Genomic DNA, 72,089 nt, shown 5'->3' on the forward strand with positions numbered 1-72,089 from the left:
TTGTTAAATCATTTTTATTTGAAGTTTTCAACGACATTATTTTGGGAAATATCACACGAATATTTTTAGTAAACATAGACAATTTAATTAAAAATTCATAACATATATGTATCATCTTATTTTTTTCAAACTCCTTTTTCATCGACATTTTTAATTTGGTAGAATACCATACCATTAATCATCTAATCATCAAAAACATAGATTTATCGGTTTTGGAGGATGATACGGTTGACAGTGAGGTAAAAATTTAATTATACTCATATCGAATATTAAAGACAAATAAATTTAGGGTTTTCTTTAGATGTGTTTGAGGCTCGAAATTGTAGAGAATAAATATAATTATACAAATACTTAATGATGAATAAAGAACAATAACTAATTTTATATTAAAATATCTATAGCTACTAAAACATGGGTCCAAAAATATTAAAATAGAAATAAAGTTAAAATTATAAAATATCCTACATGCACTAAAAATTGTTCTGTATTCATCATTTCCCTAAAAATAATTTATTTAATTTCAAATTTTAAATCTTAAACTGTCAGAGGTGACTCATCAAGCATGAAACTTGTTCTGTCCAACGGTCACTTATTGATGAATGCAAATTAATCGTTATTTTAATAGATTCAGCAAATCTTGATATTCTTTTATAACTTAATTAATAAGGCAATGTTTGTATACGTTTTTTAAAGTTATTTTTATTTTATTTTGATGAAATATATTTTAAGATAATAATTGAAGAATTAAAGTAATGTTTGTTTATAATTTGATATCAGACGAAATATATTGTAGCGATCAAATCATGTTTAAAATTGTTGGTGAAATGTATTTTGAAAAAAGAATTTGAAAAGTAAAATGATGTTTTTTTTTTTAATGATTACAATTTTTACTGTGGCAGCCACATCATATCTGAAAAAGAAAGAAACTTTAACACACGAATTCGTTTCGTGAAAATATTTAAATTGAGATGAAAACATAACCAAAGGTTGTCTAGCGTTTCTTTTCAATAATATTAATAAAAATATTAGGATATATTCATATTTTCTGTTGAGCTGTCAGTAAATAAATGTGCAAATTAAATAAGGTGGTGCCCATGCTATTTGTCACCAGTCACCACTATCCAATTTTCTAAACAAAAGAATAGAAAAAGAAAATCATTGTTCATGAAAGTTTCACAAAAACCTGGCTCTATAGATACATGAAGTCTAATATCAATACAAATGAAACAAACTATAGTATAGTAAAAAAATGGCATTACTTGAATCAAATAATGATCAAGAATTGTCAAGAGATCAACTTCTTCATGCTCAAACTCACATATGGAACCACATATTCACCTTCATGAAATCCATCTCTCTAAAAAGTGCGATTCAACTCGGAATACCCGATATTATCCACAACCACGGCAAGCCTATCAAACTCTCTGAACTAGTCGACGCGCTCCCAATGAGCAAATCGAAATCCCACTACATATACCGTCTAATGCGGATTCTAGTCCACTCGGAATTCTTCATCAAGGACGAAGAAGAGCGTTATTGGCTTACACCGGCCTCTCGTCTCTTGCTAAAGGAGGGCCACTTCACCGTGGCGCCACTTGTCCTACTCATATTGGACCCGATTCTGACGAAGCCGTGGGACCATACGATGGAGTGGCTCGCAGACGATCGCCCCGTCTCACCGTTCGAAACGGCGAACGGAGGGACAAATTTTTGGGAGGTCGCGGGGCGAGAGCCGAGGGTGAGTAACTTGTTCAATGAAGTTATGTCGAGCGATACGAGGCTCGTGGCTCGTGTACTTATCGATGACTGCAAGCATGTGTTTGATGGAATCGAGTCGGTGGTGGACGTCGGGGGTAATACGGGAACTTTGGCTAAGGCGATTTTAGATGCATTTCCTAAGTTGAAATGCATTGTTCTTGACCTCCCGCATAACTTGGTTGGATTGGAAGGGAGCAATAATTTGACCTTTGTCGGTGGAGATATGTTTGAGGCTATCCCTTGTGGTGATGCGGTTTTTCTCAAGGTAATTAAATTTTTCACATGTTATTAATTACAAGAGTTTTAAAAGTAAAAGTTTAATTTGTTATATATTATACATCAGGATATAAATTATTATAGATTATGAATTTATAATATTTGATAACGTACGAATTACAAATTGCATGGTAGTAGTAATATTAATTTGAATAAATTTATATCGAAATCTATGAAAAATATAATGTATAAAACCTTTGTTTCTACATTTACTATTAATTTTAGATCATGCTATATTTTTATTGTACAGTATGCTTGTATTAAATTAGTGGTTCCTACAGTGAATCATAAATTGGATCTGAATTATTGGATCAAAATAGAAAAATGAAAAGAAGAATACGCCATGCAACTTGCCTTGGGTGATTCACATGATGCAATTTATTTTGTATAGTTAGACACTGTTGAATAGTCATCTCAACCAAAAAACTTATTTTATTAGTGAAATGTATTATTTAATATTAATAACTCTAATGCAAATAAACAAAAATTATGGGTATTTTTTAAATTGTTAATTAGTCTTAGGGGTAAATACCCTTTTTCACTCTATGAGAAACTTTAATTTTGAGAACTACAAACAACCCCACCCCCCTCCCCCCTCGAGGGGTTTAGTGCAAAAATCAAGTTCTTAGGAACCTTACTTTTATTCTCATATTCAACTTTCAACTCTTTATAGAAATAATGTTGACACAATATTGTACAAATCATAAATATATAGTGGATATTGCACGACTGGAACGACGAAGATTGTGTCAAAATACTGAAGAAATGTAAAGATGCAATTCCGGACAAGGACAAAGGGGGAGGGAAATTGATTATCATCGACATGGTTATGAATATTTATGAAGGAGACGACAATAAGGCGATGGAAGATCAACTCTTCTTCGATATGGCCATGATGGCTTATCTCAATGGGAAAGAAAGAAGTGAGAAAGAATGGGTAAAGCTCTTCTTTGATGCGGGCTTCACTAACTATAAGATCACTCCTGCATTTGGCGTTAGGTCTCTTATCGAAGTTTATCCTTGAATCCATGCTCGAGTATCAAATTTTTATACATCGGTTGGAAATTTCAATATCATCCGTAACATGAAGATCTCAAGGTTATGTTGTGCGCGTTTTTTTAGTGTGGAGTTTTATGCCTTCATTGGTTCTTGACCTCGTTGAACGATTTCTTTTCTTCTCCCGTTTGTCTTCTTTTTTCCTCACCGAAATCAATTTCAAAACACAAATGTTATTCTAATGAAATAATAAATTCAATATTATTCATATATATATATATATATATATATATATATATATATATATATATATATATATATATATATATAGAGAGAGAGAGAGAGAGAGAGAGAGAGAGAGAGAGAGAGATAAAATCAAGAAAAAAAGTTGGTTATTAAATTGAAAACGATTATATTTTGTTGCCAAATCACTTGGAGCATTTACAACAAAATATTTCATTGTCTTTCGTCACTTACTCACAAGAAAATAAAGTTGTTGCCATTGTAAATATATTTATTACAATTTTATATCATAGCAAAATGAAATACTCTTTTAGAATAAACAAAGTTGTTGTCTTACATTAAATTCGTTGCGAAATATATATGATACTATTCATGACAACAATATTTTTCGTTACCTTATGAGATCCAATCCATATTTCATCCTTTGACTATACTCCTTTCACTTTCACTCTAATACTTAAATTGCCCTTCCAGGCTTCCACTATATTATTCTCACTTCTCCCATCCCATTTCTCCTTTCTTTTTCTTTTTTAAATTAATTTTTGTTTTCTATTGTTTATTTTATTTATTAATATTAATACTATTTTTATTATTTTTACATTTAAAAAAAATATTTTTTACGTTTTTTTAACTTTTTTTTCACTGTCTCCTGTATTAATCGACTACCAACTAAGTCATAGTCGGTTAAGGAATTGACTAATAAAATCGTTGTTAAATAATGAAATTAACTATTAAAACTAATAAAAACAACGTAATGTCGTCAATGAAACCCACCACGATTCAAAAAATAACAAAAACAACTAAAAAAATCGAAACTCAACTATTTTTTACAAAACACCAAATATACAAAAAATGTAATTGATTTTATACAAATCGGATGACGAATTAACAATGGTATAAGAAAAAACGCACAACCGCTATGCCCCCAAGTCCAACTACATGGGCAAAATATTGAATCAATAAACAAATATCCAAAAATGAATAAAAAATGTGGTCGATAACCGTATCCGACTACTTAAACGTATTTGAATAAACCTTATCCGACTACTGAATTGTCGTCAATTAAACCTTAATCGACTACTGAAACATAGTCGACTAAACCTTAATCGACTATTGAACGCAGTCGATTAACTTGCGTGAATTTCCTCCACCACGCCATCCTCCGCGAGATCTACCCAAAACAACCCTAGATATGCTTCCATTATGTGTTAGAAATTTCAAGCTTGCCTCAAATACCGTTCAACAGAAAGGTCCTTCAGAGCGGTTATCCTCTTTTCGTCGTACTCCATCTCTTTGATCGCCAGCTGGCAGGCGGCGCCAAAGCCGACGACTAGCGGTGCGGGCACTGTGCCACTCCTTATCCTTCTCTTTTGCCGGCCGCCGTTCATTTGTGGCCCAACCCTAATTCTTGGCATGTGTCTCATGTACAGAGCTCTGATCCCTTTGGGGCCAAAGACCTAATTCTTGTAAGAGACCTTTAGCTCATCCCCACTACTTACGAATTTTTTTTTTTAAATATATATATATATATATATATATATATATATATATATATATATATATATATTTTTTTAATTTTAAAAAATGAAGTTAGCTGCGTATGTGCACATATGTTATAATTCAAAAAGGAAATCAATTAGTGTGATAATAAAAAAATTAAAAAAAAAAACAAATATGTTATACAGCCAACCTTAACTTACATGAAAATACGTGGTAGTATAATCAATCAGGTATTTATCCTGTCTTCTACATGTCATCATGTGCTAATATATAATTAGATGGTTTAGGAATTAATTATTAGCGTTTGCGTTTAATTGAATTTCCTCAAACATGTAAGAACTAATTAGTATCGCCTTGGAGTTATAATTGGCTGTTAATACCTCTCATCGATCCATGTTTCTTTTGTTTTTGCGGTTTGCACACCTACGGTTCTTTAGACACGGGTGCGGTCCAATCAGTCGACGATAAACTCGTTCATCTACAGACTGATGAACATTTTCATATATCTTTGATTTCCTATTAGATTAATTTGACCCATCCAATAAAGGTGGTCGTACTGTAGATGTTGCTTTAGAATTAAACATATGCACGTGACAAAACAAATCAATTCCCAAAATTTCACTGAATGTATCTAGTGATGTGCTCTTGATTCGTCACTCTTGATACTAATTGTTAGTTTTATTTTGTGCAAATATTATATATTTTTGCGGATTATGGTTTTTGATTTACTGTTACGCTAAGTGTTAGAACATTTAGTAAAATATAATTTAAATTAGATAAAAATTTCACGTGGTTTCGCATAAAATTGTACCCTACATTTACGATGATCTGCAAAAAATGAATTTTCACTATTTTACTTTTACAAAGCACAATTTTATGTCTTCAACAATAAACTTTTTATCTTGACGTCGTTCTTGTGCAATGCTCAAAACTAGTGAATTCCATTATGTCAGACAGCTCCTCCTTTCCGCATGGTTGAACTACCTTCAACGCTGAATTCATTCAATGAGCAGATCGACTTCTTCCCGATCGAGATCTTTTAAGCCCTTCTCCATAAGAACCAATCTTCTACAATTCATATATTGAGCCCATTTGGTATTCAAATGTTCAACTCCTATTACTTATTGGCCCCTATCAACACAACATATTAGAATGTCAACACAAACAATATAGTGCAAAATAATTAAAATGTTTCAAAAAAAGAAAAATATTGACCGGTGTAAACATCAAAATTGTCAATCAAAACTAGCCGGGGAAAAAGTTTGACCTTTCAACGTCGGCAAACGGTCAATAAGTCAATGGATGAAATTAGGGTTTCAACATTTTGAATCTGATGGGTTGAAAAGATTAAGGGTAATTTTGTCAAAAATTAATTATGTCAATAGATTATGTCAATTAATTATGTCACTAATAACCAGTATTTTTTAAAACATTTTCTATTTTATTTTTAAAAAACGAAGGACTCTTTATAAATAAGTTCATCAATGGATACTTATTCATAAAGAGATCCAGACAATAAATTATTTTACAAAAAAGTCCACACATGGTCCAAATTGTTGTAAAATACTAAAATAGTCCCTCATACTTTAATATGCTGCAATTTCATCCTTTCATTTAATTTAACCTCAATTTGACCCCAAATTTCACATATTATTCAATTTTGAACAAAAATACATTTTTATGGACAATTTCGTCTGTCACCGCCGTTGACCGCCGGTCTCCGGCGTTGACATTTTTTTTCTTCTTCTTCCTGATTTTTCCGCCACAGGTTTCCGGAATTGACTTTTTCGAATATTTTTTTCTTTCTTTCTGTGACATCTTTTTTTTTCCCGTTTAAACATCAATATTGTTGTGATTGAAAGTAATATTAACTATATTACTGTTAAACACAGTAAAACTAACTATACTACAGTTTAACACAGTAACATTGCTATATTAATCTCTAACAGAGTAATATTAACACAACAAAACTCATTATTAACGTGTAATAGAGTAATATTACTATGTTGACCATTCAACAAATGTAAACATAATAAAAAGCCAAAAAAATTAATATTACTCTGAGTGACACTAATATTACTATAATAACAGTAATATTACTGTCAACCACCGTAATATTACAATAATAGACATTAATATTATTACGTTACTCCGTGAGTAACTCAAACAAAACAAAAAAACTCAAACAAAATAATAATACTGATGTGGTTGACAGTAATATTACCGTCAACCACAGTAATATTATTGTGTTTACAATAATATTACAATAATAGAATTAATATTATTACGTTACTCCGTGAATAACTCAAACAAAACAAAAAAAACTCAAAAAAAATAATAATATTGATGTGGTTGACAGTAATATTATTGGGTTAACATTTATTTTACTGTCAGCGACAGTAATATAATTACGTTGACTTATCAACAAATCAAACAAAATTAAAAAAAAATTAACAAAAAAATAATAATAATATTACGTTAATTTACTGTCAACGACAATATAATTACATAAATGTATTGTCAACGGTAGTACAATTACGCTAATGTACTGTCAGTGACAGTATAATTACCATTAATGACAGCACATTTACGGTCAACGTTTAGCGGCGGACGTTAGAAAAAAACAAAAAAAAACAAAACAAAAAGACACTAAAAAAGTTAACGCCGGAATCCGGAAGCGGAAAAAAGACCAGAAGGAAAAACAAAAAGTCAACGCCGGATTCTGGCGGCAAAAAAGAGTTTCGAAAAAAAGTTAAAATTGAATTTTTGTGGTCAAAATTGATTAAATTGGGATTACAATTAAGAATTGGGTATAAAGGGTTGAGGGTAATTTTGTCTTATGCATCAATTTTTCCTTTATTTATCATAAATATTAAAGAGATGGACTTATTGGTGAAAGAGATATAGTCCATAAACTTAGAATAATAAAGATACTTGATTAGAGACTTAGAGCAATTCCAATGCTAAACATCAAAATTGGATTATCAAATACTCATTTGATAATTAAGATAATATTTTAATATCCATTTAGAGCAACTCCAACCCATTGTTATCAAATGGGGTTATCTAATACTCATTTGATAACCAAGATTATATTTTGATATCTCTATACAACTAGTGAACTCCAGCCACAAGTATTAAAAACAATTATCAAACAAATTTATGATTATTTATATATTATTTATTTTTTAATCTATTTTAAATAATCATACAAAACCGATTTTTCTGGTAAACTATCATCAAAATCAATATTAATCACGTTTTTACCTTTTGAAAATAGAAAAAAAATTATATATACATAGAAATTCTTTTTTTTCCTTGGAACTTTATTGAAGCTCTAGAGAAAAAAAAATTGTGTTGAGATTTTTTTGAGATTTTTTTTAGAGGAAATTTGTTGAATAGGGTAGAAAATTTAATTTTATTCCGTTGAGATTTTTACGTAAAGAAAAGAAAACTCAATTTTGTTGAGGTTTTTTTCTTTTTTCAGCGTGCTCCTATTTTTTAGGAGAATATTTGATAATTATTTATTTGGGATGTATTTTTACTTCCCGATGGATGAGTTATCAAAATAGAACTCTATTTTAAAAACCCCATTGGAGTAGATAGTTCTTAAATTTGGGGAGTCAAATGGAGGTTAATGTGTTTGATAACCCATTTAATAATCCCGTTGGAGTTGCTCTTATAGTTTATCTACTCCAACCATGGTTATCAAAATTAATAATCAATTGGAAGTTTTTTAGTTGGTTTATTTGTAATTGGCATGTGTCATTTTGTAATTGGATGTTTAGGTGGTTATTTTTTTGATAACTCAATTTCTAATTTTACATACAAAGAGGCAGAATATCGAATTACTTACCCATTTTGATACTCCCATTGGAATAGAAATTTTTAATTTTGGGATATCAAAAAGTGGTTTATGAGTTTGATAATTCATTTAATACTCCCATTGGAGTTGCTCTTATGCACAAAAATATCAAAATTGAAAGTTAGCTGAGTATCTGCACATATGTTGTGTATCAAAAAGGAAATCAATTAATTTAATAAAAAAAAAAAACCAAATATGTTATATAACCAACCTTAACTTACCTGAAATTACGTGGTAGTATAATCAAATACGTGTTTTACCTGTCTTCTGCATGTCAGCCTTGTGCTAATATATAATTAGTTGGTTTAATTTTTATTGCGTTTTACTGAATTTCCTCAAACATGTAAGAAGAAAAAATATTTGGTAACGCCACCCCATTTTACATTCTTAAAACTTAAGTAACAATATGACCAAATCACTACAAGAAAAATTGGTATTTTACTATACAATATTTTTTGGCTACATTAAAGAACCATTACAAAAGTACTTTTTACTACACCACAATCTCGGAGTCGTAATAAATGCTAGGATTCATCGTAGCAAACAAATATTTGCCACGGCTGTTTACCGTAGCAAAGGTTTTTGTCAACGAATTTGGCACCTTTTTGCTACTGTTAATATACAGTGGTAGTAAAAAACCATTTTTTGAGCTGCAATTGCCTATAAATAAGCTTGTGCATATTGTAGAAAATACTAGAGTAGTTCATTTGTTTTCAAGTGTTCTTCATTATTATATACGACGACATTCGTTGAAGAACACCATAAAAAATGGGATCTTTAAGTGCTAAAGAACTAGAATTCATTTTCGGCCTTCTGGGTAAAAAAAACTTACGATGTTTTTTTTAAACTTGGTATCGTAGTAAGTTTTCGATTTATTTCGTTAATCCTCAATATTCTAACCTTTATCTATTTGGAAATTTTGCACAGGTAATATAATATCTTTCCTTGTATTTTTGTCACCATTGTAAGTACCCCATACATACATATATATATACGTCACAAACTTAGAATATTTATTTATATTGCAAAAGAACCCTAATTCTTCGTTTTTTGATTTATAGGCCAACCTTTTATACGATTTGGAAGCAGAAATCATCGAAAGGTTTCCAATCAATACCATATTCGGTTGCGTTTTTTAGCGCTTCGTTGTTGTTGTACTACGCATTCCTCAAGACGAACGCTTACATGATTGTTAGCATCAACGGTATTGGATGTGTCATTGAAGCGATTTACCTCTTAATCTACCTAATGTATGCACCCAAAAAGTCCAAGGTAAATACTATATCATCTACACGACTATACGCATACATATAGATAAAAATGTATATGTACATATATTCACATCCTTTTTTTTTTTTGTGCAGATTTTCACGATGAGATTGATCGTCTTTTTTAACATCGGAGGCTTAGGGCTGATGACGGCAGTTTCTCAACTTGGGTTTAAAGGTCCGAAGAGGGTATCTTTTGTAGGATGGGTGTGTGCTATTGTCAACATAGCTGTTTTTGCTGCTCCTCTAAGCATCATGGTAAACATATATTCCTCATATTAACCTAATATTTCTCTATTTTATTTGGTTAATTCCTTTTGTTTTTTTTTTTCCTATAGCATGCATTTCTTTGTTTTACGCGTCGTAAAAATATATTGAACTTTTTTTTTTTTCTTAATATAACAAAAGTACTTTTACTATTTCATTTAATCTTGGATTCTTATGATATGTGTTTATTCAAATAAATACTTTACTATTTTAATTGTTCAATTTCTTTTTCCTATCTTTTTTCGTCGTCTGCAGAGACAGGTCATAAGAACAAAAAGCGTAGAGTTCATGCCGTTCACGCTATCCTTCTTCCTCACCCTTTGTGCAATAACATGGTTCTTCTACGGATTCTTCGTTAGGGATTACTATATTGCAGTGAGTATCAATTATCAAATATATTTCTACCAAAAACCATGAAATTTTGAGTTTTATCCTTATATTATAATTCTCAATATCATAAATAATTAATAACTTGTGTTTTTTCCTTTTTTTTCTTGAATGGTTTGATATCTAGATGCCAAATGTTCTGGGGTTTTTATTCGGAATTGCTCAAATGATCTTGTACATGATCTACAAAAATGCGAAGAAGGTTGGTGAAACGAATCTTGATCGTGAGCTCAAGCAAAACAGGGACGTCGAAAATAATACGAGCAATATTATTGAGGAAGCAATTTGAACCTTAAAATTCGTCGGAATGATGTTTTCGAGCAATTACGCCACAAGATCGAAGATTAAATAAATTAAATCCGTGCATTTGTTGAGGCAAACACGATGTTACTTAGTGTTGGTATTTGAGTTGTAATTTGAGTTTTGTTGTCCTGGTAATTAAATAAATCTCACTAGGTAGTGAGGACATAAGGGCATGAGGGAGTGATACTTCTTCACATGTAAAAGGTAAAATATGACCTTATCTCCAATCATTTGTAAAGCCAAAAATGTCTTTAATTTCACTTGGTTGTATATATATAATAGGGTAAAATACACACTTTACCTCTTGTATTATTCCATACGTAACACTTACCCCTTTTACTACGTAAAGTACACTTAGTCCTTAACTTAACGGTTAACCTATTATATTACTAACGGTGTTAAATTAGTATAAATTTATCATTAAATTCGATATGTTTTTTTAATACTTCCTACAAAATGACACCTTGTTTTTATTAAAAAAATTTTTGCATTGTGGATGAATATAGTAAATAAATATTTAGCATGTATGATTTTTTCAAATATTGGATTAAAGCATTTACTCATTATATATTTATGGGTTTTTATATATAAGTCTCTAACCAACCATCTTTATTATTCTAGGTTCAGAGGTTATATCTCTTTCGCCAATAATTCTATCCATTTAATATGTATTATAAATATAGGAAAACACAATGTATACGACAAAATTACCCCAACTCTTACTAATATGATTGTCAAAAATAGTAATATTAGTAATACAACAACAATAGTATTGTCTAAGACAGTAATATAATATTAGAGTTAGGACAGTAATATTACAGTTATTACAGTAATATTATTGTCTTTGCTGCAATATTACTGTCGTCTCATACAGTAATATTGTAGGCCAAGCCAGTAATATTAATGAAAAATATTTATAAAAAAAAAAGTTAAAAAAAAAAACATGGTCAACGTCGGAGACTCACAATCAACGGGAGCTGACCTGTGGGGAAAAAAAAATCGAAAAAAAAAGTCAACTCCTGAGACCAGCGTTTTCCGACAGCAGGGGTCAAAATTGAAATAATGGTCAAAATTGATTAGTTGGGTTATATTGGGGGTGTAAAGCATTAAAATAGAGTTGAATTAGGGTTTCAACGAGTTAGGGGTAATTTTGGTATATATGAAAGAGTTTTCTTTATTAGCAAATAAGTTTGAATGAGTGGATATATGTACAAAAGAAAAAAGTAGGATATCATTCTATTAAGATTATTTTATGGACCCCCTCATATGGAAAATATTTGGAACTAACCACCAACGATATTACATCCTAGACTTCCTAGTGCATACCCCCTCCATTTTGATATTAATTTGGGATACCCCGCGGCCACTTTAAAGTACAAAAAATGCCCTTTTAAAATTAGTTTTAAATCCTAGCCAACCTACAACCGTCTTTCTCTTCCTCTTAACTCTCATATCAAATCCCGCCCCCATAGGTCTCCAACCGGCGATGTTCTCGGAGTCATGACTCTCTCTCCAGTGGTCGGAATTCGATTGTTTGCCATTTTAATGAGACAATTTTCCCGCCGTTAAGGGGGATATAAGAAGCCGGTTCTTGTATAACGGCGTAAATTATATGAAATGATCTTTGTCTCATCTAGATTTGTGCATGGCAATATTTAAGCACAAAAGAAAAAAGAATTCATTTGCAACAATTTTAATGTGTAAAATGCTAGATGCATTTATCAACAAAATGGCAACTTGAGATTATTACATATGTTGCAAATGAGTGCAAGAGAAAATGTCCAACGACACATTGCACATTAGATTTTGCCATGAAAGACTTATAATTGAATGTCGTCGAAGGACAAATTTCACATTGTGATGGCATCCTGAATCCCTAAATGGGGTGAAAAATGATTATGGTATACAACTAATCAATTATACTTTATACATATAAGAGGGGGATATATATGTTGGTTCGAATGATTAACACACCAAGAAGTGGGTGAATATCGTGTAACCAAAGTCTACTAGCGCTAATAGCATCATACTCTCATCCTATTACTTATCTCATTCGATGAAAGGATTCGTCTTAAAGACAATGTTGGGGGACGCCTCAACACAAATATCCATTACTATGATATGAGAATACTTGCCAATTATGGTGGCATAAATGAAATACATATTTGGATGAGAAAATCATTGGTGATTATATGGTAGCTACCGAGGCCATTATAAATCGAACCGTTATGTGCCAATAAAGAGTTGATTGGCAAATAAATCATGGTTAGCTTGCTCTCTAGGTGAATAGAGAGGCATTTGAGACCATTAGTTCTCGATTTTGTTGTTGTACCGATATACATCTTAAAGAATTAATTTTTTTTTTTCGAATGAATATTCATGTACCAAATTGAATTTGGTAATATTGAGTTTGAAATAAAGTGGACAAGTAGTCCTCAATAATCCATGTGTTAGAGTAGCTGACCGAAGAGCCAACTAATTGTTGTGTTTTCTCACGCTACTCGTAAATAATGTATTTGATATTAATGATAAAAACCCCCGTTGGCATTCTATATCTTTGTCCCTTGCATAAGCATAGATGTAGTCTTTACAGATTTAATTACTATAAATAGATCTAGTAGAATCGTGAGATTATTTATTTAAGTATAGTAACTGTTAAACATAGTTCCTAGTCAACGGGTTACGCCACTAATGAGGATATCGGTTTTTCCCATTCGAGACTAGCACTTAGTGTATGAGTGCTGCGTCTCATCAGTCAATGGTGTTGTGACATCGACATACATAAGTGGGTGCTCATAAGTTGATGAGTTCACTGAACTCCCTCAATCTAGAGATCTCTAAGTGGTTCCCAATAATCGAGTAGAGGTTTCTATGATATAGTTGTACACCATTAATTCTTAAGACCCAGAAATCACCGTGACTACACTAGAGGACTAGTTGTATCGTGACATGTCCTGAGTTCCACCGAGGACCGCCCCAAGGGCCAGTGTTCGTGTAGTCCGAAATCTAGTAAGAGGTATGTGCATTGTAGTAGGGGATTCAATCGCTTGATCAGTCATGGATATCCTGTGTGTTCTTGCGATTTATAATCCATGAAGTCTGTGGCCCCCATAGTTGAAAGTGTCGTGATTAGAGAAATATATTTCTCTAAGTCAAACACGAACGGATTATATAATCAAGAACGTCCACACAGCTATTGAACTCATAAAGAGGTCTCGACGAACCAAAGCATCTGGTTCAATCGGGATATATGTATCGAATGGATCGTACTGTACGTTAACTATATCACACGGTTCTTGCAGGCACTTCATTTTTATCTAGGGAATCGTGACGTGTAGTTGCTAGACGCCAATCTTTATTTGTTGGGTAGTTAAATTGAAACTAGATTCAACTTAATTATAACTCTAGGGACGAGTTTAAACCACAATGGGTTGTGGGCCCACGGCAAGCTTACACCTGAACCATCGAGGGTCACACTGCTCGTGTACTTGAGATCCTTAATGCAACGAGCTAAGATTAACTAGTTAATCTTAGTGTAATTGGAAGTCAATGTGATTGAGTCCAACACTCGTAATTGTTAATTAAGAATGAGAATAAGAAGCGAAAAGAATTTGACAGAAAGTTGGTGAACTTTCTACATTGGGAACTTTTCCCGATTTGGTAGGTCCTAAATTAGGGTTTCCAATTTCGGAAATTGGTAAATTGCAAAGTGGTACTCGTATCAACGAGAGTTTGTGCTCGTCGTCAAAATATAATTGTTATATTATTGCGAGCATTCGTTTGTTAGAAACGAGCCGAGAAAGAGAGTGGACTTAAGCTGTTGGGTCTAGCCCAACTTAAGGCATGTTAGGGTTTTCACAAGGAGCATATAAATATGATTCATATGTCTTGTGAAAGACACACAAAACCAACGAAACGTAAGAATGAAACCCTAGCCTCTCTCCCTCCATCAGCTGTCCACCTCGCAGTCGAAATCCTACCTTCGCCACCCCCCGCCGCCAGTCGCCGCCGCATTGGCATCTTCCTTTTCCCCTCGTTCTTCTTCGTTGTACTTAGCCTATCACATATCAAGTGTTGCGTGGATAGTGGATTAAATATACGAGGTGAAACCTAAGAGGAGGAAGATTATTATGCCACCAACACCGCCACCAGGGTCGTCTCCACGCGCCCCTACGCGCCGACACAAGCCGGTGATGCGAGAAGGCGATTCTGAAAAAACTGCTCTCGGATTTTCTGCGCAGTCCATCGAGAAAATTCGCCACTAATCAACCATTGATCGGATGAACGTGAAATTTTGACACAAGTTTCAAGACTCATGGATCTACAATAGTTCAGAATGAATTTTCGATCCAGTCAATAACCTTGGAGATATTGAAGTCGAAGCAGGCCTGTAATTTCGGATCAGCAAACAATTTGGATCAGTAGGAGTGGGAAGAGCAGTTAGCCATCTTCTCGAGTCTTCGTTCGATTCACGCTTCAATGGTAAAATATCGTTTACCCTAATTAATATATATATATATATATATATATATATATATATATTATAATTAATTAATATTAATTGAGATTAATGTATGTTAATTGATAATTGAATCACATGAATCTATATGTTCGATTATGTGTTTATGTGAATCGTTCGTTGAGCATGTTTATTATTTGATTTAATTTTGCGAGCATGCTATGATGATATAATTATGTTATTTATATTAATTATATATGTGAGCATGTTTGTCGGTGATTGGAAGCGAAAAGGTACATAATTAATTGTAATTATTGTGCACGTGTTTGTTTATATAAATTAATTTATATAAATAAAATAAAATAAAAAATTTTGCTACGTACACGTTCCCGATTCCCAACACCCTGCACATTGTAAAACTCAAAAGCACGCGTTTTGTCCATGTAGGACATTTTATTGAAATAAATAATGAGCTCAAGTACATAAGTATTATGAAAAACTTTTATTGATGCAATAGAAAATTCTCTATAAGAAAAAAGTACATGGTACATGAAAAGATATGGATCTCTACAAGAGATCGTACCCACAAATGCTACAATCCCCATTTATATGAATATAATTCTCTAAAGAGAATCCGGTACCGGAAAGTGACATAGTGAGCTCTTGATTGATTATAAAGAAATATGGGGAGATGTTGTCGAATCACTATATGTATAATTATTTTTAATGTTAAGAGCTTGAAGCTCATCAATTTTAATAGATGTCGACATCTAATTGGTCATTAGTATATGCATTCACAAATGCAATTGACCATGATTATTTGAAATTATTGATGAAATGAATTGTACATTGACTTGCAGTCATCACACATAAAGTTGTGAAAGCCTTTAGTGCAAAAGTTGGTAAAATTATTGCGGTACATTTGAATACCTTTTGAAAAATATATTTTCGATGCAATCAATTTATGGTATTCAAATTATTTGACAGGCATCATATGGATGCAATTACTGCATATCTACATGGATCATAAAATTAATAAAGAATTGAAAATGTTTGAAGCATATAATAAGAGATCTTGAGTTAGACTCTACGAATGATACATTTACATATTCAAGAATATGGTATTGTCACCTTAGTGAATACCTTGTTTACAAAAGGAATAATCAAATAAATTTATTTCCATTATCATTTGGAGCAACTTAAATCTTGTGGAGACTCATATATCTCATGTCGAAATCAGGGGGAGCATGATCAGTAACGGCAACACTGTACTATTTTTCCTTCATCCAAGTTTTTGTTCTATTGTATTTTCTTGGCAAGGTTTTAACGAGGCAGTGTTACGCCACAAGCTTCAGATGGATATATACTATTTTTCCTTCGTTTATGTTTTGTCCCATCGGGTTTTCCTAACAAGGTTTTAACGAGGCATATTCCATAAATGGTGGACATTCAAGGGGGGGAGTATTGTGAATTCTTGGAGGTTATGGATGACCACCATTACACTCTACATTAAACCCACATTACCTCCACCATTATTCATCATTAAGATCTTGTAACTCATGAATTTTGACTAACTTTTTTACACCTATAAATTAGTTGCAATGTATTGTATTTTGTACACTCGAAAAAATGGAATAACATATTACATATTCTCACTAGTTTGTTCTCTACTTCTTATATATTTTTTAATAGTTTATCAACAAAAATAAGCATTTTTTTTAAATTAAGTGTCTTTGTCAGGGGCATATTTGTCATTTGCCATAAATTATAATGCTAAATAAAGTGCTAAAAGCCTAAAATAAACGAGATAAACTATTCATTATTTAACTTTAAAGGAGTATTCTACTATTCTACATTGCTGCTTATTCTTAGAAAATAATCAAGAGAATCAATGTCATTATATTCTAGAAAATATTTCGCTTGGACACATGCGAAAGTTAAAAGTGTTGGAAAAATACGAAAATCTAGAACTCAAAATGAAAACAAAACATTTTAAACTCGATTGTTTTTTTCTTTTTCTTTTTGTTTTCGGTTTTTTGTGTCTAAATTGATGAAATTCTAGAATTATATTTTGATGTTCTTCCCTAATTCCATTCCATTCCAATCCAACCCAGTTTTAGTTTCAAATATTTTTGTTTTTAGATTATTTTTTTTATTCTAAATTGTAAATTCAAATTTTTATTATTCTAAAACAAAGCGTTATAATAAAGTATGTTTCTTTTTTTTTACTTTCAAGAAACTGGTTAAAACTTAAGAGTGGTGCTATTTACACCTCCAAATTATCTCAATTCACCACCAAATTTATATAAAATATCAAAAATACTCTTCAAATTTATAATCCACTATCTTCCCTTATATTCGCTTAATTCTCATATGTTTTAAGTTTTTTTCTTTTTTTTTTTCCTTTTTTTTTTGTAATGAAATAACCTAAAAGGCAAAGACAAGATTCTAATAATCTTCCAATTTGAACCAACGGTCAGCTTGTGCTGAATAAAATTTAACATTTTTTAAATTTTATTCCACTAACAACAATATAAAAAATATCTGTTTTTTGTTTCAAATTTATTTATACATGAGCGCTCTTAGTTTATTTCTTCAAGAACGTGAACTTTTGCTTCTTTTGACACTCAGGTGTTTTTTTCCGACGAAGTATATCGTTCACTTAAGCTGGAGAGGGTAGAATTTTGTGGTAAAGATGAAAATTGTGGAGTTTTTTTTTTTTTTTTGAATATTCTTATTAATTTGGTGGTGGATAATTTATGAATTTGTACAAAATATAGGTGAAAAAGAAAACATGAGTAAAATAGGAAATATATTAAACTTGGTGGTGAAATAAGATATTTTAAGAGTGAAAATAGCACGTCTCAAACTTAAACGTGAAAATGTTCATTTCATTATAAATTTCAAATTTGTTAATATTTACATGTAAAATGAAGTTAAATATTATTACACCGCAAATATATAACTGTGTGTATATCAAAAGCTGACAGAAACTTCTGTGTATTTTACCGAATGTATTAATGTAAGCATCTAAAACACCTATCAAAACCATAGAAATAATTTTGATCACTTCAATTTTCATAATTGTCCTAAAAGAATTAACTATCCACCTTCTGAAACTAACAATCTTGAGACAAAAAAAAATTGAAAAAGACAACAAACATATATTATTAACAAGGACAATAACTATGAGATGATTTTTTTTTAAAGCCATGTAATATTAGAAATACATCATGTTTCATTGCTTGTAAATAATATTATACAATACTGCTAATTTAGAAAAATGACTTTTAACATCTTTAAAATCTTCTCTCGTACGGCTTCGTCGTCAGTTTGGATGACGAAGATGCATATCCAGAAGTAAGTGGCTTCCCCGTGGAAGAAACACTAAAGAGGACATGCAAAAACGATGGCATGATCAATAAATAAATAATTAATTATAGAGATTAAATTAACAATTTAATGTGGTTATTGAAAAATAATTACCTATGATTCCTGTGCACCATCTTATTCTTCATAGCTGCGATATTCTTAACCTCTCGGCTGTAAAAAAAAATAGTGCAGAAATTAATGCTCGAACAAACACGGAAGATGAATTCTTGATATCTTAAAGAAAAGGAAAAAAAAAAACAATTACAAGAAAATAAATATCTTTTCGTTACATTCTACGGATGTATTTCAGTAAAATTATGTTGCTGCAGCAATTATAGGAAATTTACCTGTTAACGAATTCTATCTTTGCCTTCTTCATCAAGCTACTCTTTGTGTTGTAAATGTTGCTAGCACCGACACCTATGTATGATTTAACGACAAAAACATGTTACATTCTCCGGAATGTTCCGAGAGTAATTAACCTACTCGAATTAAGCTAAAAATTAATATAAGCCGAGGAACGAAAAAATATACCTCCACAAAAACTTCGTTTCCTGCTAGAAGAAGGTGGAACCTTTGAGCACAGCTTCACCTGTCGACTTTGTTTCCCTACAAGATTAAATCGTCAATATGAATTAACACTAATTGCAATTCACAAGAAGCACCAAAAACGAAAAAAAAAAATAACTACATAATAAAAATATGACTATATAATAAAAAAAATAAACACCCTAGAGAAGTGACGGTTATAATTGTAACAATACGAGTTACATTTCCATATTAAAAGTTCAAAAGCGATTATAAAACATGCCTAGGCACGTAAATATATATCCGGCAGTTTTACAATTAATTGCAATAGTAATTTGAAAAAATAAAAAATAAACAAGGGGGATGAGAAAATCATATTGTGAAATCAAACGATGCAAGAAATTCGAGAAGGGGTTTGAAATACGCCAGATAAAACCATGGCAAATATGAAATATATACGAGCCAATAACAAAAATTGTTTGATTAATGATTGACAAAATTAAATAAATAAATAAATACTTACTAGCAGTTTCTTCTCGATATCTTTGCGTCATTCGATCAACAGATTCTTTTTCAGCCTGTTCCATCTCACTAAGCTTCGCCTATAGTAAGGTCTCACATATGTAAATAACACATCGAACGGGTAAATAAAAAGGGGAATCATTAATTCGACAGGAACTAGAATACCTCGTATAGTAATCTCCATAATACGGTAGTTTTTCTCTTTCGCATCCTCTCGACAACCATATCTGTACTATCAGCACCGAATCTGACCTTGTAAAATTTCTTCCACATTTTATCGGTCACGGGACTAAGATCACTACCCTGTAATAATAAGACCAAAACAATTTAAATTGCCATTTACACGTAAAAGAACGATAAATATTATGTTTTAGAAACGGGCAAAATGGGATCGTGAGAAATGCCTTACTTGTGTACTGTCCTCGATGTGCTTCAACTCGTCAAGATTACAGTGCGACAAAATTCGATCCAAGAGATGATGGTCGGTTTCTCCGACATCTCCTAAATACTTAATGTTGTCGATCGCTGTACGAACACATAAGTCGACTAAAGACGGTACTTTACGCCTCATCACTTTCTGTTTTCCCCAAAAAAACAAAAAACAAAATTAGCCTTCACAATTATAGAAAAAATAAATAAAATAAATCATTAATTACTAATAGTGTAACAAACAAGAATTCTCCTATCTATTTTAATCAAAAGCAAGTCAAATTTTACAATTAAACAACATAATTAAATTAATCCATAAAAAAAAAAGGCCGAATTTTTAAAGTGAGCTAGATCAAACCCCAGCCCTTAATAGTAACAAAATTAGGATGATCTACGCAACCCTAGATTGAAAAAAAGCAATGAAAAATTACCCAGAAATCAAATTGAAGAACCCAATAGTCCAATTTCAAGAATGATTGAACAGATAGTTACAATAATTAAAACAATTAGGCGGGGCGAACCCAAAAACATTAAAAATTAAAAAAATTAAAAAAAAAAAAAAAATCTATGGGGATAGATATTTAGGAATCGTACCCTGAATGAGATCGGAGTAGTACAGATGACGATGACGATGACAGCTGAGAATTGCAATGGCGTTGAAAATAAGGTAAGATTTGCAATTGCAATAAGGGATCTGGATATTTTTGTTTTGGTACTTTTGCTTTTCTTTTTTCTTTTTTTTTTCTTTTTTTTTTTTTTTCTTTTTCTCGTGAATTATGGATCACTTTATGTTATGGGCTCAAAAAGGCCCAAATTAAAGGTGTTCGATTCTCCATTCCTCTTTTTCTTTTAATGTTTATTTTATTTTATTTTTTTGTGAACGACTTATTTTGATTTTTTTCATTTTTTTATCTTTTGCCAAAAAATGTTATTGTTGAAAATGCAAGGGGCGTCATTAAAACCTTGTGGGATTGCGATGAAATTTACAAAGTTGTATTATACCAAAGGAATGAAATGATGCACCCTAGCATATAGGGTTGGGCATGGATCGGGTTTATCGACCAATTAACTCACTTTCGACCAGCTTCTTTCGGTTAATAAATTTTTCGGTCAATGATTTTGTTGTCAAATCAGTAATTTTAACCGACCCGTATGTAAATCGGTCGATCGATAGTTTTCAGTTTACTCAAAATTCGGTTGGTCGAGTAATATTGACCAACCGACTTTCTTAATATTTTTTTATTCAAAATATATAATAGTAATTATTATATATAAAAGAATTAAAAACTTAAAACAAAAATTTATAAACCTCTCCATACTATTTCTATTTTATAATTCTTATTTCATATTCTTCAATATATATTTACTTATTATAGAAGTTAATAAAAAATAAAAAATAAACTCTGAATTTTAAAGGTAAGATTTTTACAACATAGGTTTTCCAAGATGTTGAATATCTTTTAAAAAAACTTTGAAAAACAGCTTATTATTGTAAAAGAAATAAATAGATGGGACATAATACCAACCACCAACCCATTATTTACCCGATAAAGTCAGTTGTCAACCATTAGTCGACCCATAATGGTCAAGCCGGTAATGATTTTCAATTTTCAGCAAAATCGAATGGTCGGATTGGGTAGGTAATTGGCAGATAAATAACCGACCCAACCCGACCCGACCCATGCCCAACCCTGCTAGCATGTATACTAGAGGTGTGCACGGCTCGGTTCGGTTCGGTTTTTGGCTAAAACCGAACATGAACCGAATATATCGGTTTTGTAAAATTAAAAACTGTGTATGTCAATTACTTTCACAACTTACTAATGCAATGAAAATATAAAATATTTAATCCCATAGGACTTAACGTAATATTCAAGTTGTATTATGCTTCATCATTTTCCCTACTTTCATCTACCACATTATTAAAACCATGAACTCAAGTAAATTTTTAGTTACTAAATATTAAAATACAATGTCTCAATCTATGAACACCTACTCAGAATAAGACAAGTAATTGAAAGATAGAAAAACAAAATAGGGTAAAATAATACATATATTATATAACATGAAGTCATTTTATAGTTTCGGTTCGGTTCGGTTTTTCGGTTCGGTTATTTACCTTTCCACCATACCGAACCATATAATTCGATATTTCAAAAATAAAAAACCGTACGTGCGGTTTGCTATTCGGTACGGTTTGAAACGGCTCGGTTTACGGTGTTTTGGTTCGGTTTTTCGGTTTTTCGATATTTTTGCTTACCCCTAATGTATACAATTATGAGAAGAGAAATATTAAGCGCTTTTATGAACATAGGATATCCTATCTAAACAGTCTGCAACTGAGTTCTTTTCTCAGTATACATGAACAATATGCCAATCATCCTTTAGCAGCTTTCAACAATTCGCGATACTGTAATGGATTTCCCATGCACATTTCCGCCCATATAACATATCAACAATAAGTTTTGAGTATGTTTCAATACAAAGGCTATGAACCGCTGTCTCGTTGCATAGTTTCATCCTCTCGAGAAGAACACTAGCTTCAACAAAAAGATTCGAACGATCTCCATAATTGAGAGAACGCTGTTATGGTTTCTAACAATTCCTCCCCGACGGTTCTCATTCATCTTGTTGGAACCATCAACATTCAATTTACATCTACCATAATCAGGAGGTTCCTATCGAATCCATTGACCTCTCTTCAGCATAATACGACGAACAAGAATATCAAGCATCCTACTGCACACATACACCTCTTTATTAGCCTTCATTCCAATACACATAAGGTGAATGTGGTTCGGAGATTGATATATATCCGAATGGGAAAATAAATGTAAGATTGATTCCTCGTGAGATTGATTACAAGATGCACATTTAGACGAGTGATGCACACCCCTGGTTCGGAGCATCGAGTCCAGAATTAAGAAATCTCGACATGAATGCATTAACTCCGGTTTATTTTGCATTGCAAGAATAGTGCGACACCAATTATCTTGCCAAAAATTAATTTGGACCGATCCTACAACCCACTTGTTGAACTCTCTAAGAATTTTGGAAATGGGGTCATATTTGTTTCTACAATTTTGTTGAATGAAGAGAAGGTGGAATATTTCTAGCAACATCTGATTTATCATACTTAGCTAACCAACATAAATTTGGCTCATAATAAAGAAACTTCCACAATTTTCCACGCCAATTTTCCAGCAAGTAAATGTCTGACGTCAAATAATGATCTAATGTCCAAGCTATCTTCCTTGTAGTTAAGAAAATTTATAAACCGGTAGGAAACTAATAAAGTTAGCTGCAAACTACTGAAAAACAACATTAAACTTTTGCACACTATTTTCAAAACATTCCCCACATTTTTCTTAAGACGTGCCTCGTCCCCCACCTTTCAACATAATGAATACACCTTCTTTATAATTCACTCATGAGCAAACTTGTCATCCCCAATCATATGTTCCTCCATACACCTATTACACCTCTCCCTCCACCTCAGTTTCTCCTCATCTCGAACCATAGTCTATCCTCAACTCTTTATATTCTTTCACAAATGTTTCCTATGTTGGCTATGTTGGTGGGTTTATTCTTACTTGGACAACCGGTATAAATCTACAAATCCCTTTGCAAAGTAGCGTTTTCATTAATGCTAAAAAATTGAAAGGATGCAAGATGAGATTGTTGAGTTGCAGCCCGAGGAGGATGGAAAAGTGCAAAACCGCCTCCAAGCAACCTCCATTTGCCTCTTCTTCAAACCATGACCTATTTTCTGAGTTTGAAAATCTTGGCCTCGTTGTTTTTTTGTTTCATGTTCCCTCTTCTACCTAGAATAATAAAAGAGGGGGCTTGCAAACATCCAACAAATAATAGACAGGAGTTATTCTTCATCATATTAGAGCATCCTCCATTTACTTTGCCATCTCCTCTGATCATAATAACCCTCTTCTTCTCAACACTTCCGTTATTCAAACTTTCCAAAATCCTTTAAATTTGAATCTATGTGGTTGGATGATAAGTCTTGTTTTGATACAGTGCACACTGGTTGGAACCAAGAAATCAAACTCTCGAATTCTAATCATTTTGAAATTGTCTCAAGAAATCAAGGAGCTGAAAAATCATATTGATTATGTTCAAATCTTGAAAAACACTGATAACAATTTAGCTCTTGATCCAGCTGTTTAGGTGGAACTTGATGTTTGGTTATCAAGATTGAAACTTATTTGGTTGCAAAAATCTAAAGACAAATGATATATTCAAAGATGGTGATGCTCATATGTCTGTCATTTCACATACCATGAACAATAGAATTTCTTCTATCAAAAGCATGAATAATCTGATTTTATTTGAAAGAAATAACGTTTGTAATTATTTTGTTGGTTTTAATAATGATCTTTTCATTTCCCCAAATAATTTGAACAATGTTTTCTTTTCCACTCTTAGTGATGCTGAGAATCTTGAGCTCTGTGATGTGCATTCTATTTTTTAATTGAAAAACACTCTCTTCTCTTTAGCATCTAACAAAAGTCCAGGTCCAGATGGTCCCCATTTTCTTCAAAATCTTCTGAAAATCCTCTCAAAATGCATTCATTGGAGCCATTTTTTTTTTTCAAAAACTGGTCATTTGCTCAAAGCCCTTCATTGAACTTCCATTGCTCATATTCCAAAAACCAAAAGGCCTCTAGAGATTATCAATTTAGGACCATAAGGCTCTGCAATTTTACATACAAAACAATTTCAAAAATTGTTGATTGTAGACCGAAAAGAAAAACCTTCTTGTCAGATTTATTTCCCATTTTCCAAATAACTTTGATTTTGGGTAGAAATATCCATGATAACACCATTATTTCTCATGAACTGCATCACAAAAAAGGCTCAAAAGGCTTCATGGCCATCAAGATTGATCTAGCCTAAGCATTTGATAGGGTTGAGTGGAGCCTTGTTTTGAGTGAATTAATTTAAACACCTAGGTTTCACTAACATTTTTTTTTTATTTGATACAAGAATGCATTTCTTCTGCTAACTTCTCTTTCTTGATTAATGTTTCTCCATTTGGTAATATCAAGCCTTCCAGAGGAATCAAACAGGGAGATCCCATCCCATCTCTTATATTTTTTTTTTCTGATTCTAAAGAAAAACAATTGAACCATTTTAAAAGGGATAAAAATTTCAACAACTAGCCTTTCAATTTTTCATTTATTGTATGTTGATGATCTTGTCAATTTCTTGTATGGCCACTACTGAAGATGCTCTATGCATCAACAATGTCTTGGAAAAATTATTCATCTGGTCCGGTGAGTGTGCTAACAAGAACAAATCCCGGCTTCACTTTAGTAAAAACACTCCTCCCCAAACAAAGATTGACATTCTTAATACCCTTGAGTTAGAGGAATGTAACCATCAAGCCAAACACTTGGGGCTTTCTTTCTGCCACCCAAAATCTAGAAAAGACACAATTTATTGATGTTTTTTTTATAAGATCTCATCCAATCTCAATCGTTGAAAATCAGAACCATTCTCCTTAAATTTGTTGCCCAAGTCATTACATCATATATATACCATGTAAGTCTCCGTAATCCTTAAAAATTAATGCAATAAATTAGATACAAAGATCAAAAAATTATGGTGGAAAGAAAACAATAATGGAAACTGATTTGATGTGGAAGAGCTGGGACACTATTTGTGCTCCTAAATCAAATGGCGGACACAGTTTTAGAAAAACGTCTGATTTTAACAAAACTCTTTTCTTAAAGATTTCATGGAACCTTGTTGCCAACAATGACAAACTTTGGGGGCCTCTGCTCAAATCCAAATATTTTGGAGGGAAGTTCTTTCTCCATGATGACCTTTTTTTCAACTTTTAAAAAATCTAGAGAGCTTATTCTTAAAGGTGCATGTTTTCATTTTTAACTCTTGCTCTGATGTTCTCATTTGGCAAGACCCTTGGATCACCTCCATTGTTATAATTATTTCGTGCAGATTAATTATATATTTGTGTCGGATGAATCCCAGATTCAGTTTTAGATATTGTTTACTGTTTTACGGAGAGGTGCAACAGTTAATGAAATAGTAATAAAAAAAGACACAAATTTTAAAATGGTTCGGATACAATTGTACCCTATATCCACAGGACCTACAAATGAAATTTACTAATTTTTTAGTTTTACGAATACAATAATAGGACTTAATCAAAATACAAAGACTCCCTCTTTGTCGACGTTATTCTTGTATACGACGCTGGATTATCAATCTTCACTTTGCAGCACGTCCATTGCTCCGCACGGTTGAAATCCGTTCAGCGCTGAATCCCTCGGCGGATCGACCTCCTCCCGAGATCTTCTAAGCTCTCCTCCCGAAGAACCGATCTTCTTTTCACGTGAAAGACGCAAACCTTTGAATATATTTCTCTTCTCGAAAAAGATCAAATATCAGGAGCAGCAACGTAAAAAGAGTAGAAAATTATTTTTCTCTCTCACAAAAAGAACTGCCTTACAACACGCTGGTGCTCCTATATTTATACTTCCTTGGTTGAATAGACGAGCCCTACAAAACAATAGAGCCCATTAGGTTAGTTTCAATCTTACGTAAGGAAAAGGAATTGTGTGATAAGGAAAGTCTTTGTCGAGGAAATTCCTTGTTAACACATGACTCGCACTATTAAATAAATTAATGACAAAATAAGAGTTTAAAACATTAAGGAAACTTCCCTAGCTTTAGACACACGTTTTTCACACGTGCTGAAAAATAAAGTCAGAATCCTCTCGAATTCTAACAACGTCCTTTTGGTTTTAGGCCTTCTCAAAATCATCTTTTACATTGCTCCGATTCCGTCATGCTTGTTAAAGATCTGGTTATTAAAGAAAGTTTGTCTTGAACTTTGACCTTCTCACTCTCACATTTCCCCCTCATGTGGTGAATGAAATTAAAAAAGATTCAAATCTCTTATTTGGTTGTGCCATAAACTCTTTTCTGGAGACCCTCCAAGTCAGTGAATTCCTTCTCAAAAGAGTGCTTACATGGTTGATCAATCTCCCCGTTTTCATAACCTAAACAGTCCCCACTCTTTCAAGTGGAAAAACGCCTCGAACCTAAACTTCACAACAAGCACAAACTCTTATTCTGAAGGATTATTAACGATCTTCATCACACAAAGTCTAAACTTAACGGTCTCTTCCATGTTGACAGCCTTGATTGATTGCTTACTCTATAATAATTGTATTGAAAGTGTCGATCATCTTTTTTATCAATTGTCCTTTTACTTATCATGTTTGGTTTATCTGAAAATGGAATTTCGAACTTGACCCCTTCATGAACTCCATTGTTAATGATTGGCTTGCTCTTGATAAAAAGATTATTTTTTTCCACGAGAGAGGAATTTATTATACTTGTTGGGATTTTGTTTGATCTTATCTAGTTCAATAGAAATAAGAAAGCTCATGTTTCTCCCTCTCTTGATCCATTGTAATTCATAATGGTAAAGAATATTTTCTTATTTATATAACCGATCATATGGTAAGTCACAAATTGGGAGAACTTGTACCTACTTAAAATTTTCGAGGACATGCAAACAGCGATAATAAAACTGGTCGTTAATCTTATCTTAAAAAAAAATATAGATATTAGGATTCATTTAATGGGAGCGAAACCTTATGCTAAGGCTAAGGAAGAACAAAAGGAAAGTATACGCTTTAGGTCGACATATATCTCTATCTGCTGACAAAGCAAAAAGAGTTATCGATCAAATTCGTAGCCGTTCGTATGTGGATAAACTTGTGATGCGCTATATTTTTTAAAAGAATTTATGGAAGAGACTTTTATCGAGACCAAAGGTATAGTCCTTGACTCCTTGTTACTATGAAAATCAACTTTCAGCTAATTACCCCAAAATAAAAAGGTACTATTAACTTGCGTAAAAATTGAAAATCATATGGTAATATGATCATAAATAAAAATTTATTCAAGTCATAAGAATTGAAATACATCATTCATAATCAATGCAATTAATTTAATTGTTACACTTTTGCACCATAAACTCAATGGCTTTTAACGAAAGCGAATGCAGGAACTTGTTCTCTTTGACGGTTCTGTTGGCAAAGGTGAAACTGCACAAAAAGAATATAATCCTCTCTCATTCTTGTTAAAACCTACCCAAAGTTATTGCATCCACCAAGCAACGACAGAGAAACGGAGGTGATTATTAAGTCGCTTCGTCAGCTACAAGTGGGGGAATGAAAGAACAACCTTGGAGCGTTTGCTCGAAAATGTGGCCTATCTTTAACAACTTCTCCTGCAATAATATTTAGGTTTATGAATACCAATAAAGACTTCAATCGAGATTCATTTGGCCTTAAAGGGAGGCAACAGGTGATTTAAGCCTACATGCAGAGATATTGATTAAGAACGAAATCCCAGTAATTTCAGGCAAAGATCAATTTTGAGTAATTCAATATACAACCGATAATTATTGTCCCCGACTCAATAACCCAGAATAAAGATACCAAAAATTGCCCTACCTCGTTAAATGCTGCTCCAATCATTTGAAATCCAACAGGCAGGCCAGCGGGGCCCCCTTCAACAAATCCACACGGTAAAACCAATGCAGGTAGACCGGCCAAGTTCACGTTCACCTGCATCAAATTGTTAAAGTTATCGCAAAGAGTCCGCAAATAAAACCACCCACTGTTTCAGAATAGATACTTAAAAAGGGAATTATTTTTTTTCATTTTTTTTATGACTCTCGTTTTTTTAAAGAATGAACCGCAGCCAAATGAAAATGTTTAATCCAAAATAAATAAAGGTATATAGAGACTCACAGTCATTATATCTCCTGCATACATGGCCAATGGGTCGTTTTTCTTCTCACCTGGACAAGTATCAGTTTTATTACGACCATTTCCAAGGTGACCTCGTAAATAAGTAACAATGAGGGTGCATAAAGCAAAGGGCAAAAGTAAAGACAACATATAACAGAGAAAAAGTCAAAAGGAGCAGTTTGCTATACCAATCTTATAAGCGACAGATGGAGCAGCGGGAGATATCAAGATATCGTATTTGTCTAAAGCATCTTTGAAGCTCTTTCGGATTATGGTCCTCACCTGAAATATCAGCTTATTCATCAATTTTCTCTCGTATGTGAAATTACGTAAGACCATATCAGAATCTTCAGAACAGAACTTTATGAAACAATTATATAAATCACTTCTAGGGCGAAAGCTCGTCATTTTAGCAGTCATTGTCAAACCTGTTGTGCACGCTTGTAATATGCATCATAATAACCAGCGGATAGAGCATATGTACCCATTAGAATTCTCATTTTAACCTGCAATAATAAAAAAATACGTTGCTCGAGTAAGTAATAGGAAAAAGATTCTTTCAGCCACAAATACGTTGGAGAATGACGGAGAATGTTTTCCATAAATGTATGCTTAAATCGGAAACACAGAGTACATAGCGAACAAAATTATTTCCATTATTTTTTTTTAATTTGTACCTCGGAACCAAACCCTTGTGCGCGGGAATCCCCGTAAAGAGAACTAAGTTCATCACCAAAGACTTGGTTTCCATATCTGCACAAATCAAAACGTAGAAACAGAAGGTTATTCACTGCTGCATGACGTATTTGCTATATGTTTAACCTTCCCAATTTATATGGCTACCATAAGTCAATAACAACCTCAGCACAATCACATCCCCAAATACTTAGGCCTCGTTTGGTTGGAGAGACAAGCCATGATTAATTAAATAACTAGACTTTATTTGATGTTTGGTAAATTCAATAATTTTCCGGGTCAACCCGGAAATATTATTTTATCATATGAGGTCTAATAATACAATTGGGTTATTAGATTATTTAATTTTATCTCGGCTAATCAACCAAACGAGGCCTTATTATTATAAGTGCTAAAACAGACAAAGGTTAGAATATAACCTAACACCATCATAGCGAGACAAATTTGACGACGATTCACAGGAAGCAAGAATGTAGTATGCCGGTAAACCAAGGGAGAATGACGGTAAGGAGACCTGAATATCCAAAAACGAATGTACTAAGAACCCTATCATTATTTTTTAATAAAAATATATGAGGGAAAGAAGTACCTCTGATGCAGTGCATCCAAGATCTTCTAAATGGGAAACAGCATTACGGATTGAAGAGATCACTTCCGAGTCAACTCCATCTTCAAGGGTTTCACGAATAACACCAACTTTCAGTCCTTGCAAGGGTTTAGATTCCATGTCATCTATTGAAATAAACTGTGATGCATAGTCGAAAATTTCCTGAAAAGAATAGCTACATTGTTATTAGTACAAGTTCGTTCATAAGAGATGATTTTCTTTATAGTGTTCTACTGAGCTTGACCGAGCTTCACAGAAATGGCTGTTTTGCAAGTTGATTAAGATTTTTTAGGTTGGAGCTTATAAGTTGCTTTTGAAGAGCTTATATACTTAGCCAAACACCCTCTCGATGGTAATCAATAACCAAGGTAGTAAAATTGGGAATGCAAGTAAAATCGAAAGGGGGCTGTAAAATCGAATCGTAAAATCGTAAGATTTTACGAATGTTGTAAATTTATATAGCATGATTAATTATATAAGTCTCCAACATAGATAAACATTTTCTAACATAAATAAAGTATGTCCCAACATATATAAAACGTTGCTGTTGATTATTTGATTAGTTTTGGTCGTTGTTATTCGTTCTAGGGTTCAGTCTTCCGCAAATTTCAAAATTAGTCGTGTTATAGTTAGGCAATTTAACTTATTTTGAATTGGAAAAAAATGAATTTGGCCCAACATACTGACTTCTAGGCTACTTATGATCCCAATGTAATGTCATATAATATTTGTAGATTTTAAAGATTTGAAGGTAGAGGTTAGTAAAATTTATAATTGATACCTTGTCGATAATTCCATTGTATTGTAGACATCAACATGATTTGATACAATTAGATTAAAAAAGAATTCAGAATTTTTACCTGTTTGCTACTTGTTGCATCGAAGTTATCATGTCCAGAAATCGCCTGAAGAAGAATTCCAGCATCAGCAACAGACGAACCAAAGCATCCAATAACATCCAAGGACGAAGCATAAGCCACGAGTCCATATCTCGAGACACGCCCATAAGTCGGCTTCAGTCCAACAACACCACAAAAAGAAGCTGGTTGCCTAACACTGCCACCTGTATCACTTCCCAAAGCCACCATGCATTGTCTGGCTGATACAGCTGCAGCTGAGCCGCCTGATGATCCTCCCGGGACCCGCGTCAAATCCCATGGATTAGCCGTCACCTAACGAATACGAACATGCTTCACCTGAGTAAACCATTTTCAGTTACGTAATGTAAAACTGAGGGCCTAATTTTTTGCTTCTTTAATTTATCATCTCCGAAAAAAAGAAAGTAACAACTATCTTCTTTAGAAATTGATTCTATGTGACCGTGAGTTGTGATTATTGACGCTTCGAACTTAGAAGTTTTTCATCAGTTATCTACGTGGTAATAAGAGAACACGTGATTAATCTTGTTACTCTAATTACAGTAAAGGCCAGGTGCAACGGGACTTCATTAGAGTTCTTATTTTTGAAGAAAACCAATATATAGTAGAAGACATGAATTATTTATATTTCTTAAAATAAATGTGGCAAATAGAAGATTCTTTCAAGATGTCCATTCCTCAGAACACCTCTTCTTCAGGCTGCTTGGATTTAATTAAAAATAACGAAAGAAATGAATCAAGAAACACAATCACTGAATTTTTATTTATTTTTTGCAAAGTGTGTATCTGCTCCTTGAAACACAATCACGGATCTTTTATTTTTGTTCTGTAAATTGCGTATCTGCTTCTTTCTCCTGGAAAAAACGGTCAAATGATGTATTTTTTATCGGTTAGTAACTAAATAAATCAGTTAAACGACGTATTCTATATCACCAAGACTGCAGAACTGTGATGAACGAAGACCAGAGAAACTTTTGGCAAAAATTAAAATTGCTAACGTATGTTATTTGTCCAAGAAAATAACACATAGATATCATCAAATGTACTCTGCATTCAGAAATATTTTGACCCGTTTTTTATGTTTTCTGAAACTTCGAATTAGGACACTGACTTTCAATTACCGATCACAGCTAACAATGGCGATCGGTGAAACTAATCATCTCACGCAAGAAAGCTTCGTTTTCAAGGTTTACTTAAAATGCAGTATGTCGAGACGTCACGAATCGTAACTTTCTGCTAACAACATTAAATTAAAATGCGGATGATAACAAATTCACGCACATAACTCGTATATCAATAACAAAACATTCATATCGATAACAAATCATATTACCAAAAAAATCGAAATAAAAACAAAAACTAACTTGATAAGCAGAGCCTTCCGTTGTACTGCCCATCCCAAATTCATCCAAATTGGTCTTCCCAACAACAATGGCACCACTCTCCCTCAGCTTCCTCACAGCCGTGGCATCGTACGGCGGACGGTAATTTTCCAAGAGCTTCGATCCGGCAGTCGAGGGCATATCGTGTGTGCAGATATTATCCTTAACCCCGACCAAAACCCCAGCGAGTGGACCCACCGCCTCATTGTTCTTAATCTTCCTATCCAAATCCTCGGCCTGTTTTAAAACGGTTTCGTCGGGAGAGACGTACAGGAAGCTGCTGAGTTGGGGCTCGCTGCGGCGGAGGCGGTGGAGAAACGATTTGGCGAGGTCCACGGCGGAGGTTTGGCGGGAGAGCAGGGATTTGCGGGTGGTGAGGATTTGGGAGGGCGGCGGCGGCGGAGTTGCGGCGGAGGAGGTGGGGATTGGGGAAGTGTGGAGGCATTTCAGAGTGGTGGTGGCGGTGGCGGTGGCGGTGGTGGTGGTGGTGGTGGAGCGGAGAAAGCGTGGGGTTTGGGCTGAGGATAGCATTTTCCTTTTTTTTTTTGGTGAGAGGAAAAGGGAGGGGTTTTAGCTTTGCTTTGGATATGATACCAATTAATTTTGTTTGTGATTTAAATGTGTGAACTTTGAATTGAACAAAATGTTATTTTTTTATGGAGCTCTTGCATATTATATCCAAGGTTCTAAAAGGCGGTTATCGGGTACGTGGCGGTTAGGGACCGCCACACGATAAATCGGCGCGGCGGTGATTTATCGGAGATAAATCGGAAATATATCGGTTTTTAAATTTAGTGTAATATATTTCTAAATATTATTTGTAAATACTCAAAATATATATAAAAAAATATTTAAACATAATTCTATCCTATCATTCATATTTTATTATATAATTCTAATTACTCAATAAATAACAAAAATTTAAAAACAATAAGATCATAATATAATAAAAGATTCTTACGAAATACAAATACCAGGCAAGTCTTTCGCATCAACAATTAATATAAACACAACAAAGCATAAATTGCGGGGTAGTACTTGGTTTGGTTTTGGAAGTTGAAAGAATTGGAGAAAAACAAAAAATCAAAACATATTTTCATTTTAATTTAAATTAAAAAAAAAAAAAAAAAAAACCGATTTAAAAAAACCGCCGCAAACCGCCTCGCCGTAAAAAACCGATATTCCAAACCGCCTCAACAAAATCGTAAAGGTTTATAACCGATACCGATATGGCGGCCGATATATCGACCGCCACGACCGATATTTAGAACACTGATTATATCTAAGTAAATAATCGAGTCGAGCTTCAACGAGCTTTAAAATTTAGTCGAACACGAATCAAGGTTGAGTTATTTTGAGCTCACGCTGGCCTTCGTAGCTTATCAAACGAAAATATGTATTCAAGTTTGGTTCGTTACACTAACATAACTAGGTTAGACGAGCAATTTTGAACAAATTTGAATCGAGTATCGAGTAGCTTGGTTTGATTTTCAGCTCTAATGAGATTATTTGCAAGACGAATTAAACTACATGCACAATACCAAAATAAAGATTTCAATATTAGAAGCAGAGTATATTTTTAAGGTTGTTAAAAGTGGGAATCGGGTTCGAGACAGTTAGGCACTGCCTCATGATTGATCGGCGCGGCGGTGATTAATAGGCAATAAATCCGAAAATAAATCAGTTTTTCAAATCTAATCTAATATATTTTGAAATATTATTTGTAAGTACTCTAAAAATATATAAAAAGATATTTAAACATGATTATATTCCATCGTGTATATATATTCTAATCACGCAATTAACTTTTTTTTTAACAGAATCACGTAATTAACTTTAATAATATTATCATAATAGAATAAAAATCCTTACAAAATATAAACACAACGAAAATTTTCTCCATTCAAAATTATGTTTGAACATTGCAAGCATATATATTAGGACATTTAAAACTAACGATTAACATAAACAAAACAAATCATAAACTCATTTTCAATTAAAAGCCCAATTTTTTATTGGAAACAAAAAAACCGATTTTGGACCGATTTTTGCCACAAAAGTTTGACCCGCCTTCAAGGTTTGACCGGCTCAACCCACTTCGGACCACCTCATAGCCAAAACCTGATTTTTCAAACATGTACACCAAAATAGTTTCGTCCCCGATATACCACCTAAACCTAACAAAATTACAATTAGTCTTCGATGGCAGCCTCCACCGGTTAATTGGTACAAACTAAACATCGACGGATCAGCCCTCATGAACCCCGGAAAAGCCGGCATAGGCGGTATTATCAGAGATAATACAGGAACATTTATAATGGCATTTGCAAAGAATATTGGGTATACTACTAATAATGCAGCAGAAATGTGGGCACTATACTTTGGTTTAAAAAAGGCAAAAGAACTTGATATACATCGACTTGTTATTGACACCGACTCATCTTTTCTTTTCTCTTGCCTTAACAGGAAGGAAGCTCCTCCCAGCCGCCTGCAAACTCTTCTGAAGGACCTTCGCAGAATACTATCTAAATTCTCAGAAGTGGTGGTTAACTTTTGCTATCGGGAACTAAATTACGTAGCGGATGTATTAGCTAAAACGGGGACATCCTTAGATACGGATGAAATTTTGTTGTACGATAGTTGCCCCAGTTTTTTAGAATATTATATGTATCAGGACCTTTTCTCAGTGTACTCTTGTAGTACATCCAATCCTTGTAATCGTACTATGGTTTTAAGTTCTTAATAATATAATATCGTTTGTTCTTGTTCAAAAAAACATGTACACCAAAATTATAAATGTATTGGACCGCCTCCACCTCGGAGACCGATTAATCGGCCGCCTCGGTCGATTTTTAGAACACTGATATTTTCTATGGTATTTTTTTCTCGTGGAATGTGGGATCCGACCACCAGCGACATGGGTATTTTGCTGGCAAGGCCCGGGTACCGGGTGGAATCGGAGGTCTTGAGAGCAAATTAGTGGAGGACGATTTCTTAGAAGATCGGAGAACAAGCACCGTTCGTGTTCATGTTCTGGTCACTAGTTCATGTGCTTTAAAACCCAACGATTGATATAGAAGCTTCTTTAGTAAATCCATTTTAAATTTACCATGCACAAAGGAGGTCTCGATGAACCAATGCATCTAGTTCAATCGGGACATATGTATCGAAGGGATCGTACTGTACGTTAACTATATCACACGGTTCTTACAGGCACTTCATTTGTATCTAGGGAATCATGATGCGTAGTTGTTAGACGTCAACGACGCGCACATGTTAGCGAAGCTCTTTGAAATTGCGCAGTTCACGCACGTGATTCACCTGGCAGCGCAGGCCGGTGTACGTTACGCCATGGAGAATCCGCACTCGTACGTGCACAACAACATAGCGGGTCTGGTTACCTTCCTCGAAGCGTGCAAAACCGCCAACCCGCAACCCGCTATTGTGGGGGCCAGCTCCAGCTCCGTTTACGGGTTGAACGAGAAGGCTCCATTTTCCGAGTCCGGACCGACCGACCAGCTTCGCTATACGCCGCAACAAAACAAGGCGGGGAGGAAATAACCCACACTTACAACCACATCTATGGGCTTTCGATAACCGGGTTGCGGTTCTTCACGGTTTACGGGCCGTGGGGCAGGCCCGACATGGCGTATTTCTCCTTCACAAAGAATATCTTGCAGGGGAAACGATCACGATTTACCGGGGCAAGAACCAGATCGAGTTGGCCCGTGATTTCACCTACATCAACGACATTGTAAAGGGTTGTGTGGCGTCACTAGACACATCAAAGAGGAGCACCGAGTCGGGTAGGAAGAAATGGGGCCCGGCTCAGTTTCGGATCTTTAATATGGGCAACACCTCGCCAGTGACGGTGCCGATGGTGGGGATATTGGAGAAGCAACTGAAAACGAAGGCGTAGAAGAATGTTGTCGGAATGCCGGGAAACGGCGACGTTCCGTTTACACATGCGAATATAAGCTCGGCCTGTACGGAATTAAGGTACAAGCCCACAACCGATTTGCAAACCGGGTTGAAAAAGTTTGTTAGATGGTATTTATCTTATTACGGCAACAATCACGGTGAATCTATAGAGTAATTTAATTTTTATTTTATTTTTTTCTCTGCGGTGGGTTTTTAGTCTTTTAGCGGTTGATTTTTTAATTATTTATTTTCTATTCTTTAATTTTTAATTCTAAAGGGTGGAAGGAAAAAAAAAAAAAACTATTTCGCTACTTTAACCGATAATTATTCAAGGTATGGGTATGTGTACTTGATGAAGTACAAGTCTGAAACTTTTGAAAAGTTTAAAGATTTTAGACATGAAGTAGAAAAACAACTCGGACGAAGTATTAAGAAACTACGATCAGATCGTGGTGGAGAATACTTAAGTATCGAGGTCATTGATTATCTAAAAGAGAATGGAATGCAATCTCAATGGACTCCACCTGAAACTCCTCAATTAAATGGAATTTTCGAACGTCGGAATAGAACTTTGTTAGACATAGTTCGTTTTATGATAGGGTTCACCAACTTACCGGCATACTTGTGGGGTCACGCACTTCGCACTGCAGTGTATTTGCTGAATAGAGTTAACACCAAGGCGGTTTAATCTACACCATACGAACTTTGGCATTCCCGGAAGCCCAACATCAAACATTTTAAGATATGGGATTGTCCCGCTTATGTTAAGCGATTAATGGGAGACAAGTTAGATAGTAGATCTAACTTGTTCTACTTTGTGGGATATCCTGAGGACAATGGGATACGAATTTCATTATGTGACGGAAGCAAAAATGTTTGTTTCAAGAAATGCCACATTTCTAGAAATAGAGTTTCTATCAGATAGAAAAGGCAGCATGATAGAACTTGAAGTAGTTCAAGAACCACAAAGTGAAGTTCAAGCACAAGAACAACTAAACGAACCAATACAACAATCCAGTAATATACCTCATGAACCTCAGTACGCAAATCCCAAAGAGTTCGAAAAGTGCCTGATAGGTTATTCTTCATAAAAAATGATGAAGATCATATTGAACTTGGACGAAATCCAAGGACATACAATGAGGGTGTATCAGATACAAACCTAGGACATTGGCTAAATGCCATGAAATTCGAGATGGGTTCCATGTACTCCAACAAGGTGTGGACCTTGGCAGATCCACTCAAGGGAATAGTTTCCATAGGCTGCAAATGGATCTATAAGAAGAACATTCGAGTGGATGGAAAGGTGTCGACCTACAAGGCTAGATTGGTAGCAAAAGGATACATGCAAAGACAAGGTGTTGACTATGAGGAAACCTCTTCGCCAGTTGCAATGCTGAAGTCCATTAGGATTTTGCTGGCCATAGCTGCGTGGTAGGACTACAAAATATGGCAAATGGATGTGAAGACCGCTTTCCTTGATGGAGACATTGAGGAAGAAATTTACATGGCGCAACCGGAAGGCTTCATATCTTCTGCAAGTGAGCAAAAGGTTTGCAAACTCCAGAGATCCATTTATGGATTGAAACAAGCATCCCGTGGTTGGAACATAAGCTTCGACTCAATTACCAAAGAATTTGACTTTGAGAAGAACCCGAAGGAACCATGTGTATACAAGAAGGTTAGTGGTAGGGCAGTGATATTTTTGGTGCTTTATGTTGATGACATTCTACTCATTGGGAATGACATAGGAATGTTACAACAAACTAAAGCATGGTTGTCCACACGTTTCTCAATGAAGGATTTGGGAGAAGCATCTTACATATTATGAATACACATCTAAAGAGATATAGCTGGAAAAATGTTGGACTTATCCCAAACCATGTACATAGATATCGTTATGAAACGGTTTAGCATGGATGAATCCAAGAAGGGATTCATGCCAATGTCCCATAGGATTCGTCTCTCGAAATCCATGTGTCCTCAGACACTTAGTGAAATCGAGGAGATGAAAATGACGTCATATGTTTCTGCCGTAGGAAGCATAATGTATGGCATGCTGTGTACAAGACCCGATATTGCGTATAACAAGGTTGTAACAAGCGGTAATCGGGTCGGATGCGGCCAGGCACCGACTCACGATTAATCGGTGCTGTGGTGATTAATCGGTGATAAATCCGATATAAATCGATTTTTTAAATTTAATATAATATATTTCTAAATATTATTTATAAATACTCAAAACATATATAAACATATATTTTAATATAGTTATATCTCCATCATACATATATCCTAATAACATAATAAAAATTTAATAATAATAAGATCATAATACATAAATATCCTTATATAATATAAAAAAAAAAAGTCATTTTTTTTAATTTACATTTATTCTTGAACATTCTTGGCATACATCATTAGTTCTTTAACAATAACAGTTAACATAAACAAAATAAAGCACAAACTCATATTTTTTTATTAAAATACAAATTTTTATTTTGAATTAAAAAAAAAAAAAAAAAAAAAAAAACAATTTTTGTCACCGAGTTTGACCCGCCTTAAAGGTTTGACCGCCTCATAAAGCCTCGGACCGCCTCAGACCGCCCAAAACCGCCTCACAGGCGAAAAACCGATTGTTTAAACCTTTACACCACAATCTTAAAGGTTTGGAACCGCCTCCGCCTCGGAGACCGATTAATCGGCCACCTCGGCCGATTTTTAGAACACTGGCTATGAGTATCACAAGCAGATATCAGTCTGACCCAGATCCAGCTCATTAAAAGGCTGTGAAAGATATTCTCAAGTACTTATGAAGAACTAGGGATATATTTTTGGTCTATGGGGATGCCGAGTTGAAATTAGAAGGTTTCACCAACTCTAGTTTTCAATCGGGTGTGGACGACTCAAAGTCGAACTCGGGATTTATATTCACGCTTAATGGTGGTGCCGTGTGTTGGAAGAGTTCTAAGAAAATCACGAGCGCAGATTTCACTATCGAAGTTGAGTATATTTCAGCATCGGAGGCTGCAAAATAAGCGATTTGGATAAGGAAATTCATCCAATAGTTGGGTGTTGTTCCAAATGCTAATGATCCAGTACCGTTGTACTGCGATAACACCGGAGCCGTGGCGTAAGCTAAGGAGCCGAGATCTCATCATAAATACAAGCATATTCTAAGGAAGTATCATGTGATCAGAGAGATCATTGATACATGTGAAGTTAAGGTAGAACGAGTCACCTCGGAAGAGAACGTAACAGACCCCTTTACAAAACCTTAGCCAAGATCGATCCACGAGAAACATCGGGAGTCGATGGGATTACGATTTATACGTAGTTGAATTTAAGTCAAGTGGGAGATTGTTAGAGTAGGCAACCAACAAGCCAACTTGTGGCTGTGGTCTTTCATTTATTATTGTGATAAATGATCGTTTTTCGCATTAACGATAATACATCTTTTGGAATTCCATATATTTGTCCCTTGCACAAGCATAAATATATTCCTTACAGTTATTACAATTACTTAAATATTTTATCTAGTAGGATCATGAGATATTTAGTTAAGTAATATAACTGTTAAACCATGTTCCTAGTCAACGGGTTACGCCTCCAATGAGGATATCGGCCTTTCCTATTCAAGACTATCACTTAGTGTATGTGTACTGCGTCTCATCAGTAAACGGTATTGTGATATCGGAAAACATAAGTGGGTGCTCATAAGTTGATGAGTTCACTGAACTCCGCCATCCTAGAAATCTCTAAGTGGTTCTCAATAATCGAGTAGAAATCTCTATGATATAGTTGTAGACCATTAGTCCTTAAGACCCAGACATCATCATAGAGGACCAACTGTATTGTGATGTGTCCCTGAGTTGCACCAAGGACCTCCCCAAGGCAGTGTTCGTGCAGTCCGAAATCTGGTGGGAGGTCTGTGCATAGTAGTCGGGGATTCAATCGCTAGAATAGTCTTGAATGTCCTGTGTGTTCTTATAGTTTGTAATTATTAAATCTATGGCCAGAGCTGACTAAGTGATGATTAGGGAATATAATTCTCTAAGTCATGCACGAAACGATTGCAACACTTAGAACGATCACACGGTTATTGAACTACAAAGGAGGTCTCGATGAACCAATGCCTCTAGTTCAATTGAGACATATGTATCGAAGGGATCGTACTGTACGTTAAATATATCACACGGTTCTTGCAGGCATTTCATTTGTATCTAGGGAATCATGATGCGTAGTTGCTAGAAGCCAATCTTGATTCGTTGGGTGATTAAGTTGAAACGAGTTTCATCTTAATTATAGCTCTAGGAACGATTTTAAACCACAGAGGCTTGTGAGCCCACGGCTAACTTACACCTGAACCATCGAGGGTCACACTGCTTGTGTACTTGAATTTATTAAATAAGCGGTCAAAGATTAAAACGTTTAATATTTGCATGATTGGAAGTCAATACAATTGAGTCCAACATTCATTATTTTGAATTCTGAATGAGAACAGGAAAAGGAAAGAAGTAGGCGATGATTTTAATGAACGGTCTAAACTGGGAAGTTTCTCAATTTAGCAGGTTTACTAAATTAGGGTTTCCAGTTTTAGAAATTGGAAATCGAGCATTGACACTCGTATCGACGAGGACGTTTCAATGATTCCGAAAATATAATTGTTATAATTTTCCAATCATTGGTTTGTGAGAAACGAGCAGAGAAAGACTAACGGATTTAAGTTGTTAGGCCCGGTCCAACTTAAGCCTTTTAGGGTTTGTACACAAGACACTATAAATACAAGATTTATAGGTCTTGCACAAACACAAGAAACCCTAGCCGCTCTCCTCACTCACGGCCGCTGCTCCGATTCAGATTCATCCTGCTTAAGCGTCTTCGTAAGTTCTTTTTCTCTTTCATCCACACTATTTTCTAGGTCTAAAATATATTTTTCACTACAAGCTTCACACGGATTTTCTTTGCTACAACCATTCTCGATATCGCCTGGGATATATTCAAGAGACATCAGAAACTTGATCTCTTCTAATTGTATCTCCAGTTTTCGGATTGATGCTTGAGTAGATTTCATTAATTCTTAAAGGATGGATTTCAAATAATTCTCTTCAATAGTAGGTTCTCTTTGTTTTGCATAATCGGTTTGAAAATCATCAAATTGCGGCTCTCGATGTTGAAAATCATTGAAAGCTTGGCTCGAAACGTTGTGCTCGTACGTGTTGGTGTATTTGTTCTAATAACCTCTATTGTATTATCGATGAAAATATTCACTTTCGATGCTTCCCAACATTGGCTAGTGTAATGATTTTCACCACATGCTGAACAAATAAGAGACGTATCATAGGTGTATTGGAGGTGTTCGCCAGACGAAAGCCATTCATATCCCGTTTGAGGTGTGCGAAAATTGTAACATGACATGTAACAAAAAAAAAAGGAAAATAAAAATAAAAATTAATCAGGGTGAATCGAAAGAATTATTCAAATCTAGAGTCAGAATAAATAGACAGTTTATTATATCCACCGGCAACGGTGCCAAAATATTGTTGGTGATTTTACCTACACGCAAGTGCACATATCGAACAAGTAATATAGTAGACTATTAAGTCCGGATATCGATCCCACGAGAAATATTCACCTATTTAATTTTAAGCGCTAAATTATCCCAACTATGTTCAAATCCACTGTACACAGTCTAATTTGGAAAAGATTACTAAATTAAATTAAATTACTAAAAAACAAATATCAATTAAAGCAAGTAATCATGAAGATTGATCAAATTAAAGGAGCCTAAAATTTTATCTTCCACCTGTGTGATTATCGATCCCTCAATTCGTTCAATTATGCAATCAAATAATTTGGATTACTAACTTGAGATGCTAAAGTAATCATAATCCGCTTCTGCGTGTATTATGATTCTATTATTCTAGACCGAATTACTGTATTCTTACGCAATTCAATCAAGAACAAATCATTAAGCACAAATCTCAATAATGACTACCTAAGAGGTTAACTATATTCCTGTGATAACACAACAAAGGTTCTTCTACCTAAGTTCTAATTGTTGAACCGATCTTCCGATTCTTGCATTCAAGAATAACAGTAAAGCACATAAAATGATAAAGTTCATGCACTTAATAAATCAAGTAAAAGAAATAATCCAAAATTAATACTTGCATAAAATCATAGAATTGGGTTCACAAATCCCACATAGGGTTATGATAAAGTCCTAGAAACTAAAATGTTAGCTACTCGTAATTCTTCTGATAAACAAAATAGAATTAATAAAAGGAAATAAGAAAAACTATGCTTGAGTCTTCGATCTTTGTTCTTCGCATTTTGTGGAGTAAAATTTCGTAACTAGAAAAGAGTTTATTTGTGCAATTAAAACTCACTTAATGTGCAGATTCGGGGTTTCAGACGGCTGTCTGAGATTTCAGGCCATTTTGGGACAGCCGTCTCAATTTTTCGTAGTTTACTGTCCTGTATCGCATCACGGGGCGGCGTCCCAGATTTTAGTACAAAATTGGGACGGTCGTCCGGAGCTTATGTCTGCACTTCAGTCGGTTTCTAATCCGTTTTTGACCTTGTTAGAGTTCGAATCTAGGCAAAATGCATGAGATACGAATTGTTAGCTTTCCAATGCCGTAGGAATCAGATGATTTGGAGTCCGGGTGAGGAATATATGGTCGAAATTGTGGACACTGCCAAAGTTGATGCGTGATTCTTTTCAATTCGATTTTATTTCTTTGATTGCAGTTTTTTCCTTTATTTTTGATCTTTTTTCCTTCGTGGTCACCTAATTCTCGTTTTTCACCTATAAAACACAAAATCTATCAATTAAAGCACACATATAATTAAATCTAAACAAAATATCTAGATTAAGTAAACGTATTGAGTGAAAATCTACACTCAACAATAATCGATTTTCACAGATGTATCATAGACTGATTATGCATGTTAGGGTTATAACTCATTACGAAGCTCTAGCATCTCAAATTAATAAAATATTTTGGTAGCTTGTATGATTAGGGGTTTTATTTCTAATAAGAAAACATCGGAGGGAGATGAAATTATAGGATATTTCAATTTGAATTAATCCTCCGTTATTTGCTTTTCCCATTTCTTTGTGTTTTTCATAGTTAGTCGTAGATTTAATTAATTGAAATCAAATTTTGTTGTGGATAAAAATAACTTGTGACAATTTGGGTATTTTTAAGTAGGAAATAAACTTGATCCATGTGGGTTCGCCATCCCAACTCTCGCTAGTTCTTTTTAAAATTGTTGTACCTCGTCGTCCCAAAATTATACTATAAACTTGGACCGTGGTATGAAGAAACATAAGGGTGTGTTAGCGCATCACTCAACGTTATACTTGAGTTTGATTCACTTAGGCTTCAAAATTTTACAATCGTACAAAGATAGAAGTTGTAGCCCTTCCAAATAAAAATTTCAATGCTTCTTGGATCACATAATTGGTGAGGGATCATGTCCTAAAGAGGATGAGTCTTTTGGGCGAGTTGAGTACCATAGGGTCTGAGATCGATGATAGACTCAAGTCGATATCGTTCTACAGTCGATGCCCATATTTTTTTTTTTTTGGACAATTTTCAACTCAACTACAACATCAATAAGATGATTTATTCACTATCGACAATATTGGTAAAGAAGTTTCAAGCAGCCAGGGAATCATAAAGAGCAACTCGTACAAAAGGATTGCTCCTTGGCATAGAGGCCAATATTGTGCAGTGGTGGAGACAAGCAGCCGAATGGCAAGTTATTTCGAAGCAAAGAGGCACGGGAATAATTATAAATTGCGTGAATTCCTAGCCAAGCAACGTAAATTTTTTTCCTATATCATTGAGTCATGCTTCGTAGTCCAATCCACCAATCAATATTGCATAGTTTCGGAAGCCACTGATCATGTTTGCAATTATTTGCAGAGGTTTTGACGAACCAGACAACTTAGTGAAAGAAAAATGTAGTTGTACCTATGATACGAACCACGTCAATCATGTGACGAGACCCAATAACAATACTTCGGAAATCAAAATTCTGGACCGTCCAAAAGAAGGAATCAAAGGACGGAACCGCGACCCGTTGTCTATAAAGAGACAAGAACCTTGGTATGTGAAGACGCCACAATCAATGGTGGAAGATTGATTGATAAGTCGGATGAACGTACGGCATCCTCCTATATGTTCGAAGAGTTCTTACAGAACTAGAGAGAATAATCTCACGATTTAATTAATGATCAAAAGTTGTCTTTCACAATGAATAAGAATGCATATATATAGCCCCCAAAACTTGGTCTTCAAGAAAGGAAAATAAAACCCTAAATCTACTTAATAAAGGCTCTAAACAAGTGAGCCACGAAATTAAAGAGGACCTTAATAGAATAGGCCCATAAACACACTAATATGAGTTGATTAGAGATGAACCCACGAATTTAAGGTAGGGTGGGCTTTGGTCTTCATCCTGCTTGCTCTTATTTGCTCAACTTGGACTGATCTTTAGCCCGGATGGTTCCCACACTTGTCCGGTGACTCCGCCACTTGAATATGCATAATCCAGCCTCGTTTATCACCATTGAATGAAGCTTTCTTAGTTAAGACATTTTGGATCAATGCAACAATCTTCTTCTTGAATTGCTTAGCTCGACTCCTCGTTACTGGTCCGGTTGGGACTTGGATAGGATCATCTTGCCAACTGTTGGTTAGACATCCATCATTCCCCTCCTATTGAAAAGGATTTGTCCTCAAATCATCAGCTACATCAAAATAACTCAAATCAGCAACATTGAAGGTGGTACTAACATTATAGTCACCTGGCAAGTCGAGCTTATACGCATTATCATTCACTCGCTCGAGAACTTGAAAAGGACCATCTCCTCTCGGCAGCAACTTAGAACGCCTTTGTACTGGAAATCGTTCTTTTCTCATGTGCAGCCAAACCTAATCTCCAGATTCAAAAACCAACTTGCGACGTCCCTTCTTCGCTTGCTTGGCATATTGTTCTGTTCTCCTCTCAATATTGAGCCTTGCTTTTTCATGAATCTGCTTCACAAGTTCAGCCTTTTTCTTTCCATCCAAGTTAACACGCTCAGATAAAGGTAGTGGAGTTAAATCCATTGGAGTTAAAGGATTAAAACCATAAACAATTTCAAACGGTGAAAACTTAGTAGCAGAATGAACAACTCGATAATATGCAAACTCAACATGTGGTAAACACTATTCCCATGTTTTAATGTTTTTCTTGATAATAGCCCTCAACAAGGCAGACAAAGTCCTATTTACTACTTCAGTTTGACCATCGGTTTGTGGGTGACAAGTAGTAGAAAATAATAATTTTGTTCCTAGCTTACACCACAAGGTCTTCCAAAAGTAACTCAATAACTTAGCATCACGTCCTAGGCATGCCATGCAATCTAACAACTTCTTTAAAGAACAAATCAGCAACATGCGACGCATCATCAGTTTTGTGGCATGGTATAAAATGCGCCATTTTAGAAAATCTATCAACAACAACAAAGATCGAATCCCTACCATGTTTTGACCTAGGCAAACCTAACACAAAATCCATAGAAATATCAATCCACGGTTCATTGGGAATAGGCAATGGTGTGTATAAACCATGGGGCTGTACTCGAGACTTAGCTTGACGACATGTAACAAACCTACCACAAATTCTCTCAACATCTCTCTTCATGTATGGCCAATAAAAGTGTTCTTTCAGCATGTGTAATGTCTTTTCGAAACCAAAATGGCCCTTAAGACCTCCCCCATGCGATTCAAGCACATGTAATTCACGTATAGAACACATAGGAATGCAAAGTTTATCTTCCCTAAACAAGAATCCCTCATGCCTATAGAACTTATCAAATGCACCATTTTCACATGCTTGATAAACAGTACCAAAATCAGCATCTTGAATGTACAACTCTTTAATTTGTTCAAAACCAAGTAATTTAACATTAAGAGTAGAGATTAAGGTGTACCTTCGAGACAATGCATCAGCTACAATGTTCTCTTTACCTTGCTTGTATTTTATGTTATAATGAAATATCTCAATGAATTCCATCCATCGAGCATGCCTCTTGTTCAGCTTGTGTTGTCCCTTCAAGTGTTTCAACGATTCGTGATCCGTATGAATCACAAACTCATTAGGCCAAAGATAATGCTGCCATGTCTCTAAAGCTCGAACCAAGGCATACAGCTCCTTATCATAAGTCGGGTAGTTTAAGGCTGCCCCACTCAAATTCTCACTAAAATATGATGATACACACTTTTCCATTCATCACCCTCTCTCATTCTTATTTGATGATACGCACTTTTCAAATCAATTTTTGAAAACACACAAGCACCATGCAATTCCTCTAACATATCATCTAAGCGATGAATAGGGTGACGATACTTTACCGTTATATTGTTGATTGCTCGACAATCGACACACATTCTCCACTTTCCATCCGCCTTAGGCACCAAAAGTACCGGAACAGCACATGGACTCATGCTCTCCCTCACGTGCCCTCTTTCCATCAACTCCGTGACTTGCCTTTGTATCTCCTTAGTCTCCTCGGGATTGCTTCGGTAGGCTGGTCGGTTTGGAATAGAAGCTCCTGGCACAAAGTCAATTTGATGTTCAATGCCTCGAATTGGTGGCAACCCCGGTGGTAGCTCCTCTAGGAATACGTCATCAAAGTCCTGCAAAAGAGAAACAACAGAACTAGGAAAGAAGAGTTAACGTTGTTAGTGTTCAAAAAGGCCTCCTTATACATAAGTACAATCATCGGCTGATTCGAATGCATAGCTCTCTTCACATCTCTCGCCCTCGCATATAAACTTGTTTTTCCCTCTTCTTTTCTCTCATTGGCCGAACTCACTTTTTTTTTCTCTCTTGTTTTTCTCAGCCTCACTCTCTCTTTCTTTTGTACTCTCACTCATTTTCTTTTGATCACTCTCTTTTTGTAACCTCACTTGATCCTCATGGACCTGCTGTGGCATTAAAGGAACTAGAGTGATTGTTCTTTGGTTGAACGCAAATGAGTACTTGTTGGTGAAACCATCATGCTTGGCCCGTCGATCAGATTGCCACGGTCGACCAAGTAACAAGTGTTCAGCTTGCATCGGAACAACATCACACAGTACCTCATCTCCATACTTTCCAATGTGAAATGATACTAACACTTGCTTGTTCACCCTCAATTCTCCACTATCATTAAGCCATTGTAGCTTATATGGTTGTGGATGTTTGGTTGTAGGCAACCCTAACTTCTCCACCATCGTAGTGCTAGCAACATTGGTGCAACTCCCTCCATCAATGATCATACTACACACCTTGTCTCGAACATGACATCTAGTGTAGAAGATGTTTTCTCGTTGTGCTTCTTTATCTCCCTTTGCTTGCACGTTTGGAGCTCTCCTTGCAACCAATAGTTCACCATGTGCTGCATATTCTTCTTCTCCATCATCCTCTTGTGGTGTGTGGAATCCTCCTCTTCTTCGGTCTCAAACCCACCATCATCACGCAACAGCATAACTCTCTTGTTTGGACATTGGTTTGCTTTGTGACCCCTGCCATGGCATTTAAAACACTCAATATCACGATTCCGAGTTGTATTAGAATCGATTTTACCTTGGACTGCATGGTTGGTAGTGTTTTTCTTTAGCTCGAATTTGGGTTTAGTCATAGCTGGCTTCTCATCTCTGCTAACAACATTATGCCTCCAAGATGAACTCGAACTAGGGGCTGATCGTGGATTGTTACACCTCCGCTTGAGCTGATTCTCAATCTTGATGGCCATGTGTACCATGTCCTCCATCTCAACATAGTGTTGCAACTCCACTATGTTAGCAATCTCTTTATTCAGCCCTGCCAAGAACCTTGCCATAGTAGCCTCCCGATCCTCCTCAATATTTACTCGGGTCATTGAAATTTCCATCTCCTTAAAGTATCTTCAACACTCCGATTTCCTTGCTTCAAATTCTGTAGCTTTTGATACAACTCTCGGAAGTAGTAGCTTGGCACGAACCGCTTTCTCATTAGGGTTTTCATCTCGTCCCAAGTTGCCACTGGATTCTCCCTATTTCTCCTCCTATTCAGCACCAATTGATTCCACCAAATGATAGCGTAATCGGAGAATTCAATCGGTGCCAACTTCACCTTCTTGTGTTCCGAGTAATTGTGACAATCAAACAACAGCTCCATCTTTCGCTCCCACTCAATGTAAGCTTCAGGATCGTTTCTGCCGTGAAACGATGGTATATTCACCTTTATGTTTCCCAAATTGTTATCCTCACGGTTTCGAGCATCGCGAACCCTCGCTCCAAACCTTCGATTTACAGCAACAGAATGTTGGTCATCGAAGTCATCACTGTAATACTCATCCTCTTCTTCCCTAGCCTCTCTAGGTGGAGCTTGTCCTCTCCTTTGCACGTTAGGAATGGTTTGGGGAAACTCTTGCCGTGAGTTTTCCATTTGATCCATCCGCTCATGAATCTGCTCCATCTCTTCCCTCACGAATCTCTTCATCTCACTCATCAACGCCTCCATCATAAACTTTGGATCAACCTCCCTATGTGTGTCTTCCAAATTTGTTTGATTGTTAGACATGATTCCTGCAAAACAACGTTAGAAAGAAAATATGGACCGCACACACTCCCTTACGTGTTTCACTCAATAAATGGATATCACTCAAGTCCACTCGTGTTTGCACACAATCAAGTTTGGCTTTTACCCTCTTATGAACTCACCACTCTTTCCCTTTTCCTCTCAAATTCTCAATAGTCCCAATCAAACTCACCAAACAAATATCAGAATTTTCAGCAACAGTTCACCACGAATAATCAGGAATTGATATAGAAGAGACGGTGAAATTGAATCGAAATAGATTATGAGCATAATTTATTGACCTTTGGATAGTCACGAGTAATTTATTTTGTTTGAATTTCGAAATTAATATTATAGGAAACAAAAGAGTGTAGGAAGGAAGTAGATATGGAGTAGAAAACAAGATATTCAAAGATCCCGAGGATAGGAAACCAAATATACCCTTCCTAACTTAAGATGCAGTATTCGGATCCTTTCCAACTACTTATAATACCAACAAGGAATTTATTCCTTTCAAATTATTTCGATTTTGCTTTTCCTTTTTTTCTTTCTTTTTTTTCGGATTTGTTTTTTCAAATTTTTTTTTTTTAACAATAGACTCAAGACGAACAAGATAAAGAAGGCCTGAAAGAATTTAATGACGCAAGAAAAGATGTGATGAATGACACAAATCAAAAGAAGAAAAGATGACACTAGAAGGAAGAAAGATATGGAATACGGAAAAGATGACACTAGAAGGAGAAGAAAAGATGACACTAGATGGCTCTGATTACCAAATGATACGAACCACGCCAACCATGTGACGAGATCCGATAACAATACTTCGGATATCAAAATCCTGGACCGTCCAAAAGAAGGAATCAAAGGGTGGAACCGCGACCCGTTGTCTATAAAGAGACAAGAACCTTGGTATGTGAAGACGCCACAATCAATTGTGGAAGATTGATTGATAAGTCGGATGAACGTACGGAATCCTCCTATATGTTCAAAGAGTTCTTACAGAACTAGAGAGAATAATCTCACGATTTAATTAATGATCAAAAGTTGTCTTTCACAATGAATAAGAAGGCATATATATAGCCCCCAAAACTTGGTCTTCAAGAAAGGAAAATAAAACCCTAAATCTTCTTAATAAATGCTCTAAACAAGTGAGCCACGAAATTAAAGAGGGCCTTAATAGAATAGGCCCATAAACACACTAATATGAGCTGATGAGAGATGAACCCACGAATTTAAGGTAGGGTGGGCTTTGGTCTTCATCCTGCTTGCTCTTATTTGCTCAACTTGGACTGATCTTTAGCCCGGATGGTTCCCACACTTGTCCGGTGACTCCGCCACTTGAATATGCATAATCCAGCCTTGTTTATCACCATTGAATGAAGCTTTTCTTAGTTAAGACATTTTGGATCAATGCAGCAAGCTTCTCCTTGAATTGCTTAGCTCGACTCCTCGTTACTGGTCCGGTTGGGACTTGGATAGGATCATCTTGTCAACTGTTGGTTAGACCTCCATCAACCTAGACGTCTCAACCTAGTGGGAGCAATAATGGTAGAAAACTTTACACTACGCTTTATAAGTGAGAGGATTTTGGTACAAAAGGATTGTCTTTATGTATCAACCATTAGAAGAAATTTAAATTCAGTTACTAGATTGATTAAAGACAATATTTATGTTTGCTTTCAATTCAAGTTCCATTTTAATTCAAGAAAACAATCGATTGATTTGTTGCGGCACATTAGTAGATAATCTTTACGTCTTAAATCGTACACCTTCTTGGTCGTTGTTGTCATAACTAATTATACCTAAATAAATCAAACTAAAACCAGAAACATTTTGTCTAGCATGCATTAATGAAACATAAATGTGGTATTTACGACTTGGTCACACTAATCTTGAGAGGATTCAATGAATGATCAAATATGGATCTTTAAGTTCATTAGAAGTTCAGGACTTGTCAATTTGTAAATCCTATTTGGAGGGTAAAATAACCAAGAGGCCCCTTACGACTTAGGGATATAAAACCAAATAAACATTAGAAATAATCAATTTCGAAGTATGTGGACTGCAGCTAGACGCGACTACGAGTACTTTGTCACTTTTATTCATGATTATTCCCGCTATGGATGTATTTTATTTAATGCGTCATAAATATGAGGTTTTTGAGAAATACAAAGGATTTAAAGCCAAGTACATGATGCGCTTAAATAAACATATCGAATCACTTTGTTCCGATCGATGTGGCGAATATATGGTAGGCACAATATTTGAAAATTACTTGGTTTAACAAGAAATTTGATCATCCCAATTGTTAACACTGGTCCGGCATAGTAGAATGGAGTAGTTGAGAGAAAAAAATAAATAGAAACTCATTTAGAAATTGTTTCGTCTATGATGAATTATCCATTCTTAATTACCTTTTTTTTTTTGGAATTTGCCTTAGAAACTGCTACATGATCTATCAAATCGAGTTCGGGTGTCGAAGTTAGTTAAAATAACGAAGAATTTAGGGGGATTCAAAGATACACCCCCAATTTTTATTATGGATAGTTTATAAAAAAAATTGACTAAAAATATGTGAGTATTTGATTTTTTTTTAATTTTAATATAACAATGATATCATTTTAATATTATTTAAGTAAACTGAAAAACAACTACAAGTGGGTATTTTAATTTGTAGGGGACAAATACACTAAATATATATATATATATAAATAAAAATAAGAAAAGAATAAATAAAAAAATTATGCAGGGGTCGCTGCCCCCAAGCAATAATTTGCGAAAAAAAAAATCTTTAAAGAAACAAATATTGTGGAAGTATTAAATTAGGTAGCGTTCACCAAAGATTGTTTTTTTTAGAGTTTTTTTGTTCAATGAAGTACTTTTTGCATGGGTACTAACTCATTCACTACCCCGTACATACTTCTCCATCCATTATTAAATATCTACTAATTAGTTGAAACCTTAAACCCACTACTCTCTCTCTCTCTCTCTCTCTCTCTCTCTCTCTCTCTCTCTCTCTCTCATCAGATCATATGAGTAATACTGCTTGTAAAGTATCGGTAGTTTCTGCAGTTCTTGCAGTTACAATATCACTTCTCACACATGATTCAAACGCTGAACACAAAGACGATAATACGAAATGCGATTTATACAAAGGGAGTTGGGTTTTCGACAAATCGTATCCGCTTTACGACTCTGCGAAATGTCCACTCATTCTTCAACAGTTTAACTGCCCCGGAAATGGACGCCCCGACCTCCGTTACCAGAAGTACAGATGGCAGCCCAACAACTGCAACTTAACTAGGTACATTAATTATTGCTTCTTCTTTTTTTCCTTTTTTTTTTATTATTTAAAAAAAGAGAATCATCGTTCAACGATTTTTACTTCGATTAATATTCGTTTATACATTTACCGGTTCGGATTCCATGACTTCGGTTTTTTAAGTGACATTCATCGAAAACATTTTTCATCTTTACGCGGTTTTTGTTTATGTAATAACCAATTAATACAACATAAAGATATAGTGCATGCATATGGTTCTATATAAATTTTACAAGTATTTATCTATTTAATTTACATGTTCATGAAAATTGAATTTGGTACATTTATCGTAAGTGTTACTGCACATTTTTTTTCTAGAGTCGATTTACTTATTACATATATTTTTTTTGAATCGTGCATCAATCACATATAAAAATAACAATTAAGTCTTGTTTACGCCCATTTCAACGAAAACTCAATACAACGAAGAAGAACATTTTCAATTGTTTATTTATTTAATTTATTTTGTGAGGAAATATGATAAAAAAAAAAAAAAAAAAAAAAAAAGAATATTGATGAGAGAGAAAGTGATATTATATGGTGGTTTTTGTGTAGGTGGGATGAGAGAGAGTTTGGTAGAAAAATGAGAGGGAAGCGCATAATGTTCGTGGGAGACTCACTAAGCATGAATCAATGGCAATCTTTAGCCTGCATCATCCTTTCTTCTTACCCACGTTCTCCTTACCTCCCTACTAATACGCCCCCTTTATCCACCATTTTCTTTCCGGTATTATTATTACTACTTTATTAATTAATCACGTCTTATTATTATTATTAGTGCAAAATTACGAAAAAACCCCTCTTGTTTGGATAATTACAGCCACTCCTAATTTTAAATATTTTTACATAAAATTTATGTACGTAATTTGGTTATTTACCGAACAAAATCGTATATTCAGTTCGGTAAACGGTACGAAATTTTGGTTCGGTTTTACGGAATTAACATCCCTAAATTTTGCCTTTGGAGGGGTTTTTTCGTAAGATAATACATAGTGGAAGGGGTGGCTGTAATTACACAAACAGAAAGGGGATTTCGTAATTTGACCATAACTCAGGGGATGGCCGGAATTTGCCTATTATTTTTTTTATTTTCTATATTATTATACTAATTAATGAATTTTAAAAATTATTTAAGAACAATTTAGTATTAATTGGTTGGTTGCAGGAATTGAATCTGACGTTGATGTACATGCGGAATGCGTTGATCGTGGACGTAGAAATAGAGAAACAACACAAAGTGCTGAAACTCGACTCCATTAATGCTGCAACTGCAAATCAATGGCTCCAAACGGACGTCTTGATCTTCGACACGTGGCACTGGTGGCTTCACACCGGACGAAAGCAACCGTGAGATCATAATAATAATAATAATAATAATAATAGTAATAATAATAATAATAATAATAATAATAATAATAATAATAATAATAATAATAATAATAATAATAATAATAATAATTTGTTATTTTGATTTAATTTGTGTGTGTGGTGTGGCAGATGGGATTTGATACAGGATGGAAAGATAATGAGGAAAGAGATGGATAGGTTGAAGGCTTACGAGAAAGGATTGATGACGTGGACAAAATGGATAAATAAAAATTTGGATGCAAACAAAATTAAGGTGTTTTTTCAGGGTGTTTCTCCTGATCATTGGAAGTAAGTAATTCTTCGTTTGTGGTTTGGTTGGTAAAATAAGTGATGATCAATTAGATAATTAGGTCTTATTTAACTAACTTTTTACTACGAATTTTTTTGCTACGGTAAAAAGTCAGTAACAAAAGGTACATTTTACTACGAGACAATTCTAGAGAATGCTAGAATTTACCGTAGCAAAAAAATATTTGATACTGCCATTTACCGTAGCAAAGTTTTTGTCAACCACGGGGCAAATTCATATCAAGAACGCGAGTTTATCGAACAATTACAACTAATTTGTATCTATCGAAAACAAATATTTAGATGGGTTTGTGAAGTTTTTCTAGGTCAATTTGTTTCCATGAATTTTATTTTCAATCTAACAAAATCCACTCAAAAACTCTTAATCTAAGTAGAAGCATCTATATTTTTTTTTCAATTTCAAAATATATCTGTCGACAATTTTTTTTATTTTTTTTATTTTATATTATTTGTCATAATTTAATTCTAAAAGATAAAAATGTTTCTTGTTTAAAAAAAATCGAATTTCAACAACACAAAATGTAAATAACTTAAAATGATATTGTAAGGTTTTTATTTAGAACGAGGGAGTTAGAAAGATCATAAATGAGCGGAGAAAGATCATATATGAGTGGGATAATTTAAAATTTTAATATGAAAATAATATCATCCATTTACTAAAGATGCCATGTATTTATCATTTCAGAATATAAAAGAAAAAACTTAATTGACATTTAGATGACACATTAACTAATTTTCTTTTTCAAGATCTCAAAAGTTACGACACGAAATTAAAAACGGAAAAACATATTTCTCGAGTACATGTATGTATAGATACTCAAAGTACACATAAAGTTTAAATCAAGCATATATTCATTCTTCAAATACACATTTTTTTATTTTTTTTTTGCAAACAGTGCTAGCGATTGGGGTATGCCGGAAACACAGCGGTGTGGAGGAGAAGAGGAGCCATTGAAGCAGGCGGCGGCGGTGGACGGCGGAGGGATTAATTATAGGACGGCAGACTTCATATTAAAGAAAGTGTTGAAGGGGCTAAAGAAACCGGTTCATTTATTAGACATTGAAGAAATGTCAAAATTTAGGGTTGATGGGCACCCTTCAATTTATGGGAACCCTAAGAAAATTGGAATGGACTGCACACATTGGTGCCTGCCTGGGGTACCCGATATCTGGAATCAACTCCTTTATGCTACTCTTCTTACATTTTAATTTTATTTTAATTTGTTGATGGATTTAATTTCCTCAAATTGAATGCAAAATTAGGTGTTTATATTGTATTTTATTATTATTATTATTATTATTATTATTATTATTATTATTATTATTATTATTATTATTATTATTATTATTATTATTATTATTATTATTATTATTATTGTCATCATTTCTTGATAGGCATATGTATATGTAGTAGCATATAGATGGATGGAGTTTTAATTGACTACGTATAATAGTTTGTGCACCATCAACCCTAAAACTCAATGTGTTGTTGTTTACTGAAACATAACCTACTTTAATCAAATTAGGGTGGAGAGCGCCCATAGAGCATTGAAGAGATGGTTGGCTTCGTCCACAGGTGGCTTTGACACATTTTGGGCACAGTATCACACACAGATTGCAGATCAACTTAACGAGATTCTGGCAGAATTTGCGAAGTCAAAGCGGATTCTAGGGGATGGTAATTGTGGTTATCGGAGCGTGGCGTGTGCAGTCAAGAACAGTGAGGATGATTGGATGGATGTTAGATTGGAGGTGTATACCTGTATTAGAGAGCATATGGCGTTTTTCAATGATTATTTCGGAGGTGGTAATTCAGTGTATCGGGTGTTGGCGAGTGTCGGCTATTGGGATAACGCTCCAGCACCTCTGGAAAAGTGGATGACGATCACGGACGTGGGCGTGGTTGTAGCAACATATTACAACGCGTTGGTCTTGTCGGCTAGTAGTTTGGGAAATCAGACTTATTTGCCACTTTGGGCTCCCGAAGGTGTTTCACAGTTATCTTACCAGATGACTATACTATTTCTTGAAGCAGGAAGCCACTTTGTGTATCTGAAGCTGAATGACAACTGTCCGCTTCCTCCGTTTAACCTGCAGTGGGCGAGATACAGCAATCATACTGTTGCATATTTTCCAGATGCATTGCGGGAGCGACGTGAAGCGTGGGATATTCTAACTAGTGTTTGATTTAGTAATATTGTTGTTATTGTTGTGATTGTTGTTGTTGTTGTTGTTGTTGTTGTTGTTGTTGCTGTTGTCCAACATGTCCAAATCAAATAAACAATACAAGTCCAAATAAAAAACACAAAACATCAACAAGAACAAATCAAAGCCAAAAACATCAACACCAAAGAAGTTCGAATAATAAAAACATAAAAAATAAACACCTACGTATCTCTCGTCCGACGCCTGCGCTGAGAATGTCGCATATGTGAGTATCCTGCTTCTTGTTCTTCAGAAGCATTAGGACGATCCAACTGTAGATACTCGGCGAATGGGGCGCACATGTCCTGGATCGTCCTGAAAAAGTCATCGGGAATCTGTCGAAATCCTGGAATAGTCGGGGGTGGCAAGTTATCGTAGAAGTAGGGATGCAACACCCGGGTGATGTCGTACACAAACGGAACTGCAGATGGCTCCGCTCTCTCAACCGGCTCGGTACTAGGATGTATACGGACGTGGGTGTGGTCGAGGTACCACGGCAAATACTCCGGTGTCGACTCCCAAGCCGGACGCGCCAAATGACCATAATAATCTTCATTAAGCATGTGCGTGTGAGGGATATTCCACATCTGATCGCCAGGCTCGTAGCTAATTTTGTAAGATGCTAATTTTCTCTCCCTCTTAGCACCTTTTAGCGGACGAATAGGGTCCGACGGTTTAATCTGTCGAAATCCGAACTGACGCAAAACTCTATCGGGCATGTAAGGCTCGACCGTATCCATCCATCGAATAGTCCCGTGATGAACCGTCTTTTCAACTTCACGTGACACATTCACTCCAAATGGCGTCCAATTCACCTGTGCGTATGTATTCATAATAGAAATGTATTAATAAACATAGTAAATATATAAATCTTAATTTATTTAAACTTGATACTTACATCTGACGCACGCATAGAATCAAGACGTCGACGATAATCAACAAGTATATCCTCGTCTTTAGGGATATGATGTATCACCTGCCACCTCTTACACCATGGCTCTCCATTCACATGTGCGTTAACCATTGGAGGTCGGAAACACGGAAAATACTCATATATCCAACACTACAAAAATAATAAAATGGCATATTAAACATAACATTTTGGTGCTATTAATAAAAGAAAAAATTGAGGGGTTACTACAAATAAAAAATTACCTCTAACAGTGTCAGACAACCACCCATCTGCGCCGCCTCAGCTCGCGTAGCCATGCCCAATTGTCGATACAAATAGGCCAATGTAGCCGAACCCCAGGAATAGTCGGAAATCATATCGATATGCTCTAAAAGTGGGAAAAAATCTGCTTTCACCTTCGATCCACTCTTATCGACAAACAATAGCTTTCCAAGCAAGTACGCAATATATGCTCGTACCCGAAACTCGGAAGCAAATGAAGAATCGTCGCCATACATCCTATCCAAATCATCTAACCGGGATCCGCCTCCATACCACTTCTCCATAACTGGGGGCTCGACACCGAACGCTCTCGCACCCGCATAAATCGCATCTGCCTTATCAATCCAAACGTTAGGGCGCTTTCCACTAACTCGCAAATGCATGATATAGTGCACATCGTGGAGAGTAATAGTCATCTCTCCAAACGGCATGTGAAAGCTGTTGGTGTCTGGCTGCCACCTCTCGATAAATGCCTCTATCAACGGGTTATTGTGCTGAGGGAGCGAACAATAACGCAAGTGATACAACCCAGTACTCTCCAATAGTGAAACACTATAATAGTCGTCGGGGCCCGACCAAGTAGACTTCGCATGAGACCGCAACTTCAGCATATGTCGGCCCTATTGAATATATATTGATATTTAAGAATAGAAAAATCAACTATAAACATTTTAAACAAAAATTATTAAAATTAATAAGTATTACCTTTCCCTCCCAGATGTCGTAGGCAATATGGGCTCCAAAACTCGGAATCAAATGAGGGTATTTTGGTCCACCGGGTGTCTCACCAATCAACTTCCACGGTCGAGTAGGAAGAGTTTTTTTCGGACCGTGCCGGGACCTCGGGTTTGGGGCAGGAGTAGAACCACCGGAAGTACCCGCCATTGTATAAGCCGGAGGCGGAGACGGAGTCAAACCGTCCTCGTCATCATCATCGGATGGCAAATCAGGCACCGGGAACTGATACTTCTGCTGAAAACGTAGTCCTGGATCGTACTCGTCCTCGTGGGGATCCATATATGTATCCATCTCCTGCTCGGGCTCTGCCTCTGACTCCTCCTCCTCAATTGTCATACGCGGTTGTACAAAAGCACCAGTTCGTTCCCCACGACGTTTAGAACTGGTAACATTACGGTTGTGCGTTCTGCCCTCCCGTTCCGCAGTATTCTGGTCCATAGGATTTGCAGGAGGACGAATCAGGGGACCTTTTCCTTTTCCCATTCCTAATTTTTTCATCCAGTTAGACATCCTACAAACATAAAACATATTTTAAATTAATTATATTAATATAATTGAATTCAAAAAAAAAAAAAAAAAAAAAAAAAAAAAAAAAAAATTAATTCGAACGCCCGGTTTGGGCGTGAACCGGGCGAGTGAACGCCTGGACCGGGCGTTCACTCGCCCGGTTCACGCCCAAACCGGGCGCCTGCTGCACTATCCAACGCCCAAGTTGGGCGGCCAAGGGGTGTTCGAACGCCCAAATCGGGCGTTTGAACACCCTTTGGCCGCCCAACTTGGGCGTGCAGTTCATTACGGCCGAAAATAAAAAAGCCCCTACAATTCGATTTGTAGGGGCTTTAAACATGAAATTGGTTGCATAAACGACATGGGCAATGCATATTATACGGAAATTAGTCGAAATTACCTCAAAAAATCGAAACCCAATGGCTATTCGAGCTTGATTTGTTCGTTTTCGAATTTTTTTTTTTTTTTTTTTGCTATTTGCGGTTTTTGGGTTTTGAAAGTTTAGAGAGAGAGGGGTTTTTTTTTATGAGCCGCGAATAGCAAAAACGCAGCCGCGAATAGCATTTCCGTTCTCCACCTATTTCTGCCATCTTTATATTTATTTAAAATAAAATAAATAAATAAATACATAAAAAGATTAATAATAGGGTGTGTAATATGCTCTTAACAAATAATTTTACAAAGAGAAAATTGAAATAAAATTACGTGCATTAGATACCTGTCTTGTAAGTGTTACACACAGTGAAATGCAACGGCTAGTTTTTCGTTTATAATTTAGCCACAGTAACTGATACTTAATTTGAAATCGGTATTTATTACGATAAAAGTCAAAATCCTTTTTTTTTTTTCTAATTAAACACAATATGGTGTAGCATTATAATCCAACAATCAATCACACTAAAGCTATAATCATATTTAGTAAAGAATTCCTTGAATTAGATTTCAACTATGTGTATATATAGTACACGAGTAATGGGATATATTGAGGAAATAGTTGATTTAGTGAGGGTAGTTTGGGGAATATGAAGTTCCAACGGGTAATATATATATATATATGTAATATGGTAACAATTTCAAAATGGGAGGGAGAGGGAGGCGATGGGTCATTCATTCACTCATTTTGCCAAAAAGCCAAATAAACAAAAAAGGCATGCGTTTAAATTCCAAAGAAAAAATTAATCAATTAGAATTTGTAAAAAAATTAATTATGAGGGTGAAGTTAATGGACACAGCTAATCAGTTGTTAATTTGATTCTTTCAACGGGCAAAACCTATTTATTTGCTCATGGATTCAATGTCTAATCGATTCACTCTTAACCCGCAAGGGTGGCCTAGCGGTTGGAGCAAGAGAGCTTGGGTCAATTGACCCAAGTTCGAATCCCCTTGCCAACGGTCGCTAGGTCGAGCTTGTCACACATGGTTAGCCTAGTGTGGTTTACATCTCTCGTATGGTTTGCAAGCTATTATACGAGAGTGTAGGTTTACCCAGTGCACCTATATGGTTGGCTGCGGGTTCCTGCATTATCAAAAAAAAAAAAATCGATTCACTCTTACTCTTCTTTTTTTTTTTTTTGGTTTTTGTTTTTATTTGTTTTTTTATAAAAAGACATTTTATTTGGCCACGGTGGCAAGTTGAGAAAGAGACAGACATTCATTACAAATACCGCTATCAGTGGGGGAGCCAAAAATTCGAGACCGAGTAGACTTAGCATTTACGGGGTTTGGGGGCAGTGCCCCGATTCTTTTTTGATTTATTCACATAAAATAGTACAAAATAATTGTAATATAGTATATTTTTCTTGTTGAATAGGCTAAACTAAATTACTTCAATGGGTCAAATTAAACTATTTGGGTGAACTAATTATATATAGGACTAATATATAGTATAAATTTTTAAACATTCAGAGTGGGTTGGAATCCACCCTTGCCAAAGGGTAGCACCGCCACTGACCGCTATACGATTTCGCAATCGCATGAGCAAAGATGATTACCCATTCGTTTAACAAATTGGAAAATAACCCTATCAAAAGAAACTGCAATACTTAAACAATCTTCTAAGAATGCACCGAACGAAGTTGTAGCAAAATTATTCTTATTAAAACATGTATTAATTCATTGTCACGAAAGAATGACAACTTTAATCGCAAAAGATATTAATCTATGCATCATATATATATATATATATATATATATATATATATATATATATATATATATATATGTAAAAGTAACTAGTTTATTTATATTAATAAATTTGAATTAAGTTAATAGAGAAGCAATATTATTACTATTACTAATGAACATTTATTCATGTTAGATGTTAATTATATGAATATAAAATTCTTGGATGATTTATTAATTGCATATTAGATACTTGTTTGGCTGTGGTTCAACCAAGATACTCATTATTCTGAGTTAATTGCATAGACCCCCCTGTGTTATTTCTCGGAAGCAAAAAACCCCCCAGGAAAAAAAAATGAGCGTATAACCCCCTCTGTTGTGTTTTAGTCAGCCCACCGCCCCTTTGTGTGCACTGGCTCGTTGACTTAAGTGAAATGACAGAATTACCCTTAATAAAAAATAAAGCGAAAAATAAAAAATAATGTCTAACAATTTTTAATAAATTTTCAATTTTAAACAAACAAATATAAATAAAATATGTGTTAAATATAATAACAATTAAAAAAGGAAAAGAAAAAAGAAAATAATGTTCTTCTTCATCCCGTCTTCCACCACACCCCACACCCACCACCACAACTTCATCCACCATTTTCCCCAAGCCCCAGCCCTCCGCACCGCCGCCGTCCCAAGGAATATTGGGGAACCAGCTCAGCAAAACCCTAACCATCAAAACCCCACTGTAAAGGTCTCGGCAAGAATCGCATCAGGGCTTCGGGTTTCAAGAATCCGGGTTGCCGCCGCCTTGTACGAGCGGAAGAGGTGTAGCATTGGGTGGGGCGAAGATGGTGCCATAACACCGAAAATAGACTGCCGATTTGGGTAGATTGGAAAGGAAAAAGAATTTCACCTCTTCCTTCCCCAGGTTACTGGACTGGGATTTATCATAGCGGTGCTGTAGACCTTGCTATGGGGGTTCGTAGTTATGGCTTCCAAAAGAAAAGAGCCATAGCCACGGACTTGTAAAGGTGAAGCTTTCTGAGTTCTGTCTGGAATAACAACAGACTGAACACAAAGCAGCCAATCGAAACCAACCTTCGAAGAGACACGAATCACATACCTTTCTGACAAACCGGATTAATTAGGAAGGGTTAGATCAACATCTCCGCTGGGGCAGGGCATTCATGGATGGGCCGACAAAACAGCTTTTCCATGGGGGGGGGGGTCAAGAAGAGCGGAGGAGACATGTTGTAGAAGGAAAGGGGTGGGTCCGGCGGGAAGAGGTGGTGATGTGCCGGTGGTGGTGGTGGTGGTGGTGGGAATTTGGTGGTGGTGATTTCAATGGCGAAGAAGAAATTTGGATTTTGGGGAAGACGATATGTTTTCCAAAATAGTGATTTCAGCCCACAATTTTAATAATTATAATTTAGTCCTATAACTTTAGATTATTTATAATTGAATCACTCTGGGTTTTTTTCCTCTTACAAAGGGTTTTTATGTCTTTTCATGTCCTAAAATGTCCTAAAACGCACGCCCAGCTGCATGAACCGCGAGTGTATCCCACGATTCGCTCATAGGGTCCTTATTGTCATTGACTTCCTTTCATAGGGGGGTATTTGCTAATTTATTTATCCGAGGGGTTTTTTTGCCAATTAGAGATTTCACAGGGGAGCCGAGTGCAAATACCCCCATTATTCTACATTTAATAACTAATACATTATGCAATTTTTCAATAGTTCATGGTAAGAAAATTCGAACAAGTAGTAATTATTTTCTTTATTTTTGTCTCTCCTTTCTTTGTAATTCCTTATTCCCCAATCCCTACAGGCTACACATAACACATAACCATTACCAAATCTTGTGGTGGTGTTTTTTTTTTTTCTTTTTTTTTTTTTTTTGTATATTCCTAGAAATTGATGTTTAATTGACCCGTCAACTTATTAACCGAAGGTCGAACTCAGGGGTAGTTCACTACTTTGTACTGACTCAATTTAATGGCTTAATTCCGCATTGCACCCTTAAAATATAGTATACTTTATCAGTTTGCACCCTTAGAAAAATTTAATAGCATCTCGCACCCCAAAAATATAATAAATTATTCAAACTGCACCTCGGTTGAATTTTTAATAGTTAATGTGGCAAATTCATCTTTCTAATGGCATGTTTTTTTTTTTTGTGTGTGAAAATTGTTTACTGTACAAGGTGCAAAAATAAAAGAATCACTCACTAAATTAATTTACAGGTATTTTTTTTCATAAAATTGTTGGAATAATTTTTTTATTATAATTTGTTGGAATTGTTTTTATAAACAAAAATGGCTCAAGAAATCTTTTTTAATTCGACATTGCACGGTTAACACTATTGGAGATATTAATATTGAAAGATACATTTCACTAAATGTTTAAACTTTTGGTTGAGGTGATCATTCAACATGATATTATAGTCAGACCAAATGAAAGGTCATGAGTTCGATTCCCACCGCTACTTATTATAAATATTTCAAGTGCAAAGCGTCAAATGTAATTCGCCTGCACTTGAGGAGTATCTATTTATGTTTACTGATTCTAATAAAAGACCTACCTCTCGGATAATTTGGCGAGAAAATATTTGAAAATAACTTTCTTGTTTTAAAAAAAAGTATTTTTCAAGACATTTGATAGAATTTGTTTTTGTCATGAAAAAACCAGATCAAGAAGAAATTATCCTCATTAAATTAAAATACAAAATGATGTGCATTGTGATTTGTGAATAATTTATTGTGTTTTGAGGGTGTAATTGTTATTAAATGATTTGGAGGGTTCAAGATGCCAAAAGAACATTTGAAAGTTGCAAAATGTCAATTTGATTTAGAGATGTAAAAACTGAATTTAACAACGTACTATTTGACAAAGAAAAGACATATACACGAGTCAATGAGGTGGCAAGTTTAAGGTCATATGCATGTCTTCTTCTAGTTTACTGTGTTAGTGGAATCACACTCTGACATTGCTATATTCCACGCACATTCTCTCTCTATTTATTATATGTTTGGACTAAATTACCCTTGAAGAGAATGTATGTGTATTATTTTAGAGACCCCATATATATTAATCTTTATATGTAAAATTATATATGCTAATCTTTATATATAAAATAAAGGTGTTGCCCCAAAACCCTAAAAATAGTTTTCCTAAATAAAAAAATTTCCTTTATTTTTTTTCATTTTTTATAGTCAATCTTAAACAATTTATTTTTATTTCTTCTTTCTTTTTTAATTATTTTTTATTTTTTTCTTATTTTGTGGATTTTAAAATACACGTTTTTCTTTAATTTTTGGGCTTATTTTGCATACCCCCAGCTATCGAATAAACTAGGAATAAACTCAAGCCGAAATCATCATCTGACTATCCTTTAGAGAGGCGAAAGTACTATACTATCCTTATATGCAATTTTCGGACAAACTGCATTTAGCATTTTTGTTCCTGCATTTAGCATTTTCGCTGATTTATTTATTCTTATTTTTTTTAATAAACATGTTTGTTAAATATATATATATATATATATATATATATATATATATATATATATATATATAATTTTTTAATTATTTTTATTTTTATTTTTATTTTTATTTATTTTTCAAATCAATATGTTTATTGTACTAAAAATAACTTAATGTAACTACATGTCACTGTAGTAAACTACAGTAATTCGTAGTTATGTTCTTTTTTTTTTACCTCATATTTTTTAGTCGATCAATTATATACACACATGAATATTGGCTTATACCAAAGAAATTCATAAACCCCAACAAAAAAAATTTACAAATTTCAATAATTTTGTTATAAATCACCTCACAACAAATAAAATACAAATCGAATATACACAAATATATGCATATGTAACGACATGTTATTATATGTAACTAGTAATGTATAGTAATATATAGTAATGTACAGTAATGTATACAGTCTGTTGAACATTGTAACTTGAAGCAGATGTAACTTCAACCAAATTTTTGACATCTTCAATTAAGGAGATAGATCAATGACTTTCATTAAGCTACAAATTAAGGAGATAGATCAATGACTTTCATTAAACTGCAAAGTCAAAACAAAAAAAAAATTATTTTAGTGCAAATCAACAAATTTTGAAAAAACATCAAAACACTCAAAAATCAACAAACACTAAGACATCGAGAGATAAAGAGAGAGATTATAGTTGGGAAATGCTACAAATTTTAAACCAAACAGCCAGTGACTCCTCACCCCAATCGCCTCCTACCAAAACCCTAGCCGCCGCTGATAACCACCCACGGTTCCGTGGCCACAAATGAAAACATTTATAGAAATAAATCTGACAACATAAAAATGAACGAAATTATCATCAAAATATAGATCTCGACGAGAGGAATCCAACGGTGGGTAGCCCGTCAAATTTCGAAGGGTGGAACACAAAATACACCTCCGGCAAAACCCCCCTGTCATCGAAATATGCGCCAATTGAAAACAAATTGCAGAAACAGATCTAGTGCTCCAAAATGAATAAAATCATCACTAAAAGAAAAGAGCTTGACGAGAGGAATCTAACGGTAGGTAAACCATCGAATTCCGACCACCGGAGAGAGAGTTATGACTCCGGGAAGCAACTTCGCCAGTGGGAGATGTATGGAGGCGGGATTTAAATATGAGATTTTAGAGAGGAAGAGAGAGACGACTGTGAGTGGCTAGGGTTTAAAACTGATTTTAAAAGGGTATTATAGGTACTTTAAGGTGGCCAAGGGGGAATGTCAAAATATTTTCGAAATAAGGGGGGTTTTCCCTAAAATGTAATCCACTTGGTGTTCTACATAATTTGGAAATGAGCGGGTCTGCAAAATTATCCCTTATTTTTTTTCTTTTCTTCTTCTTTTTATTCCCTTCCACTACTAACTTTTCTCCCCTTTTTTATAGCCGTTTTTAATTTTTTTTTTTCTGTTACTTAACAAAAATTATTTTTTTAGTGTCAGGCGTGGGATTACACTAGACATGGCCACGGGCCGGGTTTGACCCGGACCCGCCCCGTTGACTGCCCACCCCCGCCCCGTTGACCACGGACTCGAGACCCGGCGTAGGGGCCGTTGACCCGGGCCCGAGAACCCGTCGGGTCAACCGGGATTTCAGGTTTTTTTTGTCCAAAAATTGGGGTTTAGGGGATTCGAACTCTGGTATATACGACGAATTTGAAGCAACACCGACCACTAAGGCAACGAACACATTTGACTAAATGTACACAATAAATATATATAATATAAAACGCTAGTGTAAAATGATAAATATGTTAAATAAATTATTAATTTTCATATTAATTATTATTAAATAATTTTAATTAAATTATTAACAAATGCAATATAATAAACTTTTGAAAATATATATAGAATCACGGTTCAATACTTCAAAACATCTATTATTAATTACTATATCAATATAATCTCCATGATTGAAAAATATAAAGTATTGAATCAATTCAATATATAAACAAACGCGTTGACTTAATACAACCTCACTTATGTTATTAAAATCGATAGTGTGAAAAATTCGAATGAAAAATATATAAGATTTTTATTTAAAAAAATAAATTATAACTCATTTCAATTAATTTAAATTGATTAGCCTCAATTGTTGACAAGAACTTATTAAATTTATTGATTATTTAATCATAAGATATATATTTAAAAATATAGATGATGTTTATTTTAACAAAAATAGATTATATCTCTAACTAATTAATTTTTTACTTTAAAAATAAAACTATATATGACGAGTATAATCAAAATATTATGATGTGATTTCTCTTTTAATAATTGGTTTAATTTGTAAAATCGTAAGAATTAAATCGTACGTCATACGATTTAATCATTTTTTTAACATTTACATTTTATTCAAAAATATTAGAATCGAATCGTAAGATTTAAATGAATTAAGCTCAAGTCCTTTCAATTTTTTTAATTTTTTTTATTACATTATATTTTTTAATAATTTAATTAAAATTATTTAATAATAATGAATATGATAATTAATAATCTATTTAACATTATTTATTAAAATCATTTTACACCTTTTGTTTATGTTATATATATTCCTTGTTATAATAATCCTAACTATAAATATAAATAACACTGTAAAATGATTATAATAATTGTATAACTAATATTTTATAAATTATTAATTGTCATGTTGACTATTATTAATATAAAGAATCTCGACTAATAAAGAATGCATGTATATTTAATTTTGAAAAATATAAAAAAAAACGATTTAATTTAAAAGAAAGATTGAATTTTGATATTTTTGGACCCGGACCCAGACCCGACCCGACCCGCCCCGTGGCCATGTTTAGATTACACTCTGGTGCAAATCTCCAATTTTGTTTTTTTTAATAATTTAACATATCCTCTCGGCCAATTTGAAGTACATAAAATGCCTTTTTAAATCAATTTTAAACCTTAAGGCAACTCATAGCGGTCTCTCTCTTCCTCTCTCAACTCCCAGATCCAAATGCCGGCCCTAAGGTCTCCAACTAGCTATGTTACTTCCCGGAGTCATAGTTGTCTCTTAGGTGGTCGAAATTTGGTAGTTTAACTGTTGAATTCCTCTCGTCGAGCTCTTTTTTTTTTTTCTGTGGTGATTCCATACAATTTGGAGCGCTGGATCTGTTTCTGCAATTGTTTTCAGTCGGCCCATATTTCAACGACGGTGGGTCTTACCGGAGGAGTAATTTGAGTTCCGGCAGTCGGAATTTAACAGCTACCCACCGTTGGATTCCTCTCGTCGAGATCAGTATTTTTATGACAATTTCGTTTTTTTTATTGTAAATTTTGTTTCTATAATATTTTCTCATTTGCGAGCGCGGAACCTCGGGTGGTTGGCGGCGCGGCGGCTTGGATTTTTGTAGGAGGAACTTGGGGTGAAGAGTCATTCGCAGTTTGGCTTAAAATTCGTAGCATTTCGCAGCTATATATGGCCTCTCTCTCTCTCTCTCTGTATCTCTGATCTCTTAGTGGTTGTTGATTCTTGAGTGTTTTGATGTTTCTTCAATTGTTGATTTGCACTAAAATAATTTTTTTGGTTTTGATTTTGTAACTGCAGCGTAATGGAAGCCATTGATCCTCTCCTTGAGGGTGTCAAAAAAATTAGTTGAAGTTACATATGCTTCAAGTTACAGTGTTTTGCAGACTGTGTACATTATAATACATTACTAGTTACATATAGTAACATGTAGTTACATGCATATACATATATTTGTGTATTTTCAATTTGTATTTGTTGGTTATGAGGTGATTTATAATATAAATACTGAAATTTTAATTTTTTGTTGCTGGGGTTTATGAATTTCTTTTGTATAAGTCAATATTCGTGTGTACACAATTGGTCGACTAAAAATTTAAAATAAAAAGAAAGAACATAACTACGAATTACTATAGTTTACTTCAGCTACATGTAGTTATTTTCAGTACACTAAACATATCGATTTTAAATAAATAAATAAATATATATATATATATATATATATATATATATATATATATATATATATATATATATATATATATATATATATATATATATATATATATATATATATATATATATATATATGTGATCGGAATTCGGGATCCCGTCTAGTCTCGATCGAAATTTTACTATTTGGGACTAAACTTCGGGAATTCGTGATTACGAAATTCAGGATCGGGATCAGGAACAAATACGGGATCGGGATTCGGGAATTGGTTCAATCCTGATCGGGATATTTTAATCCTGAATCAGGAAAAAGAAAAAAAAAACTAATGAACACACAAACACACACACACACACACACACACACACACACACACACACACACACACATATATATATATATATATATATATATATATATATATATATATGTATATATATATATATATATATATATATAATTTAGACAATCATTTTCTTTTTTCTGCTTTTTATTTCTTTTGGTGTGTGGTGTATCCGTGAGTATTTTAACTTTTGAATGGATAGAAAAAAAATGGTTGTTTAACTTTTTTTCTATGGTAGATCGCATCTGTCATTTATATATAGTATCAAGGAGATGAGAATGACAATATAATATATCGTTTCAACTTATTTTTAAAATTTTTAAATTTTATTTGTTCCGAGTTTCTTGTAAAAATAAATAGTGCAAGAACAATAATATGTATATAATATATTCAAGTTGGTTTAGTGTATAAAATAATAATAATGGAGAAAAATGCAATATTTCTTACTTTTTAGGAAAAATATGGGATTTCCCGATCCCAATCCCGAATTCCCAAAATATTTAGGGATATCGATATACCGGGATTGAGATTATAATTTCTATCCCGAATCCCGAAATCCCAATTCCAAAAATCCCGAATTCCCGAAATCCCGTCCCGAACTCACCCCTACTTTTTTTTTTCGTTGTTTCTATTTTTCACTTCTTTTAATTTTGAGTTTTTAAATTATATTTTTATCAAGGTGAAATGGTCTTCTTTATATTTAGTTCCTTTTTTTTTTTTTTTTTTTTTTTTTAACTGTTTTGAATGTGCAGAATAAAAGAGTCGTTGGGTGGAGATTATATGTTGGGATGAAATAGATCATTTAGGAGGTTGACTTCAATTTTTTATTACCCAATTTTCGGTCCAAGTTTTTTATGGCAGAAAATGAGAGGTCCCAAAATTTCAACAGAAAAAAAATTCAGACTTTAGCAATCAAAATAACAATTATAGCCTTTAGGGCCTCCGTATTCATTAAAAAAAACACAATTAGAAAGCCCTTATTCCAAAAGGCAAAAAATAGTTCATCAACTAAAATAGCTTTAACAAATAACAACCCACTTTAAGTTTAATTGGTACAATTAATAGAACCTAATAATAGTAAACAAATTATTTCAAAAATATATCCGATCTCTTTCCTTTGTATATAGTCTGTCTTTGTCCATAAAACATTAAATATTTTCTTATAATAACTCTTTATAACCGATCCGAGGTTTTCTCTTGGATTTCAATTGATGACAATGTCATATAATGAGGATAAATTCTCGTCGAAAAGAATGCGTAAAAATATGGAGGTAAAATAAGAAGTTGATCGAATATTGAAAGTGGAGTTCTTAGCGTTAGCGAGAAAGATTAAGGAAGTTATGGTAATATTTTGGAAGGAGTTATGAATCACCCTGCTGGATAAAATCTCAATGAGGCTGTTCATACACTGAATTTTTTTCAATAATCTCATTGGAACCGAGTTAATATCACTTGGCAAGGGGAATTGGATGGTTTATTTATGTAAGATATGAAAATCTTTTGAGAAAACAAGAATCTCACAGTGTTATATAGGGAAATTAAATGATGCATCTGTTTATTTACATTGAGCGGATTCAAACCGTAAATCTACACATAATCACACACACACACACCTATGTGTATAATATGTGTTTAGTAGATAATTATTTAATCAAATTTACGGTTTAAATCCACTCAGTATAAATAATTAGATGTAACATCTAACTCCCATATTCAATATTATTTCTCATTTATTTCTTGTTAAATTTAGAGTTAAATGTATATGCTAATTAATTATTTATCAAAATCAACCCCCAAAAGTATTTAATATGCTTTAAAATAACATCAAAATTTCTCCACAAATTTTTGTATCTACATGATGGTATTCCAACAAAAGAGTTAGTATGTTTGAAAACAAATACTCCCCATCACATATTATATGTCCCTTTTTTTTTTAATAGTTGTGCATATATTAAGAAATTAATTAAATATTATAGATTATATAGCAAAACAATATATGACATTACTCTTGTAATCAATTGTTTTTCAACTAAATAATTCATATAAAAAATAAAATGAAGAGGGCATTTTGATAATAATAAACTCATAATAATAAGAAAACAATAAATAAATAAATTAGACCTACAGATCACTTTATTTTTGCTGTGGAAACTACCAAGCATGGATCCATATCCCTCTAAAGGAGAACAAGTTCATCTCCCCCACCCTCAATAACTAAAATTAAATTAATTAATTGATCCAACTACTTAATTTTAAGTTAATAAAATCTGTAAATGTTAAATTATTAAAATAAATAAAACAAATCATCAGACTGTTGGACTCAGAGAAGGAGTAATATCTTGAAAAACTCTGAGCCTCTGCCTCTTCTTATCAACCTTGTTCCGCTGACGTAATCCGACGTCATCACCATCATGCCCTAACACCGCCGCAATTATCGCATCCTGAAAATCATCACAGTCCGGCAGCAACAAATCAGCCCAATTCCCCTCGCTCGATTTTCGCATTTTATTTTCCGGCTCCAAATTCGCCACATTTCCTCCGGATCTCGTCCTCTTCAGACTCTCCGACGACGACGAAGAAGATTCCTTCGCGAATTTCGCCGAGAAGAACGGCTGCGCGTCGATATTCAGTGAATTCACCATCGACGAAGGAGGCGGCGGAGGAGGAAAAGCGCCGCCGCCGCCGAATTTCTTCAATTGGTGGTGGTTGTTGTTTTTGGTCGGAGCAAGGTTGTTGGAGTTTACATTCTCGTCGCCGAAAATATCATCTTTATTGGCGGCGGCGGTGGTGGTGGTGGTGGTGGTGGTAAGGTGGTGGTGCTGTTGGTCCTTGCACGGCTGAGGCTGCCAGATGGCGGAGGAGCCGAGGAACGCATCGAACAGCTTACTCTGCTCCACACGATCGCAGCCCACTCTACTCATCATCTCCGATTCGAGATCTCTGAGCATTTGCTGCGCGCGTTCGTAGGCTTTCAGATGAGAATCGACGCCACGTGGCCCATCGGAAACCGCCGGCTTCACTCGCCGGAGATTCTCCTTAGCCTCCCCGATTCTACCCTGCTTCATTAGGCAGATCCCCAAATTGCACATCTTGTTGTTATCCGGTGCTAGTAGTAGCGCTCTCCTGTACGCTTCCTCCGCTTCTATGTAATTGTTCTGCTGCATCAGCGCCCACCCTAAGTTTCCCTGCACCGCCACTCACAATATTAAATCTCAAAAAAAAAAAAAAAACTTTTTAATTAATTTTTTTTAACTTACCAGCAAACGAGTGGCCTCTTGCTCGACGGAAACTTGAAATTTCTTGCCCTGAGATCGGGCGGTTTTGGTGCGCTTGCCATTAAAAGCCATTCCTTGCTGAATAAGATACAGTTTGTGCTTCAGCAGTGATATTTGATCATCCAATCTCCCACATCTCTGCAACATTTATTAATTTTAATTAATATTTTTTTTTATAATT

The 72,089-nt window shown here is 34.6% G+C and overlaps 7 protein-coding genes and 2 pseudogenes across 9 annotated transcripts in view; 5 read left to right on the forward strand and 4 right to left on the reverse strand.

Annotated features, from left to right (window-relative positions):
• Window positions 1–1,158: 1,158 nt before the first annotated feature.
• Window positions 1,159–3,298, forward strand: LOC105965021 (trans-resveratrol di-O-methyltransferase). Its single transcript, XM_012989531.2, has 2 exons — window positions 1,159–2,023; window positions 2,750–3,298. Exons 1-2 carry the CDS (start codon window positions 1,250–1,252, stop codon window positions 3,056–3,058), a joined length of 1,083 nt encoding a protein of 360 aa, XP_012844985.1. The 5' UTR covers window positions 1,159–1,249; the 3' UTR covers window positions 3,059–3,298.
• A 6,005-nt stretch (window positions 3,299–9,303) lies between these two features.
• LOC105964886 (bidirectional sugar transporter NEC1) lies at window positions 9,304–11,175 on the forward strand. The gene is made up of 6 exons (XM_012989396.2): window positions 9,304–9,455; window positions 9,566–9,602; window positions 9,700–9,910; window positions 10,003–10,164; window positions 10,429–10,548; window positions 10,688–11,175. The coding sequence occupies exons 1-6, from the start codon at window positions 9,407–9,409 to the stop codon at window positions 10,847–10,849; spliced, it is 741 nt and encodes a 246-aa protein (XP_012844850.1). The 5' UTR covers window positions 9,304–9,406; the 3' UTR covers window positions 10,850–11,175.
• Window positions 11,176–18,466: 7,291 nt separating this feature from the next.
• On the reverse strand, window positions 18,467–20,995 carry LOC105965007 (transcription elongation factor B polypeptide). 3 transcript variants are annotated; one of them, XM_012989512.2, is made up of 8 exons: window positions 20,768–20,995; window positions 20,154–20,321; window positions 19,910–20,047; window positions 19,746–19,824; window positions 19,229–19,303; window positions 19,042–19,114; window positions 18,809–18,865; window positions 18,467–18,709 (listed from the first exon to the last, which is right to left on the reverse strand). In XM_012989512.2, the coding sequence occupies exons 2-8, from the start codon at window positions 20,313–20,315 to the stop codon at window positions 18,622–18,624; spliced, it is 672 nt and encodes a 223-aa protein (XP_012844966.1). In that variant the 5' UTR covers window positions 20,316–20,321; window positions 20,768–20,995; the 3' UTR covers window positions 18,467–18,621. The 3 variants fall into 3 exon arrangements, with proteins under 3 accessions (XP_012844966.1, XP_088678507.1, XP_012844967.1); XM_088822381.1 differs by having other exon boundaries at window positions 18,467–18,711; window positions 18,814–18,865; window positions 20,768–20,903; XM_012989513.2 differs by having other exon boundaries at window positions 20,605–20,770.
• A 7,114-nt stretch (window positions 20,996–28,109) lies between these two features.
• On the reverse strand, window positions 28,110–33,194 carry LOC105965083 (Amidase family protein). The gene is made up of 10 exons (XM_012989596.2): window positions 32,529–33,194; window positions 31,147–31,458; window positions 30,269–30,448; window positions 30,099–30,193; window positions 29,661–29,736; window positions 29,412–29,489; window positions 29,172–29,265; window positions 28,984–29,033; window positions 28,684–28,797; window positions 28,110–28,457 (listed from the first exon to the last, which is right to left on the reverse strand). The coding sequence occupies exons 1-10, from the start codon at window positions 33,075–33,077 to the stop codon at window positions 28,368–28,370; spliced, it is 1,638 nt and encodes a 545-aa protein (XP_012845050.2). The 5' UTR covers window positions 33,078–33,194; the 3' UTR covers window positions 28,110–28,367.
• A 1,609-nt stretch (window positions 33,195–34,803) lies between these two features.
• LOC148768816 (UDP-glucuronate 4-epimerase 1 pseudogene) lies at window positions 34,804–36,644 on the forward strand (annotated as a pseudogene).
• Window positions 36,645–45,202: 8,558 nt separating this feature from the next.
• On the reverse strand, window positions 45,203–49,094 carry LOC148768817 (uncharacterized; annotated as a pseudogene).
• A 2,860-nt stretch (window positions 49,095–51,954) lies between these two features.
• On the forward strand, window positions 51,955–55,375 carry LOC105965034 (protein trichome birefringence-like 43). Its single transcript, XM_088821151.1, has 5 exons — window positions 51,955–52,377; window positions 52,951–53,122; window positions 53,561–53,742; window positions 53,893–54,051; window positions 54,969–55,375. The coding sequence occupies exons 1-5, from the start codon at window positions 52,106–52,108 to the stop codon at window positions 55,279–55,281; spliced, it is 1,098 nt and encodes a 365-aa protein (XP_088677277.1). The 5' UTR covers window positions 51,955–52,105; the 3' UTR covers window positions 55,282–55,375.
• A 122-nt stretch (window positions 55,376–55,497) lies between these two features.
• Window positions 55,498–56,259, forward strand: LOC148768818 (uncharacterized). The gene is made up of 2 exons (XM_088821356.1): window positions 55,498–55,502; window positions 55,599–56,259. The coding sequence occupies exons 1-2, from the start codon at window positions 55,498–55,500 to the stop codon at window positions 56,257–56,259; spliced, it is 666 nt and encodes a 221-aa protein (XP_088677482.1).
• A 14,440-nt stretch (window positions 56,260–70,699) lies between these two features.
• LOC105965155 (Tetratricopeptide repeat (TPR)-like superfamily protein) overlaps window positions 70,700–72,089 on the reverse strand; it is a 2,015-nt gene continuing 625 nt past the window's right edge. The window contains exons 3-4 of the mRNA XM_012989676.2: window positions 71,891–72,046; window positions 70,700–71,818 (exon numbers count right to left, since the gene is read on the reverse strand). Of these exons, the coding sequence (XP_012845130.2) occupies window positions 70,940–71,818; window positions 71,891–72,046 (1,035 nt within the window). The 3' untranslated portion in view covers window positions 70,700–70,939. The remainder of the gene's footprint in view (window positions 71,819–71,890; window positions 72,047–72,089) is intronic.

This window comes from Erythranthe guttata, chromosome 8 (assembly GCF_056151865.1).
Source record: "Erythranthe guttata isolate IM_541 chromosome 8, IM_541, whole genome shotgun sequence".
Taxonomy (NCBI): Eukaryota; Viridiplantae; Streptophyta; class Magnoliopsida; order Lamiales; family Phrymaceae; genus Erythranthe; species Erythranthe guttata.

What these genes read in the sequence shown, in the direction of transcription:
- LOC105965021 (XM_012989531.2), top strand. Translation starts at nt 1,250, where the DNA reads ATGGCATTACTTGAATCAAATAATGATCAAGAATTGTCAAGAGATCAA. An exon ending in GTGATGCGGTTTTTCTCAAG is followed by an intron (nt 2,024 to 2,749) that starts GTAATTAAATTT and finishes ATAAATATATAG; the next exon opens with TGGATATTGCACGACTGGAA.
- LOC105964886 (XM_012989396.2), top strand. Translation starts at nt 9,407, where the DNA reads ATGGGATCTTTAAGTGCTAAAGAACTAGAATTCATTTTCGGCCTTCTG. An exon ending in CTTGTATTTTTGTCACCATT is followed by an intron (nt 9,603 to 9,699) that starts GTAAGTACCCCA and finishes TTTGATTTATAG; the next exon opens with GCCAACCTTTTATACGATTT. An exon ending in CTGCTCCTCTAAGCATCATG is followed by an intron (nt 10,165 to 10,428) that starts GTAAACATATAT and finishes CGTCGTCTGCAG; the next exon opens with AGACAGGTCATAAGAACAAA.
- LOC105965007 (XM_012989512.2), bottom strand. Translation starts at nt 20,315, where the DNA reads ATGAGGCGTAAAGTACCGTCTTTAGTCGACTTATGTGTTCGTACAGCG. An exon ending in ACATCGAGGACAGTACACAA is followed by an intron (nt 20,048 to 20,153) that starts GTAAGGCATTTC and finishes TTATTATTACAG; the next exon opens with GGTAGTGATCTTAGTCCCGT. An exon ending in ATGGTGCACAGGAATCATAG is followed by an intron (nt 18,710 to 18,808) that starts GTAATTATTTTT and finishes TGTCCTCTTTAG; the next exon opens with TGTTTCTTCCACGGGGAAGC.
- LOC105965083 (XM_012989596.2), bottom strand. Translation starts at nt 33,077, where the DNA reads ATGCTATCCTCAGCCCAAACCCCACGCTTTCTCCGCTCCACCACCACC. An exon ending in ATGCAACAAGTAGCAAACAG is followed by an intron (nt 30,449 to 31,146) that starts GTAAAAATTCTG and finishes TATTCTTTTCAG; the next exon opens with GAAATTTTCGACTATGCATC. An exon ending in TCTCGCTATGATGGTGTTAG is followed by an intron (nt 29,737 to 30,098) that starts GTTATATTCTAA and finishes TGATTTGTGCAG; the next exon opens with ATATGGAAACCAAGTCTTTG.
- LOC105965034 (XM_088821151.1), top strand. Translation starts at nt 52,106, where the DNA reads ATGAGTAATACTGCTTGTAAAGTATCGGTAGTTTCTGCAGTTCTTGCA. An exon ending in CACACCGGACGAAAGCAACC is followed by an intron (nt 53,743 to 53,892) that starts GTGAGATCATAA and finishes GTGGTGTGGCAG; the next exon opens with ATGGGATTTGATACAGGATG. An exon ending in GTTTCTCCTGATCATTGGAA is followed by an intron (nt 54,052 to 54,968) that starts GTAAGTAATTCT and finishes TTTTGCAAACAG; the next exon opens with TGCTAGCGATTGGGGTATGC.